The sequence below is a fragment of the Lycium ferocissimum genome, chromosome 8, assembly GCF_029784015.1.
Source record: "Lycium ferocissimum isolate CSIRO_LF1 chromosome 8, AGI_CSIRO_Lferr_CH_V1, whole genome shotgun sequence".
NCBI lineage: Eukaryota > Viridiplantae > Streptophyta > Magnoliopsida > Solanales > Solanaceae > Lycium > Lycium ferocissimum.
The window spans coordinates 3,483,272-3,555,360 of record NC_081349.1 but is presented as its reverse complement, the minus strand read 5'-3'; the positions used below and the strand labels follow the sequence as shown (position 1 = coordinate 3,555,360).

The 72,089-nt window shown below is 40.9% G+C and overlaps 1 pseudogene; it reads left to right on the top strand.

Annotated features, from left to right (window-relative positions):
* Positions 1–13,099: 13,099 nt before the first annotated feature.
* Positions 13,100–46,738, top strand: LOC132067107 (uncharacterized; annotated as a pseudogene).
* The last annotated feature ends 25,351 nt before the right edge of the window (positions 46,739–72,089 follow it).

Below are 72,089 nucleotides of genomic sequence, written 5' to 3'. Positions count from 1 at the left end.
GTCCGGATTACATGTGTACACAGCATTTGCATTGCATTGCATTCATACACTATTGCATTGCATTGCATTATGGCTTGCCTTGAGATAGTTTGGTGTTGTACTTGCGATGTTGGATTCAGACTTGATACGTTCAGACTTAGCACATTTGGGATTAGATGCTTTACCTAGGCGATGATGCGTACTTGGATTTGATTACGTTTGGCTTATACTTGTCGATTTATCTGCTTATCTGCTTTATTATCTAGATTGTGTTAGCTATGCTTAGTCGGCCGATGATGCCTACCAGTATTGTTGTTTTGTACTGACCTGCACTTACTGTATTCTTTTATGAATGTAGAGTACCAGGTTAGATCCACTTCCGTGACGTGTGGCTGGTAGTCGCTTCGGCAGTATCTCCGAGTCACTAGGGTGAGCATGACCGTTGGGTGAGCATGACCGTTCGTTGCCTTAAAGATTTCTCTATCTTTATATCCTATTCTATCCAGAGATATAGTCACTTATGTATTATTATTCTATACTTGTATTATTACCCTTTTTAGATGCTCTTGTATTACTCAGACTAGACCCTAGGGGTGTTATTATTATTTCGCTATATATGTGTGTGTGTGTGTGTGTGTGTGTGTGTGTGTGTGTATGTATTTATTCTATTCCGTGCTTAATTTCATTAATTATGTCTTTTTCATTTTTATGTTTGAGGGTTCGCTTACCGAGGTGGGAAGGTAAGTGCCCGCACGGCTCAAGAAAAATAGGTCGCGAATTGTTGGTATCAGAGCCCTAGGTTACCTGGTCTTTAATATAAGAGCGTGTCTAGTATAGGCTCATGGATCGGTACGATAAGCTCGTACTTATCTGTAAGAGGCTATAGGACATTTAGGAAATCTCACTTTCTTTTCATTCTTTCGTGCTACTTTATTCCATTTGGTATCTGGGAAGATCAAATTGGTATCTGACTCTTAACTTTTTTCTCACATATGGTGAGGACTCGAGTTACGATGGCCCGAGGTCAAGTGCCGAAGCCGCGGCTACGCGGCACCGAAGGAGCGAGACACGACAGCGCGCGGGCCGCGGGGCGCCCCGGCCCGTGTGGGTGGTTTCTTCGGCGGGACAAGAGTGGAGAGACGTCTCCATCTCTCGAAAACGAGTATCAGCCGGATCGAGGCCAAGCCGCAGACGATAGTGTGGCCCCAGCACAGACATGGCCTGAGGTTACTTTTGATCAAGCCATGCATGATATTATGGCCAGAGTATTGCTTCATCTTGATGCCCCGCAGGCAGTAGCCGGTGTTACTACTCTCGGTGGGGGTTCACACACTAGGGTTAGGGCGCAGATCCATGAGCAGGGACCTACGCAGGTAGTACATCCCGCCGCAGTTATTGCTCCTCACATTGATGTGATACCTACTCCTGGTGATGATATTAGGCCCATAGAGGTGCTGTTATGACTGCTTCTGATCAGGACCTTATTGGGAGATTCAGGAAGTTAGAGCCGCCGAGGTTTGCTGGTACTTCGTCTGAGGATGCTTATGAGTTTATTCTTGATATGCATGAGTTGTTGCACCGTATGGGGATCGCGGAGACCCACGGGGTTGATTATGTGTCCTGCCAGTTTCACGGCGACGCAAAGACGTGGTGGAAGTATTTCATGTATTGCGTACGGACACAGGTTCCCCTACTTTGACTCGGGACTCGCCACCGAGCCTTCATGCAAAGATGTGCCCGATCCTTGCGAGAGGCGCGTAGGGAGGATTTTTTGTATCTTGAGTAGAGGGGCATATCTTTGGAGTCTTACATGACCCGTTTTCTATATGTGGCTCGCTATTCTACTCCGTTGATCCCTACTGAGGCCGATAGGATCAAGCGCTTTGTTGGGGGACTAGTGGGCTTTTTACAGATTCCTTGTCTTCAGATGGAGTCTATGGGGGCTTCCTTCCAGTCCATTATCGAGCATGCTTCTATGGTTGAGGGCGCTAAGGCCCGTGCTTTTGGTGGTAGTGACAAAAGACGTCGACCGGCGATTTTGGGGTTCTAGTTCAGGGGGGACCCGGTTTCGAGGGCCGCATCAGACCGTATTTCGGCCGTCTGTGCATTCGGGGCATTACCGGCTTCCTTTAGTGAGCTACCCACGAGCCAGGTCTCCGCGAGAGAGCTCCGTAGTGGATAGGGTCGCTTTATTTAGGTCTTCGGTTTACTGTATCAAGATTTGTCTCCTATTACCTATTATTCTTGTGGAGATGCTGGGCATGTTGCTAGCAGATTTCCCCAACCCAGGTGCGATTATCAGCTGCCGAGGACTCCTATATCATCTGCTGGTCGAGATGGGACTTCTCAGAGAGGCGGTGCTCAGTCAGGCCGCGATACTTCCTATGGTTCAAGAGGTTGTTCCCAGCCAGCTAGAGGTAGTTCTCAGAGTATGAGAGGGGGATCCCAGACTGGGTGTAGTTGAGCCCATTGTTACTCATTTCCTAGTAGGCCCGAGGCAGAGGCCTCAGATGCTATGATTTCACGTACAATTTCTGTTTGTCATAGACAGCATCTGTGTTATTTGATCCTGGATCCACCTATTTGTATGTATCTGCATTTCATGCCATTGGTTGGGACTTTCCTTGTGATGGCATAGATATACTTCTTCATGTGTTTTCTCTGGTTGGAGATTCTGTGATTGTTGATCGAGTCTACCGGTTTGTTTGGTTACTTTTATGGGGTATGACACTTGGGTAGATTTGATGATTCTCAATATGGTGGACTTTGATGTTATATTGGGTATGTCCTAGCTTTCTTTTTATCATGCGATTTTGGACTGTTACGCCAAGACAGTCACCTTAGCCATGCCGAGCATTCCTAGGCTTGAGTGGAGGGGTACTCCTAGTCCCGCTCTGACAAAGATCATTTCCTTTCTTCGGGTGAAGAAGTTAGTAAGTAAGGGGTGTTTAGCTTATTTGGCTCATGTTCGTGATATGACTGTTGCATCTCCACCCCTTGAGTCTATCCCTATTGTGAGCGAGTTCGCGGAGGTATTCCCGTCGAATCTGCTGGGTATGCCACCCTATCGCGATATTGATTTCTGTATTGACTTGGATCCGGGCACTCGTCCTATTTCTATTCTCTTTATATCAGATGGCACCTGCTGAGTTAAGAGAGCTTAAGGGGCCGTTATAGGATTTTTTAAGCAAGGGGTTCACTAGACCGAGCGTCTCCCCTTAGGGTGCTCCTGTGTTATTCGTAAAGAAGAAAGATGAGACCATGAGGATGTGTATTGATTACCACCAGTTAAACAAGGTCATTATTCGAAACAAGTGTCCTATGCCTCGTATTGATTATCTGTTTGACCAGCTTCAGGGTGCTTCGATGTTTTTGAAGATTGATTTGCGTTCCGACTATCACCAGTTGAAGATCAGGGCAGAGGATATTTCGAAAACAGCATTTCGAACGAGATATGGCCACTATGAGTTTCTGGTGATGTCTTTTATGACTTTGATGAATGGCATCTTTAGGCCATTCTTTGATTCCTTCGTGAGTGTGTTTATTGATGATATCTTGGTATATTCCAAGAGTAGAGAGGAGCGTGAGAGCCATCTTCGTTCTGTTCTTGAGTTGTTGAAGAAACATAGCATGTTTCCTAAGTTTTCTAAGTGTGAGTTCTAGTTGGAGTCTGTAGCATTCTTGGGCCATGTGGTGTCTAAGGTTGAGATTATGGTTAATCCACAGCAGATTGAGGCTGTGAGGGGTTGGGCGAGGCCCACTATTGTTACTGAGATTCGTAGTTTTGTGGGTTTGGCCAGTTATTACTATCGCTTGATAAAGAGTTTTGCTGCTTTTGCTTCGTCCTTGACCAGATTGATTCAGAAGGATGTTCCCTTCCAGTGGACGGATGATTGTGAGGAGAGCTTTCAAAAGCTCAAGCTCCTTTTGACTATAGCCCCAATCTTAGGATTACCCGTGGAGGGTAAGGATTTCGCTGCCTATTGTGATGCCTCCCGTATGAGCTTGGGTGGTGTTGATGGAGGAGAGTAGAGTGATAGCTTATGCTTCCCGTCAGTTGAAGGTTCATGAGAAGAATTACCCCACCCATGATTTGAAGTTGTTGGCTGTGGTCTTCGCTTTGAAGATTTGGAGGCATTATTTGTACGATGTTCATTGTGAGGTTTTCACCTATCACTGTAGTCTTCAGCATGTGTTTACCCAGAGAGATCTTAATTCCAGGCGACGCCGATGGATGGAGCTCCTGAAGGACTATGACAACTCTATTCTGTATCATCCCGGGAAGGCCAATGTGGTAGCTGATGCCTTGAGTCGCAAGGTAGTGAGTATGGGGAGTTCAGCTCAATTGATTATTTTTCGAGCGTCCGTTGGCCATGGAACTTCAGACTCTGGCCAACAGTTTCGTCCGTCTTGATATTTCAGCCCCGGGCAGGATTTTGCCTTGTATAGAAGCAGGGTCGTCTTTATTGGATCGGTTCAGGACTCATCAGTTTGAGGATGCTCATTTGAGCAAGATTCGAAATAGAGTCTTGAGGGGTGAGGCCAAGGAGGCCGTGATTGATTCTGAGGGCATTCTGAGGATTAGAGGACGCGTGTGTGTTCCTTGTGTCGGTGATTTGATTCAGTTGATCTTGTATGAGGCTCATAACTCTCGCTATTCTATTTATCCGGGGGTGACTAAGATACCGTGATTTGAGGCAGCACTATTGGTGGCGTCGGATGAAGAGAGATATAGTTGATTTTGTGGCTAAGTATGAGAATTGTCAGCAGGTAAAGTATGAGCACCAGCGACCCTGTGGGGTCTTCAGAGGATGCCCATTCTCGAGTGAAAGTGGGAGAGGATTACCATGGATTTTGTAACGGGTCTTCCGAAGACCCTTGGCAAGTTTGATTCTATTTGGGTGATAGTTGATCGGTTGACTAAGTCTGCTCACTTTGTTTCAGTTCAGGTTTTCTATACCGCAGAGAAGTTAGCCAAGATGTACATTCAGGATATTGAGATTGCATGGGGTTCCTATTTCTATTGTATCTGATCGGGATACTATTTTCACTTCCCATTTTTGGAGGGCATTTCATGAGGAGTTGGGTATCCGATTGGATCTAAGTATAATTTTTCATCCCCAGACCAATAGCCGGTCTGAGCAGACCATTCAGGTACTCGAGGACATGTTGGGAGCGTGTGTTATTGATTTTGGTGGTCATTAGGACCAGCACTTGCCATTGGTAGAGTTTGTGTACGGCAGCAGTTATCATTCGAGTATTGGCATGGCGCCTTTTGAGGCTTTATATGGTAGGAGATGTAGATCTCCAATTGGTTGGTTTGATGGATTTGAGGCTTGACCTTGGAGCACGGATCTATTGAGAGAGTCCCTTGATAAGGTGAGAGCCATTCAGGCCAAGATTTTGGCTGCTCAGAGTCGGCAAAAGATGTATGAGGACCGGAAGGTCCGGGATTTGAAGTTTGCTATTGGTAACTGTGTTTTATGAAGGTTTCACCCATGAAGGGTGTTATGAGGTTTGGTAAGAGGCGAGTTGAGCCCGGGTATATTGGTCCTTTTGAGATTGTTGACCGTATCGGTGATGTAGCTTATGAGCTGGCATTGCCGCCAGGCTTGGCGGGAGTTCATTCGATTTTTCATGTTTCAATGCTGAAGAAGTACCATGCTGACGGTACCTACATTGTTTGTTGGGATTCTATATTACTTGATGAGAATTTGACTTATGAGGAGGAGCCTATTGTGATCTTAGATAGGCAGGTTCGGAAGTTGAGATTGAAAGAGATTGCTTCTGTGAAGGTGCAATGGAAGCACCGTCCTGTTGAGGAGGCTACTTGGGAGACCAAGTCCGACATGCGTAGCCGATATCCTCAGTTGTTTACTAATTCAGGTATTTCTTGCTTCTTTCTTTTCTTCGCTCGAGGACGAGTGACTGTTCAATTGGTATATGATGTAATGACCCGTTTGGTCGTTATAGTCTTTTCGACATTTTTGCCCTTTTCCGAGCATTGATTACCTCATTTTGACCCGAGGCATTTTAAGCCTATTTTTTTATGTAGCGTGTTTTCATGTGTGTCTATGTGTTTGGTATGTCAGCAGATGGCCTCGAGAACTAATCAGAAAATTGGATCAAATTGTGAATCTTGGGTAAGTTTTTGGTGTCTAGTGCCCACTTTGCCGGCACCAGTACCGCGATAGCGGTACCGTTGGAGGGGTAGCCCTGCCGCTGGAGCAGTCCAAGGATTTTTGCCTTGACCGTTGAAGCAGCTCCGTTGGAACGATCCCAATGACGCTAAAGCGGGTGACGAGCAGTTTGTATAATTAATGAAGTGTTAAAAGCTTTTAGACCCTCATTTATTTCCATTTCAAAATTAGAGCTTTGGGGAACTGTTTTTGGAGATATTTTAGGAATATTCTTGGAGGTAAATCTTGCTAATTCCTTTGCTCTTCCTTTAATCATAATCATCTTAGATTCCGCCTTTCCTTTAATAATCCCTTAGTAATGAAAGTTGGAGGAGGGTTTTGATGAACACTTTCCCTAAGCTTATTAATAATGAAATTGATGGGGTTTATGTTAGATTTTGATGAACCTAAGCTTGTTAATCGTATATCATCCATTTCTAGTATTGAATTTCGGAATCAAAGAGTTAGGGTTTATACCCAAATTGGGGGTTTTTCTTCAAATTCGGAATTGGGTAAATCTATGAGTTAATTTAGCAATTAGTGGTTGGGTTATGATCACTTAGTGCTTAATTTGATATTTTACTTTCGAATTTTCCATTTTGCCCTTGTGGGCCTGTTTCCTCAATTTCTTGGGTTAGAATTGACCCGACTTGAATGGTAGCAATATTAGTATCATTCTTCATGATTTCTAATCTAGATTTCAATTATGCTTAGATTACTTTGGTTCTGAGGTTCAGCGGAAAGGCAAGGCAAAGGAGTGAGTTGTTGGTGTTGCGGTTTGGCTATCCAGGTACGCTATGGCTTACCCTTGGTGAAACTTCGTATAGTGAAGCACATATTTGGATTATATTGTCAGAGACAACATATGAACCTTCGGGTATGAAGTTGGGATGGATATTGCCGTAGGTTGGGCCTTGTTTTGTGTTGGGGCTAGCCACCCCGTTGTGTTGTGATTTGATTGTTCTGTTGTGTTGGCTTGATGCCATGAGTTGTTGATAGTTATTGGATTCATTTTATCATCTTAATTATGATATAGTTGGCGTACCCACTATTGGTACTTGTGCAGTTATATTGTTGGCATACCCACTGTTGGTATTTGTGATTCAGTTATATTGTTGACATACTCACTGTTGGTATTTGTTGGAGAACAAGTGAATCATGGGGATTAAGTTTTCGGAACTTTGGAGAAAAGTTGGGTAAGATTTCGTACGATAATTTTGGTCTAACTTGGAGAAAGAAAATCTTTTAGTATATTAGGAGTTTTGAAGTGAAACAAAAGCCTAAAATGAAGTTCGGGAAGTCTAGTTTCCAACGCAACAAACCGCGCATCGATCCGACATCGGAATCAAGCGTTATGGGCATTTTAAGACAGGCTGCTAGAGCAGGGATTAACTCTGGGCGAATGGGCCTGGGGGTGGCGCGAACGCGCCGAGTAACCAGGGGACAACTCCATGCGAACATGCCCCAAGATGGTGCGAACGCGTTGAGCAATTTTTAGGTCGGTGCAGGCAGACCCTGGAATTTAATAAAAGGAGGATTACCCTCTTAGTTTTCATAAAAGCACCTCAAAACTCTCTCATATATTTTGGAAATTTCCCCCAACTTCCAAACATCAAATTTTAGCCCAAATCAAGTTTAATCCCCGGATTCAGGTTCGGACAACGTATAGTTGCGGTTATAAAATCGTATTGCGGCTAGTTTTGGCTTGAACTCAAGGTGGAAAGTGAAGATATTGTGGTTCTAGCGGAAGTAAGGTATGAATCTTCCTTTATTGATATTGATTTAGGTTTATTTACGGAGATAAAGTTATTAAATAATCGTATAACGAGTTGGTTAGTTGAGAAATTTGGAAAACATCGTGAGGGATGTTTTATGGAGCATATTGGTATTGATAATGTTGTTGTTGATGTTGGTATTGTTGTTGTTGTTGTTGGTTGTTGGATTATGATTTCGGGCTAGGCATATAAACAGGGGGAGAGATCTTTGCCTGATTTTCGGCAGGATATAAAGTAGTTTACTTTGAAGGCTTAATATAAGTATAAACGATAAGTCTAATGATAGCATAAATTCTCTCAAATGTAGATTTACGAGCTCGGGAGGATAAGCGTAAGTAGTAGGAGACAAAAAGGTATGTAAGGCTAGTCCCTTTCTTTCTAAAGGCATGATTCCTACGTTACGATTCCATCTATGTCTTCCATAACATCCTTGTTCCCGAAAAGCTAGAAGTTCCTGGTTCTCAAGGTTTTTATGATATTCATGACAATAATGACTCCTTTCTTGTGAACTCATACATGTTTTCCATGATGTCCTTATTCCCACAAGCTAGAGATTCATGATTCTTAAAGTTTCTTATGACGCTAAAGATGATTATGTTTTCATGATGATAATGATGATGATGATGATCCTATTTCTAGAAGTTTCAAAGTTTATGATTTTAATGCTATTATGAGATTATTGAGTTATTTCATGATTTTCTTGATTTTATTCATTGTTGTTGATCTTACCTTATAATCATTGTTCCTTCAAGGTGAGGTAAAGAGATGATCATTGTTCCATAATATAAATCGGAGGTTACCGACCTTACGTCACTCCGATAAAGTGGTAACTTTTATTTGGGCTCTCATGCATGCTACTTATATTATATATGTATATATATATATATATATATATATATATATATGTATATCATATATATATATATGCGTGTGTGTGTATATACGCCTATACCACCGATCGGTTGGTATATTATGATATCGTCCCGGACGCATATATGCCCGGATGGGATATATGGGTATTATATCATTATCGCATATATATATATATATATATATATATATATATATATATATATATATATATATATATATATATATATGGATCGGGCTGCACGTTCCGCAGCACTATTATGTTATACAAGTATGAGAAATGTTTTTATGAAAAGACTAAGCATGCATGATATTCGCCCTAAGAGGCAATCAGACATACAGGTTATCCTTATCTCATGTTATGTTCTATATTTCTTATTATGTGGTTATTCATGCCTTACATACTCAGTACACTATTCGTACTGACGTCCTTTCTTGTGGACGCTGCGTTCATGCCCGCAGGTAGACAGATAGACGGGTCTGATCCCTAGGAGCTCCATCAGTGGCATCTCAGAAGCGCTCCAGTTGTTCCGGAGCTGCAGTCTTTTGGTACTACTCCTTTGTACATATATACTTGGGCATGGCGAAATCCTGCCCCGTCTTATGGATTCATGTATTCTACTTAGAGGCTCGTAGACATATGTATGCTGTTAGATGTTCACTAGCTTCTTCAGTTCTTATTACTGTATAATATTTTGGTAGTCTCGTTGGCTTATGCTTGTGAACACTGTTGTTGATGGTTGTACTAAGTATGATATTCATGAGTTGTCTATATGGCCCACTTAGAAATGGTTATGGAATGTTAGACTAGAGGTGCTCGGTAGGCTAGTATCGGGTACCCGTCATGGCCCTCCGGCTGGGTCGTGACAAAAGTGGTATCAGAGCTGTTCGTCCTAGGGTATGTCTATGAGTCGTGTCCGGTAGAGTTCTGCTTATGGGTGTGAAGCGCGCCACACTTATAAATAGGAGGCTGCGGGGCATTTAGGAATAAATGACCTTCTTTCTTGTCTTAGATCGTGCGATAGAGCTATGTTATCAGGATCCCCTTTTTCCTAATCGTATGTTATGATTTTAGTAATGCCTATGAAGAGGAAAGCTACAGCGGCCCAGAAGGGCAAGACGGTGGCGGGAAGAAGGACTGAACGGGAGCCACCTGCAGAGATAGAAGAGGGTGAGTCTCATAACGAGGTTCCATCTTGGACCTCTCCTACTCCACCCCTACCAAGGAGCATGAAGAGGCTCCAGCTCCAGCTCCAGTACCTCCAGTTCCTCCGCCAGGTGCCTCAGGCCAGCAGATGACCAAGGCTATTCAGTTGCTGACCCAGTTAGTTGCCGCTCAGGCACAGCGCTAGGGTGCGAGCCAGGGTGATAGAGCGGTCAGCGCAAAGAGCTCGTAATTTTATTAGTCTAAATCCTCCAGAATTCTACGGGTCGAAGTCGGAGGAAGACCCGCAGGGCTTTATTGATGAGATGCTGAGGACGCTACGAATAATACATGCTTCTGATACTGAGTCAGTTGAATTGGCTTCTTATAGACTGCGGGATGTGGCCGTCCACTGGTACAACACTTGGATGTCTTCGCGAAGGGCAAATGCACCTCCCCCAGTATGGCAAGAGTTCGTGGATGCCTTTTTGCGACATTACTTACCACCGGAGGTTCGACGAGCCCGAGCCGACAAGTTCTTGAATCTCAGGCAGGGGAATATGAGCGCTCGGGAATACAGTCTCCGCTTTAATTCTTTGGCTAGGTATGCCCCAGCCATGGTAGCTGACATGGGAGACCGGGTACATCGGTTCGTGAGTGGTTTGGGACCACATTTGATTAAGGAGTGCTTGACGGCCTCGCTCCAGGACGGGATGGATATTGCTCGTATTCAGGCCCATGCTCAAAATTTGGAGGAACAGCAGTAGCCGCAAAGGGGCGAGCGTGATTCTGACAGAAGGCACAGTAAGAGGGCTAGGTCTTCCGGTGCCACTAGCGAGTTCAGAGGGAGTCAAAGGCAGCAATATTCCAGTTATTCAGGCCAATCAGCGGCCAGTGCACCCCCCCTCCCCCGATTTGCGGGCAGGAGATTTGATCGCCCTATTTATTCGGGATCGGGTCAGAGCTCCAGGATTTTAGGCTCCCAGTATAGAGGTGAATCCGGTCAGATGAGACTGCCCTTACCACGGTGCAACCAATGTGGTAAGCCACATTCGGGACATTGTCTCCAAAATTTAGACGCTTGTTATGCCTGCGGGCGGGTTGGTCATATGATACGGGATTGTCCTTTGAGAGAAGGTGGAGCGATGGTTCAACCAACGGGGTCTGTAGTTGGCTCTTCACCGTCTATGCGCCCTCCCTGGGCAAGGTTCCAGAATCCCGGAGGGGCGAGATGAGGAGGAGCACCCTAGTTCAAGTGGCCCTCGAATCTATATATACGCACTGGCGGGACGATAGGATCTTGAGTCCTTCCCTGACGTTGTCACAGGTATATTGTCAGTATCCTCTCATGATGTGTATGCATTGATTGATCCGGGTTCTACTTTGTCATATATTACTCCTTATATTGCTAATCGTATTGGGGTGAAACCTGAGCCAATCAAACCTTTTGAGGTGTCCACTCCTGTAGGGGAACCAGTGGTAGCTAGGCGGGTATATAGGAATTGTGTGGTTGTAGTTTGCAACCGCCATACTATGGATGATTTACATGAGTTGAAAATGTTAGATTTTGACGTTATTATGGGTATGGATTGGCTAGCCTCTTGTTACGCTAACGTTGATTGTAGAACAAAGATGGTTCGATTTCAGTTTCCGAGAGAACCTGTCTTAGAATGGAAAGGTAATACAGCGTCCCCGAGAGGTAGGTTTATTTCCTATCTCAAAGCGAGGAAGATGATTGCTAAGGGCTATATTTATCATTTAGTCCGGGTCCAAGACACAAAAGCAAAACCGCCAACTCTCCAATCTGTCCCCGTAGTGAATGAATTTTCAGATGTGTTTTCGGATGAGCTTCCAGGTCTTCCACCAGAATGGGAGATTGAGTTTACCATTGATGTGTTGCCAGATACTAAGCCTATATCTATTCCTCCCTATCGAATGGCCCCTGCCGAGTTAAAGGAGTTAAAGGCGCAATTGAAAGATCTGCTTGAAAAAGGCTTTATTAGGCCTAGTTCATCGCCATGGGGAGCGCCGGTGTTGTTCGTAAGGAAGAAAGATGGTTCCTTGCGTATATGTGTATTGACTACAGACAATTAAACAAGGTGACCATAAAGAATAAATACCCACTTCCAAGGATTGATGATTTGTTCGATCAGTTGCAGGGTGCCAAGTGGTTCTCAAAAATAGATCTAAGATCGGGATACCACCAAGTGAGGGTTAAAGAAGAGGACATCCCAAAAACAGCCTTTAGAACTAGATATGGCCATTACGAGTTTCGGGTAATGTCATTTGGATTGACTAACGCCCCAGCGGTATTCATGAATTTGATGAATAATGTATTCAGGCCTTTCTTGGATCTATTTGTAATTGTGTTCATCGATGATATTCTGGTATATTCTCGATCGGAGGCAGAGCATGCGGATCATCTACGTACTGTTCTTGGAATTCTTCGGGCTCGGGAGTTATATGCCAAATTTTCAAAATGTGAATTTTGGCTAAATTCTGTAACTTTTCTGGGGCATATTATTTCAGCCGACGGTATTCGAGTAGATACCCAGAAGATTGAAGCTGTGAAAAATTGGCCGAGGCCTACAACGCCCACGGAGGTCCGTAGTTTTCTGGGGTTGGCCGGTTACTATAGAAGATTTGTGGAAGGATTTTCTTCTATTTCGGCACCACTGACGAAGCTGACTCAGAAATCGGCAAAATTCCAATGGACCGACGCTTGTGAGCGCAGCTTTCAGGAGTTGAAGGATAGGTTGACTTCGGCCCCAGTTCTAACACTTCCAGAAGGATCGGAGGGCTATGTTATCTATTGTGATGCTTCAGGTGTTGGGCTAGGTTGTGTGTTGATGCAACATGGCAAAGTTATTGCCTATGCTTCAAGGCAATTGCGGAAACACGAGAAAAACTACCCAACTCATGACCTAGAGTTGGCTGCGGTTATCCATGCACTAAAGATATGGAGACACTATTTGTATGGAATTCATGTGGACATTTATACGGATCATAAGAGTCTCCAATATATTTTTAAGCAAAAGGAATTGAATTTGCGGCAAAGGCGGTGGTTGGAGCTATTGAAAGACTACGATGTGAGTATCTTATATCATCCTGGAAAGGCGAATGTGGTAGCCGATGCTCTTAGCCGCAAATCCATGGGCAGTTTGTGTGATGTTTCGACGGAGAAGAAAGAGTTAGTCCGTGAGCTTCGACAGCTAGCCAACCTAGGAGTTCGCTTAATGGACTCGAGCAGTATGGGAGTTACTGTCCAGAACCCAACGGTGTCATCTTTAGTAGAGGAGGTAAAGAAGCGCCAATATGAGGACCCCGTGTTAGTCCATTATAGAGATGTGCTTCCTCAGAAGGAGAAGTCACCATTTGAAGTTCCTGCAGATGGAGTTCTCAAGCATCAAGGCAGATTATGTGTTTCGAATGTTGCAGGATTACGTCGACAGATCCTGGAGGAAGCCCATCATTCTCGTTATTCTGTCCACCCAGGAGCGACAAAGATGTATCATGATCTTAAATATATATTGGTGGGATGGAATGAAGAAAGATATAGCGGAGTTTGTAGCTCAATGTCCTAATTGTCAACAGGTGAAAACTAAGCATCAAAAGCCTGGGGGATTACTGCAAGCTATAGAGATTCCGACTTGGAAATGGGAAGTGATTAATATGGATTTCATTATAGGCTTACCTCGTTCCCGGCGTAAGTATGATTCTATATGGGTGGTTGTGGATAGACTCACAAAATTAGCTCATTTCTTGCCAGTCAGAACTACATACTCAGCAGAAGATTATGCAAAGTTGTATATCAAAGAGATAGTGCGACTTCACGGTGTTCCAGTATCCATTATTACTGATAGAGGAGCACAATTTACAGCTAATTTTTGGAGATCCTTCCAAGAAGGTTTGGGAACACAAGTGAGACTTAGTACAGCGTTCCATCCACAAACGGACAGATAGGCTGAGCGCACTATCCAAACCCTTGAAGATATGCTGAGAGATTGTATGCCGAATTTTGGAGGAAGTTGGGATGATCATTTACCACTTATTGAATTTTTGTACAACAATAGTTATCACTCCAGTATTCAGATGGCCCCATACGAAGCTCTATATGGGAGGAAATGTAGATCGCCTATTGGATGGTTCGAAGTAGGAGAGACAAAGTTAGTAGGCCCAGACTTGATCCAGCAAGCCGTGGAGAAGATCAAGCTTATCCAAGATCGATTGCTAATGGCCCAAAGTCATCAGAAATCTTATGCGGACAATCGTCATCGAGATCTGGAATTCAAAGTTAACGATTGGGTATTCTTGAAAGTGTCGCCGATGAAAGGTGTAATGAGATTTGGCAAGAAAGGGAAGCTTAGTCCCCGGTATATTGGGCCTTACAAGATTGTGCGCAAGGTAGGCCAAGTAGCCTACGAGTTGGATTTGCCTTCAGAGTTAGAGTCAATCCACCCAGTGTTTTATGTGTTAATGCATGGGAGATCCTTCCAGAATTGTGCCTGTAGATGATGTCCAAGTTACTGAAAAATTGTCCTATGAAGAAGTACCCATTGCCATTCTAGATAGGCAAGTTCGAAGACTTAGAACCAAAGACGTAGCTTCAGTTAAAGTCTTGTGGAGAAACAATAATAAGGAAGAAATGACTTGGGAAGCAGAGGAGGATATGAAGTCTAGGTATCCGCATCTATTTCCACCTCCAGAAGAGCTCCAGACAGAGACATCATCATTCTCAGGTATGTGATGCTTCTTTGAATGATTTCTTGGTCGTGTGTGGCCAATATGAGTATTGATGTTGTAGCCCTGTGAGGCATTGTATATTTTGGGTTGTTGTGACAGGATGGTAGTGGTACAATTACAGGGGAAACTCTGGCAAAATTTTCGTAGAAATCCCTAAGAACTTAACATTCGAGGACGAATGTTCCTAAAGGGGGAGGAATGTTACACCTCGTGATTTTGTACATTGAGATTCGCTGGGTGTTAGTCACTCAATTGGGGACACAGGAGTTATTGTCGAAAATATACGAGATTATACGTGCTTATCTTACGATTATGAGGGATTAAGTTCATGTAGTAGGTCACGGAAGGGTTGGAGAACAAGTGAATCAAGAGGATTAAGTTTTTGGAACTTTGGAGAAAACTTGGGTAAGATTTCGTACGATAATTTTGGTCTAACTTGGAGAAAGAAAATCTTTTAGTATATTAGGAGTTTTGGAGTGAAACGAAAGCGTAAAATAAAGTTCGGGAAGTCTAGTGTCCAACGCAACAAACCGCTCATTGATCCGACATCAGAATCAAGCGTTATGGGCATTTTAAGACAGGCGGCCAGAGCAGGAATTAACTCTGTGCGAACGCGCCTGGGGGTGGCGCGAACGCGCAGAGGAGCCAGGGGATAACTCGGCGCGAAGGTGGCGCGAACGCGCGAGTAATTTTTAGGTCGGTGCGGGCGGACCCGGAATATTATAAAAGGGGGGCTTACCCCTCATTTTTCATCCAAAAACACCCAAACCTCTCTCTTATATTCTGGAAACTTTCCCCCAACTTCCAAACATCAAATTTTAGCCAAAATCAATTTTAATCCTCGGATTTGGGTTCGGACAGCGTATAGTTGCAGTTATGAAATCGTATTGCGGCGAGTTTTGGCTTGAACTCATGGTGGAAAGTGAAGATATTGTGGTTCTAGTGGAAGTAAGGTATGAATCTTCCTTTATTGATATTGATTTAGGTTTATTTACGAAGATAAAGTTATTAAATAATCGTATAACGAGTTGGTTAGTTGAGAAATTTGGAAAACATCGTGAGGGATGTTTTATGGAGCATATTGGTATTGATAATGTTGTTGTTGATGTTGGTATTGTTGTTGTTATTGTTGGTTGTTGGATTATGATTTCGAACTAGGCATATAAACAAGTGAGATCTTTGCCTGATTTTCAGCAGGATATGAAGTAGTTTAATTTGAAAGCTTAATATAAGTATACAACGATAAGTCTAACGATAGTATGAATTCTCTCAAATGTAGATTTGCGAGCTCGGGAGGATAAGCATAAGTAGTAGGAGACAAAAAGGTACGTTAAGGCTAGTCCCTTTCTTTCTAAAGGCATGATTCCTATGTTATGATTCCATACATGTCTTCCATAACATCCTTGTTCCCGAAAAGCTAGAAGTTTCGGGTTCTCAAGGTTTTTATGATGTTAAAAACAAGATGTTTTCTATGATGACAGTGATGACTCCTTTCTTGTGAACTCATACATATTTTCCATGATGTCCCTATTCCCACAAGCTAGAGATTCATGATTCTTAAAGCTTCTTATGACGCTAAAGATGATTATGTTTTCATGATGATAATGATGATGATGATGATCCTATTTCTAGAAGTTTCAAAGTTTATTATTTTAATGCTATTATGAGATTATTGAGTTATTTCATGCTTTTCTTGATTCCATTCATTGTTGTCGATCTCACCTTATCATGATTGTTCCTTCAAGATGGGATAAAGTGATGATGATTATTCCATAATATAAATTGGAGGTTACCGACCTTACGTCACTCCGATAGAGTTGTATCTTTTATTTGGGCTCTCATGCATGCTACTTATATTATATATGTATATGATACACCTATATATGTATATAGGGGATATGGGGAAAGGTGAGGCGTTATATACGCCTAACCACCTATTCAGTTGGAATATTATGATATCGTCCCGGACGCGGGATGCCCGGACGCGGGATATATGGGTATGGATCAGGTTGCACGTTCCGCAGTAATATAATATATATATGGATCAAGCTGCACATTCCGCAACAGTATGATATATTTGTGGATCGGGCTGCACGTTCCGCAGCACTATTATGTTATATAAGTATGAGAAATATTTTTATGAAAAGGCTAAGCATGCATGATATTCGCCTTAAGAGGCAATCAGGCATATAGGTTCTCTTTATCTCATGTTATATTCTGTATCTCTTATCATGTTGATACTCTTGCCTTACATACTCAGTACACTGTTCGTATTGACGTCCTTTTTGTGGACGCTGCGTTTATGCCCGCAGGTAGACAGATAGATTGGTATGATCCCTGGGAGCTCCATCAGTGGCATCTCAGAAGCGCTCAAGTTGTTCCGGAGCTGCAGTCTCTTGGTACTACTCCTTTGTACATATATACTTGGGCATGGTGAAATCCTGCCCCATCTTATGGATTCATGTATTCTACTTAGAGGCTCGTAGATATATGTATACTGTTAGATGTTCACTAGCTCCTTCAATTATTATTGTTGTATAATATTTCGGTAGGCTCATTGGCTTATGCTTGTGAACACTGTTGTTGATGGTTGTACTAAGTATGATATTCATGAGCTGTCTATACGGCCCACTTAGAAATGGTTATGGATTGTTAGACTAGAGGTGCTCGGTAGGCCAGTACCGGGTACCCTTCATGGCCCTCCTGTTAGGTCGTGACATGGTCGATATCCGGTGTTAGTTCCAGAATAGTTGTTTGAGAGAGTGCATGGACTCCGCGGGTCCCCCAGAGAGGTGTCGGTGAGAACCCCTCGTGTGCAAAGATCCGGGGTCCGGTCTGTATGTTGGGCAAAGATCGGAGACGGGTGGCACTTAGACTTCGCGAGTCACACTGAGTTGTGCTACTGAGATGTCAATATTTCCGTCCAGAGTACATGTGTACACAACATTTGCATTGTATTGCATTATGGCTTGACTTGAGATGTTTTGGTGTTGTACTTGTGATGTTGGATTCGAACTTTATAAGTTCAGACTTGGCATATTTGAGATTAGATGCTTTACCTAGGTGATGACGCGTACTTGGATTTGATTACATTTGGCTTATACTTGTTTATTTATCTGGATTGTGTTAGCCATGCTTAGTCGGCCGATGATTCGTACCAGTACTGTTGTTTTGTTCTGACCCGCACTTGTTGCATTCTTTTATGAATGTAGAGTACCAGGTTAGATCAACTTCCGTGACGCGTGGCTGATAGTCGCTTCGGCATTATCTCCGAGTCTCCAGGGTGAGCGTGACCATTCGCTGCCTTGAAGAATTCTCTATCTTTATGTTCTATTCTATCCAGAGACATAGACACTTATGTATTGTTATGATGTACTTGTATTATTCCCCTTTTTAAATGCTCTTGTATTACTCATACTAGACCACAGGGGTGTTGCTATTGTACTACTTATAGCGTATATATATGTGTGTGTATATATATATATATATATATATATATATATATATATATATATATATATATATATATCGTGAGACTTATGTATTTATTCTATTCCGTTGCTTAATTTCATTAATTATGTCTTTTTCATTTTTATGGTTGAGGGTTCGCTTACCGAGGTGGGAAGGTAAGTGCCCGCACGTCTTAGGCAAAATAGGTCATGACATTCATTAGAGCCAGGCGGTGTTGAGGTGAACTTTGTAGCAATTCCAGTACCGAAATTTGAGCCATCGTTTTTTTTAAATGCTCCATAATGGAGTATTCCTTTGGCTGCATCCGGTGCAAGAAATCTTTGGCTTCGCCTTCAGTGGTAGTCCTTTTCTTACTTCCTTCCCTTCGAGGTGCCCTTTGGGCCAGGTCTTCAGGAGTGTAGCATCTCCCTGATCTTGTAATGCCATGTGCGGCCGTAACATGGACTACGAACTTTTTGAGGGGTGGGGCCAGAGTACTTGAGCAATGTGTGCTGTCACTGGCTATCACGACCCAACTGGAGGGCCACGACGAGCACCCGGTGCTAACCCACCCGGACACCTCTTAACATACTTTTCATTCATCATCATACTAATCCCATTAGGCAACAATACATTTATATCATCATTAGCAACTATGCCCATATCACTGTACATAAGCCGACGAGGCTATCAAAATAATATCCAAAATATAGGCCGACAAGGACAAATACATCTAACTATGTACACATGTCTACGAGCCTCTAAGAAGAGTACATCATATCATATAGGCGGGACAGGACCCCGCCGTGCCCATAATTATGTACACAAAAGAATAAGTACCAAAAGCTGTAGCTCCGAATGAAATGGAGCTCCGCTATGTAGTCCCTGAGAAATATAGCTATGGATTAAGTCTGTCTCCCTGGCCACCTGCGGGCATGACGCAGCGTCCACAAATAAAAGGACGTCAGTACGAAGAATGTACTGAGTATGTAAAGCATGATTAACATCAATATGAAAGCATAATAGACAACATATGAAATAGCATAGGATGGGAGATAATAGTATCATCGTCATAACACTTAATTGCTTTTCATAGGGACATTCCATTTCTATTGCGTATCCGTGTACATACGTCCATATCCGTATCCGTATTCGTATCCGTACTCATTTGCATTCCATAACCATGTTCGTATTCGTAGTCATATTTCTATTCATACTCGTATTCATTTACATATTCATATTCATAGCATTTCTATGTTCATAGCATAGTCGTACCCATATCATATACATAGCATTTACATTGCATATACATAGCATACCCGACCATGAAGGTTCGGTGTTTCACATACCTGGCCCTACCAAGGCTCAATGTCATACATACCTGGCCCTATCAAGGCTCGGTGTTATCCATACCCAAGCTAGCGGTGCGTGCGCATTATATATATATATATATATATATATATATATATATATATATATATATATATATTCTACCCGGCCATATAAGCTCGGGGTTTCATAATAGCCATACATAGGCACATATACATATAAGCTCATAAGCATCTTTAGCATCATTACTATCGTCGTTCATTACATCTATCCCTAGAGGATTACTCATTATGTGAGGGATTTAGTACAATCGAACTCATTATGTGAGGAATTTAGTACAATCGTAACATATCAAGGATCATGAGCTTAGTAGCTTTTGAGAGATAGAATTATTTGGAGGATATCATAGGCTCATAAGAGAATAGATACTTGGCCGAAGAACCATGCCTTATGAAAGAAGGGTTAGCCTTACATACCTTTTCGTTCAACTATTCTATCACTTTCACGTTCTCCTTCAATGCTCGCATTTCTACCTTCATTAGAGTTATACTATCATTAGGAAATCGATGACTTAACATGCATGACTAAAGCTAGGGAAAATTGGACAGCATCTCCTTTATTTATACGACTTTCTCCATATCATATATCAACTTCCCAAATATCAATAATAACATTCACAACATCATAACAATAGACCTTATTCACCTACATTATCCTTATTTCTCAATTCACTTCCAATCATCCATATTCATGGTCATATCACACGATTACGTTCATTCATATACAATGTCGATTCCATGTTCTTAATATCATTTATAACATGATTATAATCATAATGTATCAAGAATCATAACTCAATCTAAACATTTACTCAAAAGTGACACTATTCCCACATTCATGACCCATTTCTATATCCTTTTTGCAATCCAAGTGTTTCAACTTTCAAATACCTTAAACAACATGGAAATGTCATAAAACTTACCTTCGATGGTGTAGGAATGAACCTTGGGTGCAAACACCTCACTTGAACAAAACCCTAGTTTCACCTTTACTTGGATTCTTGTCTTGGATGAACTTTAATGGGTTTCTTATACTTGATTCACTTGGTTTGATGAAGTTGAACACTAATATCTCTTGAAATATTGTGGGAGAAGTGTAGAGAGATGTTCTAGAGAGAAGTGGAGTGAAGAGGGAAATGAAATGAAATAAGACTTGGTCCCTTATTAAATACACAAATCTGTCCCGACCAACTTCTACGGACCAACATACGGTCCGTATAATTTATCTTGACCGTATGTCTAGCGTAGATTTGGTCCGAGAGAGGGTGACATTCTACGGGCTGATTATGCGGCTGAACATACGGTCCGTATGTTTTATACGACCAGTATGTTTGGCCGTATAATGCCCAGTCATTCCGAACTTATTCTCGTCAACTCGTTTGATCTCCAATCCTTATGGAACCTTCTTGACACTTGTTTATCACCTCATTAACAATCTAAGGGACGTTATAACTCTTCTCCAAAGCATCATTAAATCATCACTAACTCGTTACTCGTAAATCCTTTCTGATACATATCATATGCCTTGTCTTCTCTTGGCAAACTTTCTCGTCTAACGTCGAGTGTCTTTGAAATCTTACTTAGGGTCATCAAAAGTCATTCTTTACTTATTGAAATACTGTATACTTCGTGCTCTTCGTTGGTCTATTCACTGTGCATCAACGAAAATTTTTTCGAGGTGTAACATTCTTCCCCCCTTAAGAACATTCATCCTCGAATGTTACCATCTCGGGGATTCTATAAAATTTTTGCCAGAGTTTCCCCTATAATATGGCACTACCATCCTATCACAACAGCCCATAATAACAATGCCTCACAGGGCCACAACATAATAGCAATAGAATTTGGCCACACACGACCCAAATGCATAAAAAGAAAAACATACATACCTTATGATATTGATGTCTCATCTTGGATCTCTTCCGGGGGCTGAAATAAATGTGGGTACTTGAATTTCATAATTTCTTCTGCTTCCCATGTCATTTCTTCTCATTTATTGTTTCTCCACAAAACCTTAACTGAGGCCACTTCTTTGTTTCTAAGCCTCCGTACTTGCCTATCTAATATGGCAATGGGTATCTCTTCATAAGTCAAATTTTCTGTCACTTGAACATTATTTACTGGCACGATCCTAGTAGGATCTCCAACACATTTACGAAGCATCGAAACATGGAAAACTGGGTGAACTGACTCCAAATCAGGAGGTAGATCTAATTCATAAGCCACTTTGCCTACCTTGCGCACAATTTCATAAGGCCCAATGTACCGGGGACTAAGCTTCCCCTTTTTTCCAAATCTTATTACACCCTTACTTGGTGACACTTTTAAGAATACCCAATCTTTTACTTGGAACTCTAAGTCCCTTCGACGATTATCCGCATAGGACTTTTGACGACTTTGGGCTGCTAATAACCGATCTTGTATGAGCTTAACTTTTTCTATGGCTTGCTGGACCAAGTCTGGCCCTATCAATTTAGTCTCTCCTACTTCAAACCACCCAATTGGGATCTACACTTTCGCCCATATAAAGCCTCATACGGTGCCATTTGGATGCTAGAATGATAACTATTATTGTAAGCAAACTCAATGAGTGGTAAGTGATTATCCCAAGTACCTCTAAAATCCAACATACATGCCCGTAACATGTCCTCAAGAGTCTGAATGGTACGTTCAGCTTGTCCATCAGTCTGTGGATGAAATGCCGTGCTAAGGCTCACTTGAGTCCCCAAACCCTCTTGGAAGGACTTCCAGAAATTAGCCGTAAACTGAGTCCCTCTATCTGAGATAATAGACACTTGGACACCGTGAAGTCGCACTATCTCTTTAACATACAACTTTGCATACTCTTCTGCCACATACGTAGTTCTGACTGTTAAGAAATGAGCTGAATTCATGAGTCTATCCACAATCACCCATATGGAATCATACTTACGTCGAGAATGGGGTAAGCCTGTAATGAAGTCCATGTTAATTACTTCCCACTTCCAAGTTGGGATTTCTATAGCTTGCAACAATCCGCCTGGCTTTTGGTGCTCGATTTTCACTTGTTGACAGTTGGGACATTGAGCTACGAATTCTGCTATATCCTTCTTCATCCCATTCCACCAATATATAGACTTAAGATCATGATACATTTTCGTTGCTCCGGGGTGGATAGAATAACGGGAAAAATGGGCTTCCCTCAATATTTGGTGGAGTAAACCTGCCACATTAGGAACACATAATCTGCCTCGACATCGGAGAACTCCGTCTCCTGCAATCTCAAATGATGACTTCTCCTTCTGAGGGAGTGTATCTCTGTAATGCATTAGCATAGGATCTTCATATTGTTGCTCTTTCACTTCCACTACTAGCGACGAGACTGCTGAATTCTGAATGGTAGTTCCCCTGCTACCTGAGTCCACTACTCGAACTTCTAGGCTAGCTAACTGCTGGAGCGCACGAACCATTTCTCTTCTCTCTGGTTGTACATCACACAAATTTCCCATAGATCTGCAGCTAAGAGCATCAGCCACAACATTTTCTTTTCCAGGATGATACAGAATATCAACATCATAATCTTTTAGCAATTCCAACCATCGTCGTTGCCGCAGATTCAACTCTTTTTGCTTGAAGATATACTGAAGGCTTTTATGATCTATGTAAATATCCACATGGACACCATATAAATAATGTCTCCACATCTTTAATGCGTGGATCACTGCAGCCAATTCAAGATCATGGGTTGAATAATTCTTTTCGTGTTTCCGTAATTACCTTGTAGCATACGCAATCACCTTACCGTGCTGCATCAACACACAGCCTAGCCCGATGCCTGAAGCATCAGAATAAACAACATAACCTTCCAATCCTTCTGGAAGTATCAGGACTGGGGCAGAAGTCAATCTATCTTTTGTTGATTTCTGGGTCAGCTTTGTGAGTGGTGCAGAAATAGAAGAAAAACCTTCTACAAACCTCCTGTAATAACCTGCTAAGCCCAGAAAGCTACGAACCTCCGTAGGAGTTGTGGGCCTTGGCCAAGTCTTCACGGCCTCAATCTTTTGGCTATCTACCTGAATACCATTGGCTGAAACAATGTGCCCCAGAAATGTCACCGAGTTCAACCAAAACTCACACTTAGAAAATTTTGCAAACAACTCTCGAGTTTGAAGAACTCTGAGGACAGTATGCAAATGATCCGCATGTTCTGCCTCGGATCTAGAATACACCAAGATGTCATCGATGAATACAATCACAAATAAATCTAGGAAGGGTCTGAACACATCATTTATCAAATCCATAAATACTGCCGGTGCATTCGTTAGTCCAAATGACATCACCCGAAACTCAAAATGGCCATATCTTGTTCGAAGGAAATTTTGTCTTAGGGATATCTTTCTCCCTAACTCTCACTTGATGATACCCGGATCTCAAATCTATCATTGAAAACCATCTGGCACCTTGTAATTGATAAAATAAATCATCAATCCTCGGAAGAGGATATTTATTCAATCCTCGGAAGAGGATATTTATTCTTAATCGTCACCTTATTCAATTGCCGGTAGTCAATGCACATTCTCAAGGAGCCATCTTTCTTTCGGATAAACAACACGGGTGCTCCCCACGGAGATGAACTAGGCATAATAAAGCCTTTCTCAAGCAAGTCTTTCAATTGCTCTTTCAACTCTTTCAATTCTGCGGGAGCCATTCTATAAGGAGGAATAAATATAGGCTTAGTGTCTGGCAACACATCAATAGCAAAATCAATCTCCCGCTCGGGAGGAAGGCCTGGAAGCTCTTCCGAGAACACATCCGAAAATTCATTCACTACGGGAACCGACTGAAGAGTCGGCGGTTTAGCTTCCACATCTTGAACCCGCACTAGATGATAAATGCAACCTTTTGTGATCATTTTTCTTGCCTTGAGATAGGAAATAAACCTACCTTTTGGTGACTCCGTATTTCCTTTCCATTCTAAAACTGGTTCTCCCGAAAATTGGATGCGAACCATTTTCATTCTATAATCAACATTGGCGTAGCAAGAAGCCAACCAATCCATGCCCATAATAACGTCAAAATCCACCATTTTTAACTCATGTAAGTCAATCGTAGTATGATGGTCACAAATCACAACTATGCAATTTCTATATACTCGGCTAGCTATTGCTGACTCGCCGACGAGCGTAGATACCTCAAAAGGTTTGATCAACTCCGGTTTGACTCTAAACCGACCCGCAATATACGGAGTAACATATGACAATGTGGAGCCCAGATCTATCAAAGCATATACATCATGAGAAAATCGGATAATATACACAGCGTGACAACATCGGGGAGAAGACTCAAGATCTTGGCGTCCGGCCAAAGCATAAATACGGTGCGGACCGCTAGGCGGGGACTCTCCCTCGCCTCTACCATGGCCGGCGGCACATATGAACCTGGCCCCTATAGGGCGTATATATCTTGAAGATCTAGCTGACGGAACCACGAAGGTGGGTCCCTGCCTCTACCACCGGCGGGGGCGATCACGCATAATATAGCTGTGGTCGACCACATGAATAGCAAACCTCGAACCAAATGCGCGACCCCAATGTAACTTCCCACACTAGGAACATCGTTGTACGGGTGGCCTCGCCTGACCCGAATCACCCCTGAACTGAGAACCTAAAAAACTCTGACTCGGCCCGGAATGAGTGGATCTATCAAATCTCTGGCTTGAAAACCGTGGAGGCGCACTAGTCATATAATGGCCTAAATGCCTCGAAAACTGCTGTCTGTGCCCGCCTCTATGCTCACTCATCGGACCCGAAGATCTAGCCCTCTTGTTATACCCTCTATCATGCTCACGTTCACTTCTTTGTTGTTGTAGGCTTTCTTCTAAATTCTGAGCATGGGCTTGAATGCGTGAAATATACGTATTGTCCTTAAGGGACGCGGTCAAATACCTATCCATCAAATGTGGCCCTAGGCCCTTCACAAATCGGTGCACTCGGTCACCCATATCCGCTACCATGGCCGAAGCATACCTAGCCAAAGAATTGAAGCGGAAACTATATTCTAGAGCACTCATGCTTCCTTGCCTCAAATTTAGGAACTTATCGGCCCTAGCTCGCCTAACTTTTGGGGGCAAATAATGTCGGAGGAAGGCATCTACAAATTCTTGCCATACCGGAGGAGGTGCATTGGCTCCCCGTGAAGCCATCCAAACCGTATACCAATGAACCGCAACATCCCTCAATCTATAGGACGCTAGTTCCACCGATTCGGTGTTCTAAGCATGTATTAACCGAAGCGTCCTCAATATACCATCAATAAAATTCTGAGGGTCCTCATCCTGCTTTGATCCAAAGAATTTCGGAGGGTTCAAGCTAATAAAATCACGGGCCCTTGCGCTAACAGCCCTATCACCTTGCCCTGTACTTTGCCGCTGAGTCTGGGCAGCAACCAATTAAGTAACTAAATGAATGGCCACTTTTACATCTTGGCCTGAAGCATCCGGTGGAGGAACCGGAGGTGCTGGAGCTGGGGCTGAGGCTCCCTCACGCTCTGTCACGACCCAACCCCATAGGCCGTGACTAGTGCCCGAGCTGGACACTCGTATACATACATGTTAGCTATAATCAGTCTACAACCAGCATGATAAGGAACTTATATATATATAAAGGCAAGACGTCGTCTCAAAACTGTCGCATATATATATCAAGACAACCTGTCTCCTGTGGAGTTACAACTACCAACAGATAACATCGTACATAAGCCGGCAAAGCTATCATAACATGTGGGAACGCCCCAACTATATATATACGCAAGCCGACAAGGCTGCCACTACATACTGACATCCCAAACATATATACATACGCAAGCGACAAGTGCCGCTCTGAATGAGAACGTCCCAAAACATAAGTCATACGGACACAGGCGAACAACAACTATATACAACCCACACATAAGTCTACGGACCTCTAAGAGTATCAACTTTTAACTTATGACGGGACGAGACCCCGCCGTACCCACGAATAAACATATACATATATCGACGGATACGTGCCAAAAGTCTAGGCTCGGAACAACGGAGCACTCCAAAACATATGAGTAGAAGTCCTAAGTGGAGGACCACCCAATCGAGTATCCGTACTGCCCGGGCATGAAACGCGGCCCCAGAAGAAAGGGGGTCGGTGCGAAATATGTCGAGTATATAAAGCATAAAATACACTAAGGAAAATCATAACTGAAGTAGAGATTCCAAGAGACAAGTATGATAATCAAGAAATCACTGTATTTGTGCCTTGTAAAACAAGTCATGCATATCATTATCATATACCGTACCCGGCCCCTCCTGGGACTCGGTGAATAGTCATATCATCATATCATCATATACCGTACCCGGCCCATTATGGGACTCGATGAATAATCATATCATCATATACCGTACCCGGCCCATTATGGGACTCGGTGAATAATCATATCCTCATGATCACCATGTCATCATATCATCATATAGCGTACCCAACCCTCTAGTGAGGGGCTCGGTGGAAAATGTAGTAAAATGTGCGTGATAACATACCCGGCCCGGGACTCGGTGAAAGATGTAACAACCATATGCACGAGCAGAGTAGTGAGTAACAATATACAACTAGATCACCATCTGAGACTCAATCGACAAGTAGATTAACTAACACTCAAGTATCAAACGATAGTCATATTAAGGAAAGTCTCAGGAACCATAAATATGTATCAAATAAATACGACACAGCTTATGAAAGTTAAGGACATTACTTATTACAGAATCCTTTAGGAATATGAACCTTTATATATCCTTCAATATCCAATCATATAGAAGACTCGAGGGCAGTAGCTCGACCACTCTAAGAATTCTAATATCAAGAAGTGAATAAGAATCATAAATCATGCTCGAAACTTATGAATAGAATTACCCCGAAGCTCATATCATATCTTACTTACGTCTAGGACATGCCAAAAGAAAGAAGGGATAGCTTTACATACCTGTTAGCGACTATCCGTAAATCCGTTCACCTCGTCGCTCTTTTAGCCTATTTAATATAAGAGTAACGTTATCGTCAGTAACTATATTTTCTAGTTCGTAAATCCGTAGGCCGTCGCTTATAAAACTTATTCTTTAACTTATATGTCTCGTTTAGGGTTTTTCATTATTCAAGGACTTAGCGAAAATCGGGCGACATTTCCCCTATATATTCGCCTAACCCGACTTTCTAATTATCCTCTGTCAACACGAAATATCAACAACGATGAAATACACATAAAATTCTCACAACTCGACCCCATAACAATTCCAAGTCCATTTCAACCCACGATTTCACATACTAACAATTTCATGTATTTTCTTACTTCCGATTTCGTCCGATTCAATTTTAATAATTTCATTACAACTTTATTAACACAACTACACCATAAAATAGGAAAATCTTACCACAATTTTCTCGGAGGAATTTCTACTCTTAATTGCTCCAATTTCGCAATTTCTTCTTCCTCGATTCAATATCCGATGTTGCTATCACCTCCTTGAACTTGTAAATCACTTTGGAATTAAATCAAAGCAAATTTTTTTTTTAAAAGCCATGGTGGGAATGAACCTTGGGTGAACGATACGACCATGCAAAACTCCCCCCTTTCTTTTCTTTGAATTTCTTTTTGGAAATGAAATGAAAGAAATGAAATGTCTTCATCAACTTTCTATTTATATGCTTGCTCCTAAGAGGACACATGTCCCCCTCCTTTGTGAGTCACAAATCCACTTCTTGGATTTTTTTTTTTTTTTTTTAATATCGGGTGGGGCCCACTTAGTAATTAATCTTAATTAATTTAATTAATCGCTAATTTTTACTTAGTAATCTAATCACAATTAATTAATCCCTAACTCCAATAATATTTCTATACCAAATAAAATAAGCACTTGTGCATTAAAACAAAATCGGAGGTTAAAAGTCTCTACCTCGTATCCAAAATAGTCTTGTCCTTAACTTATCGCGATTAGCTTAAAATATCCCAATGTACAAAAATACGGGATATAACATCCTTCCCCCCTTTAGAGCATTCGTCCTCGAATGTTATACTAGTCTTACAAGGACTTCGGGGGAGTCTCTTTTATAGTTATTACATATAGTTCATTTATCAATCAACATAACCAATTTAGGAGTTTAGATTACCTGTAGGCATAGGAAACAAGTAGGGATACTTATTTTTCATCTCCTCTTCGGCTTCCCAGGTCATCTCCTCCCCGTTATTGTTCCGCCACAATACTTTAACGGAAGCCACGGGGAATATGTTATATCCCATATTTTTGTACATTGGGATATTTTAAGCGAATCGCGACAAGTTAAGGACAAGACTATTTTGGGATCCGAGGTAGAGACTTTTAACCTTCGATTTTGTTTTAGTGCACAAGTTGCTTATAAATTTTAATTGGTATGGAAATATTAATGGGGATTAGGGGTTAATTAACCATGATTAGATTATTAAGTGGGATTAATAACTTAATTACTTTATTAATAGGCCATTAGTGGCCGTGTGGGCCCCACACATGGCTTGGCCAAATTTGATTGGCTCAAGCCATGATTGGGACATGTGTCCAACACCTAGGCTTCATATAAATAGCAAATTTAATGACTAATGAAGTCATACTTCATCTTCCAACTTGAGAAAAACCTAGAGATAGAGAGGACATGGCTCTCGGCCATGGTTGATGTTCTTGCAAGCTTGTGATTTTGATCCTAATTAATTTTCAAGGTGTTCTAGCTGAATTGGAAGGACAATTGTGATGTGAAAGTGTTCATTAAGGCAACAAGAACAAGTGTTATTTCAAATTGTAGATTCTAGCCGATTGAAGGATTAAGTGCTAAGGTAAGAACTAATCACTTCTTATATGGTTTAGGATGAGTTTGGAGGCGTTGAGAATATATATATATATATATATATATATATATATATATATATATATATATGTGTGTGTGTGTGTGTGTGTGTGTGTGTGAATTGGATGTGTAAAAAAATTGTGTATGTTGATGTTGGAAAATTTGTCCAAGCCGTGGACCGTTTTAGAAGAAAATAATGGATTGATTTTACTTAGAATTTTGGTTGTTGTTGTTATGGATTGTATGGTGAGAATAAAGGTTTAATGATTCAAGTTGGAGTTGTAATTGTTTTTGGGCTGTTGTAGAAGTTAAAATGATGTAATAAAGTTTCTTGCATTTATGTGAATAATGTTATAACGTGTGGTTGTTGGTATAGTTCATGAATTTGAAAGAAAAGAATGTGTTGTTGTTGTTCTTGTTGAACTTGGAAGATTATATGTTGTTTTGTGTGTTGGTTGGGCTGTTTTGGAGTGTTGTACGGGCTGCCCCGACTGTCATCGAGTTTTGTTTGAATAGTCTCGGATTGATACTTGAACGTATAATCATTGATGTTGGCTTGGTTGTATGTGGTTGGTTTGAATGTAAAGGAAACGTCGTCTAAATATCTATTATCTAGAAAGGAATTATTAACGTTAGGATACGTTTTGAATCTCTTCGTAGTTTAATCGTAGTTCTTGACGTCTTAATATAGGTTGAGACACTATTGGGCAGCGCATACCTGTCGTGTTACTAGTAAACGCTAAAGGTATGTAAAGCCTATCCCTTCTTTCTTTTGGCATGTCCTAGACGTAAGTAAGATATGATATGAGCTTTGGGGTAACTCTATTCATAAGTTCCGAGCATGATTTATGATTCTTATTCACTTCTTGATATTAAAATTCTTAATGTAGTCGGGCTATCGCCCTCAAGTCTTTATATGATTGGATAATAAATGATGCATAAAGAGTTGCTATTCTTAAGGGATTCTATAATGAATAACGTCCTTAACTTTCATATCTTTGTCTCGTATTGGTTTGATACATGACTATGACCCCGAGACTTTCCTTAATATAGTTCGTAATGACATTTAGAGAGAACTTAATATGGCTATCATCCTGATACTCGAGCGTTGGTTAGTCTACTTATCTATTGAGTCTCAAAAGATGATTTATATGCATATGATTATTCACTACTCTGCTTGTGCATACTGTTATTACATCTTTCACCGAGTCCCTCACTAGAGGGCCGGGTACGGTATATATATATATATATTATATATGTGTTATGGTGTTATCCGTGTTATCTTTGTGTTATGGTGTTATCTTGTGTTATGGTGCTATGCTATGATACGGAGCTATGCTGTGATACGGAGTTATCGTGATACGGAGTTATCGTGTTCTCGCAGTATCTTTGTGTTTTGGGGCCAAAGACGGGGTGGCGACCATGTTCACCGAGTCCTATAATGGGCCGAATATGACATATGATATTGACATGCATGATTTGTGTTTCAAAAGCAAGCATTTTGGTATTCTGGTTATTGCACTCGCTCTCTGTATTTCTCATTTTGGTTATGATTCTGTTTACTGTATTTCATGCTTTATATACTCAGTACATATTTCGTACTGACCCCCTTTCTTCGGGGGGCTGCGTTTCATGCCCGTAGGTACGTACGCTCGTTTTGGTGATCCGCCCGACTTAGGATATCTATTCGGCCTATCTTGGAGTGCTCCCTTGTTCCGAGCCTAGCTTTTTGGTACAGATCCTTTTTGTTGTATATATGTGTCTGTCCAGGGGTACGGCGGGGCCCTGTCCCGTCATATGATACTGTTGTTACTCTTAGAGGTCTGTAGACATATGTGTGGGTTGTATATAGTTGTTGTTCAGTTGTGTCTGTATGACTTATGTTTTGGGGCGTTCCCATTCGTAATGGCGCGACCTTGTCGGCTAGCGTATATATATATATATATATATATGTGTGTGTGTGTGTGTGTGTGTGTGTGTGTGTGTGTTTTGGGATGTTTTGTGTAGTGGCAGCCTTGTCGGCTTGCGTAGGTATGTATATATATACATGTTTTGGAAGCTGTGTGTTATGATAGCCTTGTCGGTTCATGTATGGTTGGGACGTTCCCCTATATCATGATAGCCTTGCCGACTTATATACGATGTTATCTGTTGGAAGTTGTAACTCCTCAGTAGACAGGTTGTTGTGATATGTATATATATGCGACAGTTTTGAGACGACGTCATGCCTTTCTATATATAAGTTCTTTATTATGCTAGTTGTGGACAATTATGGTTATCAGATATATACGAGTGTCCAGCTCGGGCACTAGTCACGGCCTACGGGGTTGGGTCGTGACAAAAGTGGTATCAGAGCAGTTCATCCTCGGAGTGTCTCTCGAGCACCGTGTCTAGTAGAGTCTTGTTTATCGGTGTGTTGTACACCACATCTATGAACAGGAAGCTACAGGACATTTAGGATGTTATCTTTCCTTCTTACTCTAGATCGTGCGATAGAGCTGTATTATCAGGATAATTCCTCCCTAATGGATTATTATGTTTACAGCGATGCCTCCAAGAAAGCGACGGGCCCGGAAGGGCAAATCGGTGGCGGAGAGACCGGCCCGGACCGGAGAGTTACTAGGGCCCGTGCCCGACTTATGCTCGAGGTTGTGCTCCGGTCGGCGAGCTCGCTGCACACCGCCGCTACCGAGAGGAGCATAGGGTAGCGACGGTGCAGATCGGTGGGGCGGCTCCACCGCCGGCTCCCGAGGTTCCGATGCCGAGCCTCCGGCTCCTCGGCCCGGGGGCGGAGGATAGGGCTATGAGAGATGCGGTTCGATTCTTGCGACCGGACTAGTGGCGGGGGCGGACTCGCAGCACGGATTAGGAGGTGACTATGCGAACAGACATGATAGTTTGAGGGCCCGTGATTTCTTGACTTGTAATCCCCCAGAGTTTTACGGCTCAAAGCCCGCAGAGGATCCGCAGGAGTTTATTCGGCAGATGCAGCGTACGTTGAGGATAATTAGGGCTTCTGAGACTCAGTCTGTCGAGTTGGCTTCGTATCGGTTGCGTGATGTAGCTGTTAATTAGTATGAGTCCTGGGAGTTGTCTAGGGGCGAGGATGCTCCTTCAGCAATATGGGATGAGTTCGTGGAGGCCTTTCTAGGCCATTTTCTACCTCCAGAGATGAGACGAGCCAGAGTTGATAGATTCTTGCATTTGAGGCAGAATGGCAGGGGTGTTCGAGACTATAGCCTGGAGTTTGATTCGTTGGCTAGACATGCACCCACTATTGTAGCTAATATGGCTGATAGGGTGCATCATTATGTGAGAGGGTTGGATCATTACTTGGTTGATAGCTGCATGATAATGGCTTCTCAGCCAGGTATGGATATTGCTCGGGTACAGGCTTATGCACAGGGGGTAGAGGATCGACACAGGGGGCGTCCGTCAGACGAGAGATTATGATAGAGGCCGGCATAAGAGGGCTAGATCGGCGGGCTATCCGGTTGAGTTTCGAGCGGGCGGCCTCGTAGCAAGATAGTAGATATCCTTCTCAGCCAGCACGGAGTGCACCCCTACAGTTCACTGGTAGGAGATTTGACAGCACAGGGTATTCAGGAGCTGGTCAGAGCTCCAGGGCTTCGGGTTCGCAGGTGAACAGAGGTTCCAGTCAGTCGAGGCCACCCTTGCCTCGGTGTTCTCGATGTGGGAGGCATCATTCTGGGGAGTGTTATCGTGCTACGGGTGCTTGTTTTTCTTGTGGCCGTCAAGGCCATATTATGAGGGAGTGTCCGTTTAGGAGTAGTCCAGGTGGTGCAGCTCAGTCTACTGGGTCGGTTGCTGGTTCATCTTCTTCTGTAGCTATGCGCCACATGGGGCGGGGTATGCGGCGCCGGCGGGCCGTGGTAGAGGCGCGGCGGAGCTTCCGATTCTAGCGGTCCTTTGAACAAAGCATATGCTTTGGCTAGTAGACGAGATCAGGAGGCGTCACCAAATGTGGTTACAAGTATATTATCGATTTTCTCTCGGGACGTATATGCATTGATAGATCCAGGCTCCACCTTATCATATATATCTCCCTTTGTTGCTAGTAGAATCGGGATAAAACCTGAATCGATTGAACCATTTGAGGTAGCTACACCGGTAGGAGATTCTGTTATAGCAAAGCAAGTATATAAAAGGTGTTCGGTGAATATATATAGTCGTCATACCTTGCGATTTGATAGAGTTAGATATGACCGAGTTTGATGTTATTATGGGTATGGATTGGTTAGCTTCTTGTTATGCTAACGTTGATTGTAGAAACAAGATAGTCCGGTTTCGGTTTTCGGGGAGCCAACTATAGAATGGCTAGGGAATACGGCATCGCCGAGGGGTAAGTTTATTTAATACCTCAAGGCAAGGAAGATGGTTAGAAAGGGTTATATTTATCATCCGGTTCGTGTGCATGACTTGGAAAGCGGAGAGGCACCGACTCTTCGTCGGTCCGGTAGTCAATGAATTTCCGGATGTATTTCCAGATGAACTTCCAGGTCTTCCGCCTGAGCGGGAGATAGTGTTCACTATAGATGTGTTGCCAGATACTCAGCCCATATCTATTCCTCCTTACAGGATGGCACTGCGGGCGAAAGAACTAAAGGAGCGGTGAGGGATTTATTAGAGAAGGGCTTCATTAGAGCCCAAGACATCACCTTGGGGAGCACCGGTACTATTCGTGAGAAAGAAAGATGGGTCGGCGCGAATGTGTATTGATTATAGGCGGTGAACAAGGTGACCATAAAGAATAGATATCCCTCCCCGGGATTGATGATTTATTTGACCAATTGCGGGGTGCTAAGTGTTTCTCGAAGATAGACTGCGGTCGGGCTATCACTGAGTGCGGGTAAGAGAGGCAAATATTCCAAAGACTGCCTTCAGGACGCGATACGGGCACTATGAGTTTAGGGTGATGTCTTTTGGGTTGACCAATGCTCCAGCAGTTTTTATGGATCTGATGAACCGAGTATTTAAGCCGTTCCTAGATATGTTCGTGATTGTATTTATTGATGATATTCTGGTCTATTCACGATCGGAAGCGAGGAAGCATACGAGATCATCCGAGGACGGTACTTGGGGTGCTCCGGCACCAGAAATTGTATGCTAAGTTCTCTAAATGTGAATTCGGTTGACTTCGTGCAGCCTTCTTGGGGCATATTATTGGAGCGATGGCATTCGGGTGGATACACGAAGATTGAGGCCGTAAAGACTTGGCCTAGACCTACGACACCTACCGAGGTACGTAGTTTTACGGGGGTTAACGGGATATTACGAGAATATTTGTGGAGAAGTTTGCTTCGATTTCGGCGCCTTTAACGAGGCTAACTCGGAAGGCGACTAAGTTCCGGTGGACCGATGCTTGTGAACGAAGCTTCCGATTCTTTGAAGATAAGTTGACTACAGCTCCAGTTCTGACTCTTCCTGAGGGACCAGATGGCTATGTCATTTATTGTGATGCTTTCGGTGTTGGGCTAGGTTGTGTATTAATGCAGCATGGCAGAGTTATAGCCTATGCCTCCCGGCAGCTCAGGAAACATGAAAGAAATTATCCCACTCATAATCTGGAATTAGCAGCGGTGATTCACGCTTTGAAGATATGGAGGAATTATCTATATGGCGTGCATGTTGATATTTATACAGATCACAAAAGCCTCCAGTATATCTTTAAGCAGAAGGAGCTGAATTTGCGGCAGAGAAGGTGGCTAGAGTTGCTGAAGGATTATGATGTCGATATTCTATACCATCCAGGGAAAGCAAATGTTGTAGCAGATGCACTTAGCCGTAAGTCTATGGGCAGTTTGACGGACGTGCAACCAGAAAGGAAGGGAATAGTCCGTGAGATTCATCAGCTAGCTAGTCTTGGAGTTCGTTTACCGATTCTGGAGATAGTGGGGTTTACGGTCGAGGAGTTCTTTGAATCCTCTATCATGGAAGAGGTAAAGCGACGTCGGATGGGGACCGTTCTGGTACGGTATAGAGATGCAAACCTTCAAAAAGAGAAGGCCCCATTCGAGGTCACACCTGATGGAGTGCTACGATATGCAGGCAGATTATGTGTACCTGAGGTTGCAGGGCTGCGGCAACAGGTTATGGGAGAGGCACATTATGCCCGTTATTCTATTCATCCGGGGTCAACAAAAATGTATCATGACCTCAGATGTTTGTACTGGTGGGATGGCATGAAGAGGAACATAGCAGAGTTTGTTGCTCAGTGCCGAATTAACAAGGTTAAGATCAAGCATCGAAGCTTTGGTGGGTTATTACAGGAGATGGAAATTCCGACTTGGAAGTGGGAAGCAATTAATATGGATTTCATTATAGGTTTATCTCGCACTCCACGGAGGTATGATTCCATATGTGTTATTGTAGATAGGCTGACAAAATCAGCCCATTTTCTTCCAGTCAGTACTACTTATTCAGCTGAGGACTATGCAAAATTATATATTAAGGAGATAGTAAGACTTCACGGAGTTCCCACATCTATTATATCGACGAGAGGTGCTCGGTTTACGGACTAACTTCCGGAGATCGTTCCGGGAAGGATTGGGGACACGGTGAGTCTTAGTACGGCATTTCACCTCGGAGGCGACGGACAGGCCGAGCGTACTATTCAGACGCTAGGAGATATGTTGCGGGCATGTTTCATTGAATTCAGAGGCAGCTAGGATGTTAATCTGCCACTTATTGAGTTTGCCTATAATAATAGCTACCATTCTAGCATCCAGATGGCACCGTATGAGGCTCTGTATGGCAGGAAGTGTAGGTCACCTATTGGCTGGTTTGATGTTGGGGAGACTAAATTAATCGGCCCAGATATGATTTAGCAGGCTATTGATAAGGTGAAACTTATTCGGGAAAGGTTATTAGCAGCTCAGAGTCGACAAAAGTCGTATGCAGATAATCGACGTCGACACTTAGAGTTCCAGATTGGCGATTGGGTATTCTTAAAGGTATCACCCATGAAGGGTGTAATGAGATTCGGCAAGAAGGGGAAGCTCAGCCCGAGATATATTGGGCCATATCAGATTTTCCGTAAGGTAGGCAAGGTTGCCTATGAATTAGACCTACCATCCGATGCGGAAGCAGTGACACCCCGGTGTTTCATGTATCTATGCTTCGCAAATGCATTGGTGACCCTTCCAGGGTATTCCCCGTGGATGATATCCAAGTGACAGAGGAGTTATCGTAATAGCTATCTTTTGGATCGTCAAGTGAGAAGGTTGCATACTAAAGACGTAGCTTCCGTTAAGGTATTGTGGCGAAACAAAAACAGGGAGGAGATGACTTGGGAAGATGAGGAGGAGATGAAGAAGAAATATCCTCACTTGTTTCCTATGCCTACAGGTAATCTAAACTCCTCGTTGATTATATTGATTGGTAAATAAAGCTATATGTTATAACAACAAAAGAAACTCCCCCAAAGTCCCTGTAAGACCTGGTGAGACTAGTTTAACATTCGAGGACGAATGTTCTAAAGGGGGAAAGGATGTTATATCCCGTATTTTTGTACATTGGGATATTTTAAGCGAATCGCGACAAGTTAAGGACAAGACTATTTTGGGATCCGAGGTAGAGACTTTTAACCTCCGATTTTATTTTAGTGCATAAGTTGCTTATAAATTTTAATTGGTATGGAAATATTAATGGGGATTAGGGGTTAATTAACCATGATTAGATTATTAAGTGGGATTAATAACTTAATTACTTTATTAATAGGCCATTAGTGGCCGTGTGGGCCCCACACATGGCTTGGCCAAATTTGATTGGCTCAAGCCATGAGTGGGACATGTGTCCAACACCTAGGCTTCATATAAATAGCAAATTTAATGACTAATGAAGTTATACTTCATCTTCCAACTTGAGAAAAACCTAGAGATAGAGAGGACATGGCTCTCGGCCATGGTTGATGTTCTTGCAAGCTTGTGATTTTGATCCTAATTAATTTTCAAGGTGTTCTAACTGAATTGGAAGGACAATTGTGATGTGAAAGTGTTCATTAAGGCAACAAGAACAAGTGTTATTTCAAATTGTAGATTCTAGCCGATTGAAGGGTTAAGTGCTAAGGTAAGAACTAATCACTTCTTATATGGTTTAGGATGAGTTTGGAGGCATTGAGATATATATATATATATATATATATATATATATATATATATATATATATATATATATATATATATGTGTGTGTGTGTGTGTGTGTGTGTGTGTGTGTGAATTGGATGTGTAAAAAAATCGTGTATGTTGATGTTGGAAAGCTGTCCAAGCCGTGGACTGTTTTAGAAGAAAATAATGGATTGATTTTACTTTGAGTTTTGGTTGTTGTTGTTATGGATTGTATGGTGAGAATGAAGGTTTAATGATTCAAGTTGGAGTTGTAATTGTTTGTGGGCTGTTGTAGAAGTTAAAATGATGTTAGTAAAGTTTCTTGCATTTATGTGAATAATGTTATAACGTGTGGTTGTTGGTATAGTTCATGAATTTGAAAGAAAAGAATGTGTTGTTGTTGCTCTTGTTGAACTTGGAAGATTATATGTTGTATTGTGTGTTGGTTGGGCTATTTTGGAGTGTTGTACGGGCTGCCCCGAGTGTCCTCGAGTTTTGTTTGAATAGTCTCGGATTGATACTTGAACGTATAATCATTGATGTTGGCTTGGTTGTATGTGGTTGGTTTGAATGTAAAGGAAAGGTCGTCTAAATATCTATTATCTAGAAAGGAATTATTAACGTTAGGATACGTTTTGAATCTCTTCGTAGTTTAATCGTAGTTCTTGACGTCTTAATATAGGTTGAGACACTATTGGGCAGCGTATACGTGTCGTGTTGCGAGTAAACACTAAAGGTATGTAAAGCCTATCCCTTCTTTCTTTTGGCATGTCCTAGACGTAAGTAAGATATGATATGAGTTTTGGGGTAACTCTATTCATAAGTTCCAAGCATGATTTATGATTCTTATTCACTTCTTGATATTAAAATTCTTAATGTAGTCGGGCTATTGCCCTCGAGTCTTTTATATGAGTGGATAATAAATGATGCATAAAAAGTTCCTATTCTTAAGGGATTCTATAATGAATAACGTCCTTAAATTTCATAAGTTGTCTCGTATTGGTTTGATACATGACTATGACCCCTGAGACTTTCCTTAATATAGTTCGTAATGACATTTAGAGAGAACTTAATATGGCTATCACAAGTCCTTTCCAACTTCTTTTTACCATATCAGTATCGACCTCCTGATTACTATTACCATCAATTTAGCAATTAACTTATTTCTTGGGGTCAGCCATACTCGTAGTTTAGTCAAACCTTATCATTTCTGTTGGTACGACCTTTCAAGTCATATTACAAACCTATATCTCATTCTCTTTTTATTTCTAGAAAAATTTTGGCAGAGTTTCCTCTGTATTTCTTACTATCACAAAACCTGCACGCAGGAAATACCAACAATGCCTCACAGGGCCAACATATATATGTATATATCATATCATATCACAGCCACACAGGCTCTCAATATCAACAACGGTATGAAAATGATAAACTAACCTCGTATATTCAACTCAACCGCATTTTCGTTACATTTTCCTGTTTACTTTCCCTTTCGATCTTCAACTTTACATTTCAACCGTACTTCAATACCTTACCCGACATATATCTTTCGTACCGTTGCTTACCTGCGTACTTTGTAACTTCCAACATCATCAATCACTTTCTTCTATCGGTGTCATTCTTCTATAACGCAATCAAAGGTTAGTATAAGGAATCTCATTTCCTATGACTTGGTTCTATCGCACGATCTTAGATATGAAAGAAAGGTAACATCCTAAATGTCCTGTAGCCTCGTGTTTATAGATGTGGTGCACAACACACCGATAAACAAGACTCTACTAGACACGGTCTGTAGACACTCCGAGGATTTTGCTGCGATACCACTTTTGTCACGACCCAACCTCGTAGGCGGTGACTATATGTGTTCGGACACTCGTATACACACTGTTAGTATAATCGATCTACAACCAGCATGATAAGGAACTTATATATATATATATATAAAGGCAAGACGTGTGTCTGGCCTTGAAGCCGCATATATATATCAAGACAACACGTCTCCGTGGAGTGTACAACTACCACGGATAACATCGTACATAAGCGGCAAGTGTGTATCATAACATGTGGGAACGCCCCAACTATATATATACGCAAGCCGACAAGGCTGCCACTACATACAACATCCCAAACATATATACATACGCAAGCCGACAAGGCTGCCACTACGAATGGGAACGTCCCAAAACATAAGTCATACAGACACAACTGAACAACAACTATATACAACCCACACATATGTCTACAGACCTCTAAGAGTATCAACATATAAGTAACTTATGACGGGACGGGGCCCCACCGTACCCCGAATAAACATATACATATATCGACGGATTCGTGCCATAAAGTCAGGGCTCCGAACACGGAGCACTCCATTAAGGAAAATCATAACTGAAGTAGAGATTCCAGGAGACAAGTATGATAATCAAGAAATCACTGTACCTGTGCCTTGTAAAACAAGTCATGCATATCATTATCATATACCGTACCAGGCCCCTCCTGGGACACAGTGAATAGTCATATCATCATATCATCATATACCGTACCCGGCCCATTATGGGACTCGGTGAATAATCATATCATCATATACCGTACCCGGCCCATTGTGGGACTCGGTGAATAATCATATCATCATGTCATCATATCACCATGTCATCATATCATCATATAGCGTACCCGTCCCTCTAGTGAGGGGCTCGGTGGATAATGTAGTAAAATGTGCGTGATAACATACCCAGCCCGAGACTCGGTGAAAGATGTAACAACCATATGCACGACCCAAGCGGTAGTGAGTAACAATATACAACTAGATCACCATCGAGACTCAATCGACAAGTAGATTAACTAACACTCAAGTATCAAACGATAGTCATATTAAGGAAAGTCTCAGGAACCATAGATATGTATCAAATCAATACGAGACAGCTTATGAAAGTTAAGGACATTACTTATTACAGAATCCTTTAGGAATAGGAACCTTTATATATCCTTCAATATCCAATCATATAGAAGACTCGAGGGCAGTAGCTCGACCGCTCTAAGAATTCTAACATCAAGAAGTGAATAAGAATCATAAATCATGCTCGAAACTTATGAATAGAATTACCCGAAGCTCATATCATATCTTACTTACGTCTAGGACATGCCAAAAGAAAGAAGGGATAGGCTTTACATACCGTTAGCGACTATCCGTAAATCCGTTCGCCTCGTCGCTCTTTTAGCCTATTTAATATAAGAGTAACGTTATCGTTAGTAACTATATTTTCTAGTTCGTAAATACGTAGGCGCCATTTTATAGAACTTATTCTCTAACTTATATGTCTCGTTTAGGTTTTTTCATTATTCAAGGACCTAACGAAAATCGGGCAACATTTCCCCTATATATTCGCCTAACCCGACTTTCTAATTATCCTCCTGTCAACACAGAAATACCAACAACAGTGATATACACATAAAATTCTCACAACTCAGCCCATAACAATTCCAAATCCATTTCAACCCATGATTTCACATACTAACAATTTCATGTATTTTCTTACTTCCGATTTCGTCCAATTCAATTTTAATAATTTCATTACAACTTTATTAACACAACTACACCATAAAATAGGAAAATCTTACCACAATTTTCTCGGAGGAATTTCTACTCTTAATTGCTCCAATTTCGCAATTTCTTCTTCCTCGATTCAATATCCGATGTTGCTATCACCTCCTTGAACTTGTAAATCACTTTGGAATTAAATCAAAGCAATTTTTTTTTTAAAACGACCATGGCGGCCGTGAACGACAACCATGGTCGCTCCCCCTTTTTTTTTCTTTGAATTTCTTTTTGGAAATGAAATGAAAGAAATGAAATGTCTTCATCAACTTTCTATTTATATGCTTGCTCCTAAGAGGACACATGTCCCCCTCCTTTGTGAGTCACAAATCCACTTCTTGGATTTTTATTTTATTTTTCTTTTCTTTTTTTAATATCGGGTGGGGCCTACTTAGTAATTAATCTTAATTAATTTAATTAATCACTAATTTTTACTTAGTAATCTAATCACAATTAATTAATCCCTAACCTCCAATAGTATTTCTATACCAAATAAAATTTATAAGCACTTGTGCATTAAAACAAAATCGGAGGTTAAAAGTCTCTACCTCGTATCCCAAAATAGTCTTGTCCTTAAGTTATCGCGATGAGCTTAAAATATCCCAATGTATAAAAATACGGGATATAACACGCTCCTCCAAAATAGGTACTGAACGGGAGGATCGAGATTTCCGCGTGCCGGGACTCACTTTCCTCTGCCTTTGGTGGCGGTGCTCTTTCGCCCTTTTACGCCTTGTTTTGCCCTTTTGAGGCAATCTTCGTAGCCTTTCTCCAAAAGCATTTCGAAATACATAACACACGGTTAAGGAACAAGAAGTTCTTATATCATAGCTCTATCGCACGATTCTTATGAAGAAAGAAGGTCATTCATTCCTAAAATGCCCACAGCCTCTTGTTTATAAGTGTGGCCCGCAACACACCCATAACCAAGACTCTGCGGACACATCTCGTAGACACACCCATTACAACAAAACACGATCGATACCACTTTTGTCACGACCTAACCGGAGGGCCGCGACGGGCACCCGGTGCTAACCCACCCGGGCACCTCTTAACATACTTTTCATTCATTATCATACTAATCCCATTAGGCAACAATACATTTATATCATCATTAGCAACTATGCCCATATCACTGTACATAATTCTTCCAACAACACGTCCGTCAAAATAGTATCCAAAATATAGGCCGACAAGGCAAATACATCTAACTATGTACACATGTCTATGAGCCTCAAGAAGAGTACATCATATCATATAGGCTCCCAGACCCCGCCGTGCCCATAATTATACACACAAAGAATAAGTACCAAAACCGTAGCTTCGAATGAAATGGAGCTCCGCTCCGTAGTCCCTGAGAAATATAGCTATGGATCAAGTCTGTCTCCCCGGCCACCGCGGGCATGATGCAACGTCCACAAACAAAAAGGACGTCGTACGGAGAAACTCAGTATGTAAAGCATGATTAACATCAATATGAAAGATAATAGACAACATATGAAATAGCATAGGATGGGAGATAATAGTATCATCGTCATAACACTTACTTGCTTTTCATAGGGACATTCCATTTCTATTGCGTATCCGTGTATATACGTCCATATCAGTATCCGTATTCGTATCCGTACTCATTTGCATTCCATAACCATGTTCGTATTCGTAGTCATATTTCTATTCGTATTCGTAGTCATATTTCTATTCATACTCGTATTCATTTACATATTCATATTCATAGCATTTCTATGTTCATAGCATAGTCGTACCCATATCATATACACAGCATTTACATAGCATATACATAGTCTTTACATACCATACCCGACCATGAAGGTTCTGTGTTTCACATACCTGGCCCTACCAAGGCTCAGTGTCATACATACCTAGCCCTACCAAGGCTCAGGGTTATCCGTACCCAACTGCAGTGGTGCGTGCGCATTTTATACATATACATACTTACTATATTCTACCCGGCCATATAAGCTCGGGGTTTCATAATAGCCACACATAGGCACATATACATATAAGCTCATAAGAATCTTTAGCATCATTACTATCGTCGTTCATTACATCTATCCCTAGAGGATTACTCATCATGTGAGGAATTTAGTACAATCGTAACATATCGAGGATCATGAGCTTAGTAGCTTTTGAGAGATAGAATCATTTGGAGGATATCATAGGCTCATAAGAGAATAGATACTTGGCCGAAGAACCATGCCTTATGAAAGAAGGGTTAGCCTTACATACCTTTTCGTTCAACTATTCTATCACTTGCACGTTCTCCTTCAATGCTCACGTTTCTACCTTCATTAGAGTTATACTATCATTAGGAAATCGATGACTTAACATAAATGGGAAAATTGGACAGCATCTCCTTTATTTATACGACTTTCTCCAAATCATATATCAACTTCCCAAATATCAATAATAACATTCACAACATCATAACAATAGCATATATATATTCACCTACATTATCCTTATTTCTCAATTCACTTCCAATCATCCATATTCATGGTCATATCACAAGATTACGTTCATTCATATAAAATGTCGATTCCATGTTCTCAATATCATTTATAACATGATTATAATCATAATGTATCAAGAATCATAACTCAATCCAAACATTTACTCAAAAGTGACACTATTCCCACATTCATGACCCATTTCTATATCCTTTTTGCAATCCAAGTGTTTCAACTTTCAAATACCTTAAACAATATGGAAATGTCATAAAACTTACCTTAGATGGTGTAGGAATGAACCTTGGGTGCAAACACCTCACTTGAACAAAACCCTAGTTTCACCTTCACTTGGATTCTTGTCTTGGATGAACTTTAATGGGTTTCTTATACTTGATTCACTTGGTTTGATGAAGTTGAACACTAATATCTCTTGAAATCTTGTGGGAGAAGTGTAGAGAGATGTTCTAGAGAGAAGTGGAGTGAAGAGGGAAATGAAATAAAATAAGACTTGGTCCCTTATTAAATATACAAATTTGTCCCGAACAACTTCTACGGACCAACATACGGTTTGTATAAATTATACTGACCATATGTTCCGTAGATTTGGTCCAGAGAGGGGTGACATTCTAGGCTGATTATATAGCTGAACATACGGTCTGTATGTTTTATACGGCCAGTATGTTTGGCCGTATAATGCCCAGTCATTCCGAACTTATTCTCGTCGACTCGTTTGATCTCCAATCCTTATGGAACCTTCTTGACACTTGTTTATCACCTCATTAACAATCTAAGGGATGTTATAACTCTTCTCCAAAGCATCATTAAATCATCACTACCTCGTTACTCGTAAATCTTTTCCGATACATATCATATGCCTTGCCTTCTCTTGGCAAACTTTCTCGTCTAACGTCGAGTGTCTTTGAAATCTTACTTAGGGTCATCAAAAGTCATTCTTTACTTATTGAAATACCGCATACTTCGTGCTCTTCGTTGTTCTATTTGCTGTGCATCAACAGAAAATTTTTCGAGGTGTAACACTGGCGCAGGGATTAATACTTTGAATTGCGGGCGTTCTTGTAAAGATAATGACGCTACTGTGCACTCCAGTTCATTCACAAAATCTCGAATTGTGGGCCTTTCTCTGACCCAGTCTTCCTCTCTCTAAATCATGCGAATCACATTGTTGCCATGGTTTGGCAAAGGGTTAGTGTTCACATTCGGAGGGGCTGTTTGGAGTACAATTTCCTTCCAATCAATTAAGTTCTATATTTTGTACTTGAGATTGATGCAATCTTCGGTACTGTGCCCTGTACCATTGGAATGATAGGCACATGTCTGTTCTGCTCAGTAAAACTAGTTCTTTGGATCGACCACCTTTGGGGTAAGCACTCGAATCATTCCAGCCGCACTTAATCTTTTGAATAAATCAGTCCGAGATTCCATCAGTGGAGTGAATACCCGAGGTGGTTTCTTTTCAAAATTCGGACGTGGCACATTATAAGCATTTGGTGGTGGTTGATTTTGGTAGGTATTGGGTTGGTTATTTTGTGGGGTATGGTAAATGGGTAAGGGAGTTTGATAATTTGGCTATGGAGCTTAATAATTTGGGGGAGGTGATTGGAAGGCGTTTGGTAGAGCTTGGTAATTTTAGGGTGGTGATTGGAAGGTCGGTTGCGTGTAATATATGGGAACCGTATTGTAAGGGGTAGGTATGTAGGTATTTGGGGGATGTGAAGCATATGCTTCCATCGGGAAATCATCCCTTCTTTTGGGTTTGGGACTAGGAGTGTGGGATATGCTAGCCACATCCTCCTACTTCTTGCGCACGAACCTGGTTGAGCTTGAACCAGCGGATTTTCCAGTCATGCTTATGATTCGGCCAGTCTTGAGACCATCTTCTCTAGCCTTGCCCATTTTGACCAATTCAGAGAAAGGTCTTCCCTCCATTGAAAGCATTCTATCATAGAAATCTATTTTCTGCGAACGGATGAAAACCGACACAAGTACTTCTTCACCCATAGACGGTTGTACTCAGGCAGCCTCTGTTCTCTACCTGCTCGCATATTCTCGAAAGTTCTCGATGGACTTCTGTTTTACTTTCTCCAAATAATATCTATCTTGCACCGTCTCCATATTAAAATGGAATCTTTTCATGAAAGTTGCAGCCATGTCTTCCCATGTGATCCAACGGCGTATATCTTGTGCCGTGAACCATTTTGAGGCTTCTCCCGTAAACTTCGGCAGAACAATATCATGATGAGCGCTTGGTTGTCTCGGACACCGACCAATTGGTCACAGTAGGCTCGCAAATGCGCTTTAGGATTGCCCGCCCCATTGAACAACTCGAAAGAGGGTACTTTACATCCCTCGGGTAAATCCAAGTTGGGATGCATACACAAATCGTCATAGCTTAGACCTGTGCTAGTGAAGGTAGTCCTCATGGATCGTTCCAACATTGCGGTCATCTTCCGCTCAAGCCTTTCTTCCTATTTTTCCTGTTCAGCCTTCCATGCCTTTTTCATCTCCTCATAATGGTCAATCTTGATCGGGTGATAAGGTGCCTGGTGTGACAGGTGTGCGGAAAGAAACAGTAGGGCAAGTTTGGGTAATAGGGATGCTTTTATTGGTTGGTAGTGAGATAATGCTTGGCTGTATGGTGATGCCGGGATGGGTATTTTGTGGTGTTGGGTAAGAAGAGATAGAGTGAGCGGTCCCGGGAATTTGGTTGGTGTAAAGTGGTGGTGGGGTGTGGTTCGAGGCACCAATGTGTCCATCGATTGGGGTAAATGGCATGGTGGTCATAACGGATCTGGCGGGGAAGCGAACAGGTAGTGGTGAATTCAGAGATGGAAAAAACGGCGGAATATATATCTTTCTTCAACAAGCACCTCTCGAGCAGCATTAGCGTACTTTGTTTCGCACCACTTCCTCTTAAATATGGCCGATTATTTCAAACATCATCTTCATGACGTCTTCAGTAGGTGATGACTCAGGCAGTTCGCGTAGAGGGGATTCTCTGAGAGCAATGTCAGTAGCGGTAGTTTCATTCTCTGAAGTACCAGTCATTTTTTCGTTGCCTCTATCTTGTAGGGATAAGGATGCTATTGCAACTTTGGACCTTGTTAAGTATGCCAGTGTGAACACGAATTAACTTCTCTTTCTATGAGAAAAGAATAACGCAAAGGCAAACAAAGTTAGTTTTCGTTAAGCAATGAAAAGAAAATCAAAATATCACACATAGGTGGCAGTTTAAAACACTTAGCGCATAAATAATCATATGTTTGATTTATAATGCTCAATTGATCTCTTGTACCGGGTTTTGGGCACTTGGGTTTTTGTTTGAGTGAGGGGGATATAATATTTATAATATATAGGGACCGAGTCTTATGTATACTGCCTACTCATCCCTCCACGGGAAGTCAGGCCCTTCCGTAGTTCGGTCTACATAACTTAAAACCTACCCGTGACCAGGCCTGATAGAGGCTTCCTGCGTATCCCTACTTGGGACATCAGGTCGGCGCATTTCCGTTTACACAAAATAGGAAGGGGGGGGGGTATCCGTATTAAATATAAAAATGGGATCCCCTAAAACTCCCTAAAAAGTGACCTTTCTTTTGAGGTCAATATAGGTTGTTTGTCCATTTAACCTTTTCTGGCCCTAAATGTCCCAAATCCTAATACTGAGAAGGGAGCACCAACCAAATGGCACCCTTATAGACCAAATTCTCCAACTCTAACTTGAATGCATCGCACTCTTCTATGTCATGCCCTAAAGCTCCAGAATGGTACAGACACATTTTGCGGCGGCCAACTCCTTCAGTTTGAGCCCTCCTGGTTCTGATGGGGCTAATCTTCCCAATGCTGACCAACTTCTGGAAGATGCTGGCATAAGAGTCTCTGAATACTGTGAAGTCGTAACTCCAAATATGAGTGTTCAGAGTAATCCCTTCAGTTGGGATAATGTTGTCATGGACAAAAAGTGAATGTGGTCCCCACATCTTGGTGATGCTTTTTTCATCTATTAACCTGATGAGTCTCCTTTTGAAGGCTAGGCATTCATTGATGGTGTGCCCTGCCTGATCTTGGTGATAAAGGTATCTCTTATGTGCGAAGACCAGAGAACAGGGTCACAACCTGTCAAAGCAAACACTGACTATTCTATTCGCTCCACGAGCTCCTCTCTAAGGCTTGATAACGCAACAGAAGCTCCTTCCCCTTTTTGGCACGAAGGTGCAGCAGAGGTTTCTTCCTTTTTTTAGGCTTGATGGTGCAGTTGAGGCAGCCCCTTTTGATGGCCATGTGGGCTCCTGTGGGTCCGACTCTATTTCTTCTTCCTCGGACTCCTCCACTATCGGGATGCACTCGGGAAGAATTCTTTTTCCCTTGTCCAGTATATTCTCCCCTTGAGCTTCGATAGGTTTCTCGGGCGAACACTCCGCCGAATTCGTTAACTCATCTGCCTCCTTAATCTTGGCTTTGACGGCTCAGATCTGCTTTTCGAGATCTTCAATCTTACAGCGCAGCGAGACCTCATTCCTTCGCATGACCTCGAGCTCAAGTGCAGTTTTGTTGTTCATCTTCAGATTCTGAGAAAGTCGTTAGGCTTAGTATGGGTAGTTTTGTTTATTGTTTTTCTTTAGGTGAGTGGGCGGTATTTGAGATCAATTAAGCATTTAAATGAAACATATGGAAGCAAATAAAGTCACACAAAGCAGTTTATAAGATTATACTATGCGCGCTCTTAAGCATACCAATCGTTTGAAACATAAATGTGCCATTTGAATCAAACCATTGCCCCATAATCACTAATAATAATATTCCTCCGCGAAGGGGCACAAAAGATGAAGTGAAGACAGTGCATAAAAATAAATCAGTAGAAGTGTCCTCCTGTAGTAGATGATGAAGCCCGATCCCTATCAGTCTTGGCTTTCTTTGCTTTCCGGAGTGTAGTCTGAATATGAAGATGGGTTGATGTCAAAGTTTCCTCCATATGAAACCCTTTCCGTGTGAAGGTCAGTGGAGCGACATCGTCTAAAGTCTTCTTCATTGGGTCGTCTATCTCAACCAAACAATCATTAGTAAGTTCCAACTCATGTCTCAGACTTTCTATGACGGCTTTGTTATGCTCAACTTTCTCCAAATACTTAGCATCTCTGTTGTCAGCTCCCCTTTGAACCAAACGGGCTCAGATCTCGGCTTGCGAGTCTTTGTCTTGGACACAGCTATTGTTACACCTCATGGTTTTATGCTTTGAGATTCGCCGTGCATTAGTGATGCTAATCTTGGATACAGGGAGTTAGAAAGGTTCAATGAGAACTAGACAAGTTATCTTGTAGTTATAAAGGGCTAAGTTCATACTTAGTAGGTATTGGAAGGATTAAAAGTCAAACAAATTGACGAGACTATGTTTCAGGGGAAAAGTGAGTTTTATGGCTTGATATACGGACCGTATAATCTTTACGGACCATAAATCTAGCTGACCTACACCGTGACTGGTTCCAGAAAAGGGTGAACCACTGGTTAAGATTTACGGTCCGATTATACGGACCATATAATATTTACGAACCGTATAATTGGTAGCTCCACCGTAGATTCATTCAAGAAAGGGGCATATCACTGGTCAGGATTTACGGTCCGAATATATGGCCGTATAATTTTTACGGTCCGTATAGTTGACCGTATATCCGGGTCAAGCCAGATTTCTTTGAATTATATATATATATATATCCGATCCTTACTCTGTTATTTCATTTTCCACCTTTCCCAAACTCTTGAGAGCTCTAGAACCTTCCCATACATCTATTGAAACAAACCCAAGTGAAATCTAAGATCAAGAGGCAAGAATCAAGAGATTCAAGTGTTGGAAGACTCACTAGGTTTAGTAGAATTCAAGAATTCCTTTGGTGTTGAAGTTGGGGTTTCATTCAAGTAGAATAAATTGATCTAAAGCTCATCCTTATATAATAAAGGTTAGTTCCATATTCATTTCATATTATTAAGAGTATTTGGTTGTTGAACAATTTGATTAAGGAAAGAATGTTGAAGGGGAAGCTCAAATGTGGATTGGATGATGCTGTGAAGGATAACTAACTTGAGTTATAATTGTTAGAATATTTTAAGTGTAATCTTTTTGTGAAAGGTAATAATGATGATGGAGAAGTGTTGTATACTAGTGTACAAGGAGTTGTATTGAAGTTGTTAGTATAGAGTGATTGTGAAAATGAGTTGTGGGATTAAATTGAATATAACCTTTGATTATGACATTGTTGATGTTGTTATGGTTGTTTAGGAGCTGTTTGGTAAAATGGTGGAAGTTGAAAAAATAGAGGAAGTGCTGCCCAATTTCCGTTAGCTCGTCAATTATTTTAGTTCGAACTTAAGAATGTTTTCAAGACTTAACCTTGGTATGAATTATTTTGAATGTAGATTCTGCGGACTTAAGAGGGGAACGTTAAGTAATTAAGGAGACGTCAAGGTATGTTAAAGCTAACCCTTTCCTTTGTAAAGGCATGATTCTCTTCTTATGAACCCATACATGACTTCCATAATATCCATATTTTTAAAAAGCTAGAAGTTCATGATTCTCAAAGTTCTTATGATGTTAAAGATAGATGTTTTCTATGATGATAATGATGATGATGATGATCCCATTCTAGAGATTCCAAAGCTTATGGGTTCGATGCTATTATGAGATTATTGAGCTTATTTCATGATTTTCTTAATTTCACTCATTGTTGTTGATCTCACCTTATGTTTCTTGTTCCTTCGAGGTGAGATATCGCGATGATGATTGTTCCATAATGTAAATCGGAGGTCACTGACCTTATGTCACTCCGATAGAGTTGTAGCTTTTAATTGGGCTCTCATACATACTTTATAAATATATATGTATGTATTTTCTTACACCGTGCCTATATGGTAGGGCAGCACCACTACGGTGGGCGGCCTATAGATGATGATAATAACACCGTGCCTATATGGCCGGGCAGCACCACTAGTGGGCGAGGTGAGATGGTTACCCCGGACGCGGGCTAATGATGACATATGGATCGGGTTGCACGTTTTGCAGCAGTATATCTATGTATATATGTATGAAAATGTTTATTTTTCTAAAATTAAGCATGCATGATATCTTCCTTGAGAAGCAATCAGGTATACAAACTATTTCATCTCTTTATCTCATGCTTCTTTATTATTTGAATCTGTTGTTATACATGCCTTACATACTCAGTACATTATTCGTACTGATGACTTTCTTGTGGACGCAGCGTTCATGCCCGCAGGTAGGCATGGAGATGGACTGGATCCTTAGGAGCTTCATCAGCGAATCTCCCAGTAGTGCTCCACTTGCTTCGGAGTTGCAGTATATTGGTATTTCCCTTTTGTGTATATATTTGGGCATGACGGGGTCCTGTCCCATCTTTATGACTCCTAGTATTCTGTATAGAGGCTCATAGACATGTATGTGTGTATAGTAGATATCTCATAACCTCATCGGTTCGTATCTTGTGTACATCTTGTATATAATTTTTGTAGCCTTATGGGCTTGTATAAATGGATATGAGCCGAGGTTAATGCTTTTCATGTAAATGAACTTCTATTTGAGAATCCATGCCTGTACAGAGTATGATAATAGTGAGTTAGATATGTGGTCCACTGAGATAGGATTGGAAGAAGCATGCTAGGTGATGCTCGGTAGGCTAGCTACGGGTACCAGTCATGGCCCTTGGTTTGGGTGGTGACAAAAGTGATACCAGAGCAGTTCATCCTAGGGTGTGTCTATGAGCCATATCCAGTAGAGTCATGTTTATTGGTGTGAAGCGCGCCACACTTATAAACAGGAGGCTGCGAGGCATTTAGGAATAATTGACCTTTCTTTCTCATCTTACATCGTGCGATAGAGCTATGCTATCAAGATTCCCTTTTTCCTAATTGTGTGTTATGATTTCAGCGATGCCTATGAAGAGAAAAGCAACAGCGGCCCAGAAGGGCATGATAGTGGCAGGAAGGCGGACTGAACGGGAGCCCTCGGCAGATATAGATGAGGGTGAGTCCTATAATGAGGTTCCATCTCGGACCTCTCATACTCCACCCATTTCAGAGGGCACGAAGAGGCCTCAACTCTAGCTTCAGCACCCCCAGTTCCTTCGCCAGATGCTTCGGGCCAAGAGATGAGAGAGGCCATCCAATTACTGACTCAGTTAGTTACCGCTCAGGCCCAGTGGCAGGGTGCGAGCCAGGGTGATAGGCCGGTCAGTGCATGAGCCAGTGATTTTATTAGCTTGAATACTCCAGAATTCTCTGGGTCAAAACCGGATGAAGACCCACAGATTTTTATAGATGAGATGCTAAGGACGCTGCGGATAATATATGGTTCTGATACTGAGTCAGTAGAATTTGCTTCCTATAGATTGCGGGATGTGGCCGTCCATTGGTACAACACTTGGATGACTTCGAGAATGGTAAATGCACCTCCACCGATATGGCAAGAGTTGGTGGATGCCTTCCTCCAACATTATTTTCCACCGGAGGTTCGACAGGCCCGAGCTGACAAGTTTTTGAATCTCAGGCAAGGGAATATGAGTGCTCGTGTTATAGCTCGCACTTTTTAGAGCATGAGCACGAAACGTATTTCACCGTATTAATGGAGTATCGGAGACGTCCTATGAAGTTTTGAAAGGTACAAGCCATGGGAAGTACGTAACCATGAAGTAAAGGATGAATTATGATCTCGTAAGTCATAACTGAGAAGGACAACCTTGGAACCAAAGGACATGACCCTTATCAAGTATAATTAATGATAAATATCATGTATGGAAAGTTTCAAAAGATTCCGGGATCGAGCAAATAGAAGAAAATAAGTTTGTCAAAAAAATTTAGAAAAAATTGGCAGAATTTTGGGTCAACTTCAGAGAGGAATATCTCCTGGTATATCAGGAGTTTTGAGGTGTTTCAAGATCCTAAAATGAATTTCGTCGAGTCTAGTTTCCAACGCAACAAACCGTTTATCGATACGACATCAGAGTAGGAAGTTATGAGCATTTTAAAATAGACAGCTAGAAGCCTGCGAACCTACGCTGGAATTCTAGAAACCTCTTAAAAAGTCCACTAATTTCGGCCTACCAGCCCAACCCGAATTGGATTACTATATATACCACTTTAAGTCATCTAAATCACCTAATTTCTCATCATTTCTCATCTCCACACTTCTCTAGAGCCTTCCACACTTATTTTCCCCATTATAAGAGAGTTATTGAGAATTCTTGAAGGTTCTACAACATTCCACAACCTTCCGTACCATTGAAAGAGAAGATCAAACATCAAAACCTTAAGATAATTTATGGAAGATGATTATTCTTGCTTCTCTTCAATGTTGTGATGAACTTGAGCTTGGGAGAAGTTGAGTGAGGTGAAGTTCTTCCATTATAAGGTATGTTCCCCATCTTATCTATATGATTGAGTTGGTTTAAAGGTTTAATAACTCTTGAAAAAGAAAATAATCAAAGTGGAGAAGTCAAAAAGTATTGAATTAAAGATGATGACTATGGGATGAATTTGAAAGGAGATCTTGGATTAATTTGAGATTAAATTGAATATAATTCTTTGATTGTGGTATTGTGGATATTGTTATGGTTGGTTGAGAAATTGGGAAAAAAATCGTGTGGGATGTTTTAAGAGTATATTGGTGTTGATGATGATGTTGTTGATATTAGGGTTGCTATTGTTGTTATTTTGTTGGTATTGTGATTTCGGGCTGGGGATATAAACAGGGGAGATCTTTTGAATTTCGACTGCTTTCAAAAGGAATTAATTTGAGGGCTTAAGACAAGCATATGATGATAAGCCTAACAATAGTACAAATTCTCTTGAATGTAGATTTACGAGCTTGGAAGGATAAGTGTTAAGTAGTAGGAGACCAAAAAGGTATGTAAGGCTAAACCCTTTCTTTCTAAAGGCATGACTCTTTTCTTATGAACCCATACATATGTTGCATAATATTCTTATTTCTAAAAAGCTAGAAGTTCATGATTCTCAAAGTTCTTATGATGCTAAAGATAGATGTTTTCTATGATGATGATGATGATGATTCCATTTCTAGAGATTTCAAAGCTTGCTCTTGATGTTATTATGAGATTATTGAGTTTATTTCAGGATTTTCTTGATTTTATTCATTATTGTTGATCTCACTTTACGATAATTTTTCCTTCAAGATGAGATATAGCGATGATGATTGTTCCATAATATAAATCAGAGGTTATCGACCTTACGTCACTCCGATAAAGTAGTAGCTGTATTTTGGGCTCTCATGCATGCTATGAATATAATATATGTATATAGCTATTTTGTGATATTACCGAGCCCTATTATTTCATTTTACATATGCATTGCACTCATTCTCATTCTTCATAGGTATATAAGTCACATTTGGCAGGGGGTGACAATGTGTCCTATGTTGTGGCGTTCATGTATATTATATAAGGCACATTTGGTGAGGGGTGACGATGTGGCCTATGTTGTGGCGTTTCTATATATATATATATATATATATATATATATATATATATATCTTTCCCGATAAACGGTCATATGGATTCATTGATTCACGGACTCACTGGCATGTCTCAGATGTTTTTCCTTGATTTTTATGTACATGTTGATCTTATGCCTTACATACTCAGTACATTATTCGTACTGACGTCCTTTCTTGTGGATGTTCCGTTCATGCCCGCAGGTAGACAGGTAGATGGACAAGACCCTTAGGAGCTTCATTAGTGGAGTTTCAAAAGCGCTCCAGTTGCTTCGGAGCTGCAAATTATTAGTAGTACTGTTGTGTATATATATACTTGGGCATGGCGGATTCCTGCCCCATCTTCATGGATTCCTGTATTATACAGAGAGGCTGGTAGACAGATATGTGTAGCTAGAAGTCCCGTATCATCATCAGTTCATATTGTTGTATTATATTTTGGCAGCCTTGTTGGCCTATGTTTATGGACATAGTTACTGATGGTTATATAGCGAGGTGTTTTTATCTTTTGATATATGCCCTTACAGATTATGATAAGCATGAGCTATCTTTGTGGTCCCCCTAGAAATGGTAATGAGATTTATGTTCAGAGGTGCTCGGTGGGTTAGCTCCGGGTGCCCGTTATGGCCCTCTTATTGGATCGTGACAAAATTTGTATCAGAGCAGTTTGTCCTAGGGAGTGTCTACGAGCCATGTCCAGTAGAGTCTTTTTTATGGGTATGAAGCGTGCTACACTTATAAACAAGAGGCTGCAGGGCATTTAGGAACCATTGACCCTTCCTTCTTATCTCTGATCGTGTCCTAGAGCTAAATTATAGGATGTGATGTCCTTGATTCTAACCTTAAATGTTTTGATTGTGGATAAGCAGTTGATTATGCCGCTATGAGGTAATTGATGAGAATTGAAGTTGATACTCCGAAAGGTATGTTTCCTGCCTTACTGATATTGATAGACTTTGATATAAGAACTTGAGCTAGATGTTACGGGTAATTGTGATCGCCCTGTGAGGCATTGGATGTGTTTTCCGGGCTGTGTGCAAGAATGAGGCAGTAAGAAGTATAGAGGAAACTTTGCCAAATTTTTTACAAATTGAATTGTTTTAATGTCTATGCTATAGAGAAGGAATGAAGGGAAAATGTGACAATCGGATGTTTGGTAAGTCATGATTGAATGAACCATTATGAGACGCTTTCAAAAAGAAGTTTTAGAATGATTGTAATTTAATTTAATGGAAGAACCCTGGAGAGGAAAAATGATTAGTAATTAAAGGAACCGGAATGAGTTGCATTCGAGATTTCGAAAAATTGAGATTTATTGATGATATAGGGAAAGTTGACACTAAGAATTCAAATACAGTATTACGATTTATAGATTGGTGAGTAACGGATAACGAAGAGATATTGATATGGGAAAGGAAGTTAACGAGTAGGGGAAAATTTTACTCTAGAAGTTTATATATATATATATATATATATATATATATATATATATATATATATATATATATATATATATATATATATATATATAAGATAAAGACGGGTTGATGACGGGTACACAAACTCATTTTATCGAACTTTCCTATCTAAAGTGAGTTTACATTGGTATTTAGAAGTCACCAGTCATTCGACTTCAAAGGGGTTCTGAGCATTTGATAGTTGGTACTATTCTGAGAATCATTATGGCCAAGTTACTTCGGGTATTAATGACGACCTTGAACTCAAGAATGAGAAAGGGTTAGGTAAGTTGGATTGCAATTATGATTGTCTTCTAGATTTTTTATATAACTTCTAAATGTGATGTTGCTTGGATGACGAAGGAAGTAGAGATTGCATCAACCTTACGAATATGTCGTGTATTTCTAGCTAATCCTTATAAGAAGGCTTCACCTCAATTTTTTCAGACGGGTGTTGTGAAGGTTATTTGACGATAGAGAAATTAGGTGCAATGTCGGGTTATGTGTAAGGAGAGAAGAGAGTAGGTGTAGAAGTGAAGATAAAATATCGCAAGGATCGATTCGGTTTCTACAGGAAAGTAAAGGATGCGAGATGGATTATCTTAGACAAAGAGACAGGGTACAAGTATGAATAAAGACTTTTAAGTAAGGTTATATCGCCAGGATTTACAGTTAGGACGTAGAAAGATATGCTAGAAGACCTACAGATTTAGACATATGAAAAAAGAATATGAGAAACCAGAATAGCCCAAGGGGAATTAGGAGCATATGGGCTTTACAATTAGAATTTTGAAATGATTGTGAGGTGTGAGTCTGGCTAGCTGGGCAAAAAGACAGGGGAGATATATTACATCCACAGATTCAGGACTTTTTGAAGAATGAGCACGCCACCTATTTCACCGTATTAATGTAGTATCGGAGACGCCCCGTGATGTTTTGAAAGGTTCAAGCCATGGGAAGTACGTAACCATGAAGTAAAGGATGAATTATGATCTCGTAAGTCGTAACCGGGAAGGACAACCTTAGAACCAAAGGACAGGACCCTTATCAAGTATAATTAACGATAAATATCATGTATGGAAAGTTTTGAAAGATTTCGGGATCGAGCAAATAGAAGAAAATAAGTTTGTCGAAAATTTGGAAAAAATTGGCAATATTTTGGGTCAACTTCAGAGAGGAATATCTCCTGGTATCAGGAGTTTTGAGGTATTTTAAGAGCCTAAAATGAAGTTCATCAAGTCTAGTTTCCAACGCAACAAACCGTTCGTCGATACGGCATGAGAGTAGGGAGTTATGGGCATTTTAAAACTGACTGCCAGAAGCTCGCGAACCTCGCGGGAATTCTAGAAACCTCTTAAAAAGTCCACTAATTTTGGCCAACCAACCCAACCCGAATTGGACTACTATATATACCCCTTTAAGTCATCTAAATCACCTAATTTCTCACTATTTCTCATCTCCACACTTCTCTAGAGCCTTCCACACTTATATCTCCATTATAAGAGAGTTATTGAGAATTCTTGAAGGCGCTACAACATTACACAACCTTCCATACCATTGAAAGAGAAGATCAAACATCAAAAGCTTAAGATAATTTGTGGAAGATGATTATTCTTGCTTCTCTTCAATGTTGTGATGAACTTGAGCTTGGGAGAAGTTGAGTGAGGTGAGGTTCTTCCATTATAAGGTATGTTCCCCATCTTATCTATATGATTGAGTGGGTTTAAAGGTTTGATAACTCTTGAAAAGGAAAAGAATCAAAGTGGAGAAGTCACAAAGTATTGAATTGAAGATGATGACTATGGGATGAATTTGAAAGGAGATTTTGGATTAATTTGAGATTAAATTGAATATAATTCTTTGATTATGGTATTGTGGATATTGTTATGGTTGGTTGAGAAATTGGGAAAAACATCGTGTGAGATATTTCAGGAGTATATTGGTGTTGATGATGATGTTGTTGATATTAGGGTTGCTATTGTTGTTGTTTTATTGGTATTGTGATTTCAGGCTAGGGATATAAACAGGGGAGATGCTGCCCGAATTTCAGCAGCTTTCAAAAGGAATTAATTTGAGGGCTTAAGACAAGCATATGACGATAAGTCTAACAATAGTCTCTTGAATGTATATTTACAAGCTTGGAAGGATATGCGTTAAGTAGTAGGATACCAAAAAGGTATGTAAGGCTCAACCCTTTCTTTCTAAAGGCATGACTCTTTTCTTATGAACCCATACATATGTTCCATAATATCCTTATTTCCAAAAAGCTAGAAGTTCATGATTCTCAAAGTTCTTATGATGCTAAAGATAGATGTTTTCTATGATGAAAATGATAATGATGATGATGATGATTCCACTTCTAGAGATTTCAAAGCTTATGGTCATGATGCTATTATGAGATTATTGAGTTTATTTCAGGATTTTCTTGATTTCATTCATTATTGTTGATCTCACCTTATGATAATTTTTCCTTCAAGGTTAGATATAGCGATCATCATTTTCCATAATATAAATCGGAGGTTACAGACCTTACGTTACTCCTATAAAGTAGTAGCTTTTATTTGGGCTCTCATGCATGCTATGAATATAATATATGTATATAGCTATTTTGTGGTATTACCGAGTCCTATTATTTCATTTTACTTATGCATTGCACTCATTCTTATTCTTCATATGTATATATATATATAAGGCACATTTGACAGGGGGTGACGCTGCGGCCTATGTTGTTGCGTTCATGTATATATATAAGGCACATTTGACAGGCGGTGACGATATGGCCTGTGTTGTGGCGTTTCTATATATATATATATATATATATATATATATATATATATATATATATATATATATATGTTTCCTGATATACAATCATACGGATTCATTCAGATTCACAGACTCATTGGCATGTCTCAGATATTTTTCCATGATTCTTATGTAGATGTTGATCTTATGCCTTACATACTCAGTACATTATTCTTACTGACGTCCTTTCTTGTGGACGCTGCGTTCATGCCCGTAGGCAGACAAGTAGACGGACAAGACCCTTAGGAGCTTCATCAGCGGAGTTTCAAAAGCGCTCCAGTTGCTTTGGAGCTGCAGATTATTAGTACTACTCTTGTGTATATATATACTTAGGCATGGCAGAGTCCTGCCCCATCTCCACGGATTCCTGTATTATACATAAAGGCTCATAGATAGATATGTGTAGCTAGAAGTCCCGTATCGCCATCAGTTCATATTATTGTATTATATTTGGGTAGCCTTGTTGGCCTATGTTTATGGACATAGTTACTGATGGTTATATAGCGATGTGTATTACTCTTGTGATATATGCCCTTACAGATTATGATAACCGTGAGCTATCTTTGTGGTCCACCTAGAAATGGTTATGAGATGTATGTTCGGAGGTGCTCGGTGGGTTAGCTCCGGGTGCCCGTCATGGCCCTTTGGTTGGGTCGTGACAGATCAAGAGTACAGTCTCTGCTTTAATTCCTTGGCAAGGTATGCCCCACCCATGGTAGCCGATATGGGGGACCGCGTACACTGCTTTGTGAGTGCTTTGGGGCCACATTTGATTAAGGAATGCTTGACGGTTTCACTCCAGGAAGGGATGGATATCACTCGTATTCAGGCCCATGCCCAGAATTTAGAAGAACAGCAGCAGCCGTAAAGGGGTGAGCGTGATTCTGATAGAGGGTATAGTAAGAGGGCCAGATCTTCTGGTGCTGCTAGTGAGTTTAGAGGGGGTTAGAGGCAGCAATATTCCAGGTATTCAGGCCAATCAGCGGCTAGTGCACCTCCTCGATTTGCGGGCAAGAGATTTGACCGCCCTATTTATTCTGGACCGGGTCAGAGCTCTAGAGTTTTGGGTTCCCAGTATGGAGAAGATCCCAGTCAGAGGAGACCACATGTACCACGATGTACTCAATGTGGTAGGCTGCATTCAGGATAGTGTCGCCGAGGTTCAGATGCTTGTTATGCCTGTGGTCAAACTGGGCATATGATGCGTGATTGTCCATCGATGGGTGATAGAGGTAGGGTCCAGCCTATAGGATCAGCAGCTGGTTCCTCATCATCCGTACGCCCTTTGGGGCAAAGCTCGCAGTCCCCATCAGGTCGTGGCAGAGGCAGAGGGGGAGCATCTAGTTCGGGTGGCCCTTAGTACCGTATTTATGCATTAGCTGGGCAACAGGATCTTGAGTCCTCTCCTGACATTATCACAGGTATATTATCAGTATTCTCTCATGATGTTTATGCATTGATTGATTGGGGTTCTACTTTGTCATATATTACTCCTTATATTACCGATCGTATTTGTCACGACCCAACCAGAGGGCCATGACGGGCACCTAGAGCTAACCCACCGAGCACCTCTAAACATGCATCTCATAATCATTTCTAGGAGGATCATAAAGATAGCTCATGGATATCATAATCTGTAAGGGTTCATATATCACAAAATAACGGCATAGCTCTACATAATCGTCAACAACTGTGCCTATCGTCACCAACTGATAAGGCTATCATAATATTACACAACAACATGAACTGATAAGGTTATGAGACGTCTAACTATACACACATGTCTACGAGCCTCAACATGGAGTACAAGTGACCATAAGGACTAATACCAATAGACTTCAACTCCGAAGCAATTGGAGCGCACCTGAGATTCCGCTGATGAAGATCTTATGGGTTAGATCCATCTACCTATCTAACTGCGGGCATGAACGCAGCGTCCACAAAAAAGGACGTCAGTACGAACGATGTACTGAGTATGTAAGGCATGAATAACAACATAATGAAAGTATGAAGATAACATAATATAAAAAAGATCAGGTTGTGCCTCTGAATGCCTTATTAAGACGGATGTCGTGCATGCTTAGCTTCTTAAAAAAAGACTTTTCCATATATACATATATAGGGTATCTTGTCCGGCCGTTAAGGGGCGGTAATATATATAGTATCATGTCTGGCCGTTAGGGCGCAGTAAAATATATATAATATCTTGTCCGGCCATTAAGGCGCGCTGAAATATATATAGTATCTTGTCCGTCCATTAAGGCACGGTGAAATATATATAGTATCTTGTCCGGCCGTTAGGGCGCGGGGAAATATATATAGTATCTTGTCCGGCCATTAAGGCGCGGTGAAATATATATTGTATCTTGTTCGACCATTAAGGCGCGGTGAAATATATATTGTATCTTGTCCGGCCATTAAGGCGCGGTCTTGTTCGGTCGTTAAGGCTCGGTAAGTATCCAAATTACCCATATATAAATACATATAACATGCATGAGATCCCAATTAAATTTTACTACTCTATCGGAGTGACGTAAGGCCGGTAACTTCTGATTTGTGTTATGGAACAATCATCATCGCTATATCTCACCTTGAAGGAACAATTATCATAAGGTGAGATCAACAACAATGAATAAAATCAAGGAAATCATGAAATAAGCTCAATAATCTCATAATAGCATCAAATCCATAAGATTTGGAATCTCCAAAAATGGAGTCATCATCATTATCATCATGGAACATTCTTATATTTAGCATCATAAGAAACTCTAAGAATCATGAACTTCTAACTTTTGGGAATAAGAATGTTATGGAAGACATGTATGGGTTCAGAAGAAAAGAATCATGCCTTTAGAAAGAAAGGGACTAGCCTTAACATACATTTTCGGTCGCCTTAACTCTAACTATTTAACGCTTATCCTCCTAAGCTCGTAAATCTACATTCAAGAGAATTCATATTATCGTTAGGCTTATCATCATATGCTTGTCTTAAGCCCTCAAATTAATTTCTTCTAAAATATGCCGAAATTCGGGCAGCATCTCCCCTGTTTATATCCCTAGCCTGAAATCACAATACCAACAAAACAACAACAATAGCAATACTAATATCAACCACATCATCACTCATTACCAAAATATTCCATAAAACATCTCACATGATGTTTTTCAACATACAACAACAATATACACTTCCTTTCTTCCCAATCAAGGAGCATAATCTCATCAACACACTAAAAACATTAGATACTATACATATACATGTAAATCAGCCCAACCACACGGCCACAACATGCTCAAAACAGTCCATAAACACAACAACTACAACACAACACTTTATGACCTTTCCTCCATAATTATTTTCACTTTTAAAACTTGCTAAACCTTCAAATAAACTCAACATACGAGAAAGGATGAAGAACATACCTTATACTTGAAGAAATTTAGCCACACCAACTTTCTTCAAGACCAAACTCACCACAACATAAGTAGAAGCAAGAACAATCACTTTTTATGGACTAGTTTGGTGTAATCTTCTTAAATCCTTGATTTAATGGGCTATAAATGTTTGGGGGATGTGTTAGGAGATTTATAGAATTCATGGAAGTGTAAAATGCTAAAAAAAAATGGGGTTTATGGGGTATTTATACCCCTCATAAGCCGTTTCCACCGACTTTCCCAAGTGGGACCCGCGGAAGCCATTTCGCAGCTTGGATGGGTTATCTTAAAATGGCCATAACTCCCTCCTCCGATGTTATTTTGACGAGCGATTTATCGCGTTGGAAACTAGACTCGATGAACTTTATTTTAGGATTTTGAAACACCTTAAAGCTCCTAATATACCTGGAGATATACCCCTCCAAAGTTGACCCAAAATTCTGCCAACTTTTTTTCAAATTTTTGACAAACTTATTTTTTTCGATTTGCTTGGTCCCGGAATCTTCTGAAACTCTCCATACATGATATTTATCATTAATATTACCTGATAATGGTCATGTCCTTTGGTTTCAAGTTTGTTCTTCCCGGTTACGACTTACGAGATCGTAATTCATCGTTTACTTCACTGTTACGTACTTCCCATGGCTTGTACCTGCAACCCTTCATGGGATTTCTTCGATACTCCATTAATATGGTAAAGTAAATGGCATTTTCATGCTCTGAAAATTTGAGGTGTAACATCCTTCCCCCCTTAGGAACATTCGTCCTCGAATGTTGTAGCTTGCGAGCTTACGACGCTTTTATTAGTTTCTTGAAATGGTTGTCCTCTTTTAGTTCCTGATCTCCATGCTCTTATACTATGGGCTCATTAGTCTTCTTTCATATCTTCCCAATTCTCTGTCGAACACATTCATTAGTTCCATATTGTCACGACCCAACCCCGTAGGCCGTGACTAGTGCCCGAGCTGGGCACCCGTACACACCCATTAACCAGAAACAGCATACAAATAACTTATACATACAGAAAAGTGAAACGTCGCCCCAAAGCTGTCACACACACACACACACACACACACACACACACACACACATATATATATATATATATATATATATATATATACAGATCGCAGTCACAACTTTCAGCAAATAATATCGCACACCAGCCGGCAAGGCTGTCATAATACAGGGGGACGTCCAAAAAAAAAAATCACACAGACACAACTGAACAGTAACTACCCACAACCCACACATATGTGTCTGCAGACCTCTAAGAGTAATAACAGAATCATATGACGGGACAGGGCCCCGCCGTACCCCTGAATAGACATATACATATACATATATAACGAAAGCGTCTGTACCAAAATATAGGCTCCGGAACAAGGGAGCGCTCCAAGATAGCTGAATGGAAATCCTAGGCTGGCTGATCACCAAAATGAGTATCTGTACCTGCGGGCATGAAACGTAGCCCTCGAAGAAAGGGGGTCAGTACGAAATATGTATTGAGTATGCAAAGCATGAAATATAGTAAACAGGATCATAATCGGAACAAAAGTACAGAAAATAAGTGCAAAATCCAGAATACCAAAATGCTTACTTTTTAAAAACACAAATCATGCAAGGCTCAGGGAATATGGTCCCCCACCCGTCATTGGCGCCATAACACATCATACTCCAGAAGATTTCAAATCTCCGTAACCCGACATATCACATAACACATCATAACGCCATAACACATCATAACACCAGAATATATACGGAACCCGGCCCTTTAGCGAGGGACTCGGCAAAACATAACACATCATACTCCGGAATATATCATAGTGCGCACGATGACATAACCGGCCCGGGACTCGGCGAACGATACAACAGGATGCACGAGCAGAGTCGTGAGTAACCATATGCATAAAAATCATTATTACGACTACTCGATAAATAAGTAGACTAACCATACTCGGGGGTCGGGATGATAGCCATACTAAGTTCTTTCAAAAGTCGTTAGAACTATACAAAAGAAAGTCGCGGGACCCACGGACAAGTATCAACCCAATCCGGGCCCGCCTATGAAAGTTAGAGTCATTATACGCTACAGAACCTTCTACGAGCATATCGAGGGGTTTCCGGTTCTGTCTACGAAAGTTACGGCCATTAATAGACATAGAATCCTTTAAGAACAAACATCTTTATACAACATTTGGAATCCAATCATACCAAAGTCATAAGGACCATAATTCTAATACATTAAGAAGGCCAACCTTAAGAGGTGAATAAGAATGGTAGACATGCTCGGATCGTAAGAATAGAGTTACCCCGAGGCTCGTGTCATAGCCTACTTACAACTAAGACATGCCAAAAGAAGGAAAGGTTAGGCTTTACATACCTCGTCCGCTTCCTAAGCTAGTCCAACTTAAGTCTCGGCTTCTCAAGATCTACAATAACGTCGTTAGACATCAAACATTAGTCATAAGCACTTAGGAATCCAATTCCAAGCTAGCACTTTATCTACAGAAATTTGGGCAGCATTTCCCCTGTAAATTCAATAACCCGAGAATTCAACTCGGCCAATATCATCAACACAATACCAACAACCATACCAACAACATCAATAAGTAATTCACAACGTATTCTAACATTAATAACTCCTTTCTACATAATTCGACAACATTCCAATTACATTCAATTCAACCTCATGCAATCAAGCCAATGTCAATGCTCACACATTCAAATACTAATCCGAAACCATTCAACCAGATTCAAGGACATTTCAAACAATCCACACAACATTCCAAACGGCCCAACCAACATAACTCCACCCGAAACCTTCCAAATTCAATAAGATCAACAACGACACATTTCTTTCTTCTAAATTCATAAGCTACACCAACAATCCACACATTAACAACATCATTCTCACAAATTCAAGAAACTATGCTAAAATCACATTAACTTCTACAACAACCGACAAACGATTACAACTTCAATTTAAATCATTAAACCTTCATTTTCATCATATAATCCACAACAATCACCAACTAAAACACTAAATAAAATTAGTTCATCACTTCAACACACCCAACACCTATACGGTCCAACTTCAACATACAAAATTTCATGAATTTCATCCTTTTCTACACACTACAACACATTCAAACCATCCATAACGCATGTAAAAGAAGATTGAACCTTACCTTTTCCACTTAGTTCTTCACTTGGCTAGGGTTGGTGCTTTGCACTAATACTTGTTCTTGCCATTCCAACAACTACTCCATGTTTTTATACACCTTCTAAAGAGTTGAAAAGCTAGAAGGAATTATTTTTTCGTGATCAATTTCCATGGAGTCATTCGGCCAGCCCTTGGCCGAATACCCCTCTCTTTTCTCCATATTTTCTCCAAGCTTCTAGAGTTATAAAAGATGATGAATTGGTCTTGCTTGTCATCTATTGTGCCATATATAATTCATCCATGTGTACTATGGCCCACACATGGCTTGGATGAATTAAAATTAGCCAAGCCATGGTGGTAGCCCACACAATGCCACACGGCCATGTATGGCTATTTCATGAAAATAATTAACTTCCAATAATTCACTTTTAACCCCAAATTTTTCTTAATATTCCATACCAATAAAATCATAAGCAACTTATGCCTTAAAACAAAATCGGACGTCAAAAGTCTCAGCCTCGTATCCCGGAATAGTCTTGTCCTTAACTTCCCATGGTTAGCTCGGATTATCCAAATGTACAAAAATACGGGATATAACATCCTCCCCCCCTTTAGAACATTCATCCTCGAATGTTAAACTTGTCCTACAGGGTTTTATAAGCATTTCGGGGGAGTCTCTTTTATAACTATCGCATACAGCTCATTCATCAATCAGCATAACCAAATAAGGAATTTAGATTACCTGTAGACATAGGAAATAAGTAGGGATACGTATTCTTCATCTCTTCCCTGTTATTGTTCCGCCACATTACCTTAACGGAAGTTATGTCTTTAGTACGCAATCTTCTCACCGGACGATCCAGTATGGCTATAGGCTGCTCCTCATAGACTAATTACTCTGTCACCTGGATGTCATCTAGGGAAAATACTCTGGAAGGGTCACTTACACGTTTGCGAAGCATTGACACGTGGAAGACTGGATGCACTGCTCCCAAATCAGACGGTAGGTCTAATTCATAGGCAACCTTGCCTACTTTACGAACGATCTGGCAAGGTCCAACATCCCTCGGGCTTAGCTGCCCCTTCTTGCCGAATCTCATAACACTCTTCATGGGTGATATCTTCAAGAAGACCCACTCGCCGATCTGGAGCCCTAAGGGTCGTCGTCGATTATCGGCATATGACTTCTGTCTACTCTGGCTGCTAAGAACCTTTCCTGAATAAGCTTCACCTTATCAATAACTTGCTGAATTCTATCTGGGTCAATTAACTTAGTTTGCCAACATCAACCAGCCCATCGGTGACCTGCACTCCTTGCCATACAGAGTCTCATACGACGCCATCTGGATACTAGAATGATAGCTATTATTATAAGCAAACTCCATAAGTGGCGTATGATGATCATCCTGGGCCTATCTCTCGAAATCAAGAACGCAGCCCGCAACATATCCCTTAGCGTCCGGATAGTACGTCTCTGGCCTCGAGGGTGACATACTGTATCGAGATTCACTTGCCGTTCAATGGTCAACGTCATTAGTCCTTACATCCTTGTCACCATTTACTTTTACACTCCGAGTTCTCACCCAACATGACTTTGTCGCTAGTGAGTATAATGGTTATGTCCCTTAAACTATTCCTCCTAGTTCCTTCTCAGGACTACTTCCATCGATCCAAAGTATGTATATTTGAAATGGTTCTGCACCCTTCGCTATCCTTCACAGTACAACCACACTTATGGCAACTCATAATTCGAGTTCAAACTAAATTCTTGGGCTCTTGCCACAACTCTTCCTTTAGCTTTCTGCCGCAACTGTTTCTTTAACCTTTACCCCTCAAATCTTACAATACAACCCAAAAGCATAGGGCTGCGGAAATTCTTACTCCCTTACGATTCTCTCCTAACACAAGTATACGTATCTTCGATTTTCTTGTATTGGCGATCGTTTCGAACTCTAGCTCCAAGCTAATAAATTTCCCCTTCTGGAGCATGAAAATGCCATAATCCCTTTCAAGTCCAATATGTTCTTCCCCCCTTTATCAAGGAGGTCCTAATACACCAATAGTTTTTAGATATCCATCGTCGTGGTCACTATCCTTTCGTCCCACTTGTCGAAGTCTGTTCTTTAACCCTACTCATTCCTCTTTTGTCCCATACTACCACACTCTATCCCTCTCACACGCCTACCCCCAAATTTTTATCCAAATAGTGCCGTGCTCTGCCCGTCGTCTCTCTTGGAGGCTTTACTCCATCATGTTTCTTATTCTTTCGCTTTTTCCCGACATTTTGGTCATTTTACCTTTCATCTACTCACTTACTTTCTTTTCTAAATAGCATTGTATTAGAACTTTCCGAGCTTAACCTGTAGTGAAAACAGCATCAGCTTGCCTTATATATTTGTGCCATTTTTTTCCACTTAAGCTTCGTTACCTTGTCGGATTATTGCCTTCCAATATGCTGCAACGTCGATTGCCGGGATACACATACCCACTGATATAGCCATGTATGGGATATCATATACATACGCATACATAATTGCTACCATCTTGTTTACAAAATATTTCCAAACGCTATTCAACTTACCCTGCTTCTAAAGCTGTAATGCACCTTTTTCCTTTTCACCGGCTCAGTATGCCTCGTCCTATGTGACCTCTTAAGGTTTCTGCCCACTCTGTATACTCTGATTTCTCTTAGGCTATCCTAGCTTCCCATTTGCTTCCTATGTCTGAATTTATAAGACTTTCAGAACACTTCTCAGGGGGTCACCCATCCTAAAATTTCTCTCACCCCAGCACGCTTAACCTCGGAACTCTGATGAAATACGATGCTTTAATGCTAGTCTGATAGCATTCACCTCACCGCATGACCTTCAACACATAATCTGGAGTAGGTTGAAGTCTTAACAGATTTCAAAACGTTCTCATAACGCATCTCCCGCCGAATTAGAAAGGGTCTCTTACTCCAATCAATAGTTATCTAATACTTGTAGGCATTCCAAATTCTCAGTTAGGTGGCACTTATATTCCAACGATAAGTATCCAAAGTTCTCTTGAAATAGTATCTTTATCTCAACCTATTTTACCTGTTCCTATTGATGAAATTATATTGCACCATCTGTTCCTTAAGCCTACCGTCTTTGTCGCTTAAAGATTCCATTATTTTCGAGGTGAAGTCGTGTGCACTCAATACCCCTTTATGCTTTATGCCTTTTTACCCTTACTGTGTACCCAACGCAGGCTTCTAACTTACTCAAAAACACCAAGTTCGTCTCAATACTAGTCTTATCTTACCACTATGTCGTCGTACTACACCTTTAAATTCATAACTATGTATTCCCTTTTCGTTCCATATTCGTACTCATTTAATTACGTCTATCCTGGGTGCTTCCTTTAGTATCCCCTTACCATATTTCTCCAGTCTATGTCCATCCTTCTTTTCTGCGCACGAGGAATTTTATGATACCTCCATGTCCTTCGGCAATACTACTCCTACATAATCCCTTTCTCATTTTCAAATCATATTCGTTCATCCCTATTTGTTCTTATCATATCGCCATTTCCTAGCACTCATTCTACCTCGTTGCTCATCTTTCTATAGTTTGGTCTTTCACAGTTCCATCACTGATATTACTCGTGTTCTCGACTGCACATGTCATCACCTATTACTGCACTGTTATCTAGCCCGCTTTTCTTTTCGTCTCCTTCTTCCAATTAATCCCTTCTTCTTTTGTGCCCGCTATCACTTCCGTTATCTCATAATCTCTATTCCAAACTTTCCCTATAGAAGAACTTCATAAATCCCCCCCCCCCCTTTTTTTTTTTATCAATAGCTCACCTTTATACTTTAGTCACATAGATCACGTCATATCCTTTAGTCACTTCCTCGCTAGGTTTTGCTCATTTCCATAGCAACCCTTATTATATTCACATAATATCCTGTTCGTAATCAATCTTATAGTGTAACACTTCGCAACCTTTTACGCTTTCTGGTCAATCTTATCCCTAATATCTCACAAGCTGTCCTATCAATACATTCGTGTCCGTCACAATTCTTTTTCCTCTGTACTCTTGTCTCAATCATACTATTATTTCTTCTAACTATAAACTCGTCATAATTTATCCCTGCTTATCCATTCAGTTGGTACCTTAATATAACACTCTATCAAGATTTGCCAACCTCTTCTAAATCATCTCTTAATATCACAAGCCCTTTCCAAATTCTTTTTACCCTATCGATATCGACCTCCTAATTACTATTACCATCAATTCAGCAGCTAACTTATTTTTCAAGGTCAGCCGTACTTGCTTACTTAGTCAAATCCTATCCTTACTATTGACACAACCTTTCAAGGCATATCACAAACCCATATCTCATTCTCTTTTTATTTCTGGGAAAATTTTTGGCAGAGTTTCCTCTATATTCCTTACTATCTCAAAACCTGCACGCAGGAAATACCAACAATGCCTCATATATATATATATATATATATATATAATATATATATATATATATATATATCATATCACGGCATATCCACACGGGGCTCCCAATATCAACAACAACATGAAAATGATGGACTTACCTCGTATGTCCAACTCGAATCGCACCGTTACCCTTTCCGTTTACTTTTCCCTTCCAATTTTTAACTTTACATTTCAATCGTACCTCGATACCTTACCCGACATATATCTTTCGTGCCTTTGCTTACCTGCATGCTTTGTAACTTCCAATATCATCAATCACTTTCTTTTGTCGATGTTGTCCTTCTGCTGAAATCAAAAGTTAGTATAAGGGATCTCATTTCCTATGACTTGGCTCTATCGCACGATCTAAGACAGAAGAAAGGTCACAGATTCCTAAATGCCCCGCAGCCTCCCCGTTTATAAGTGTGGCCGGCTTCACACCATAAACAAGACTCGCCGGACACGGTCCGTAGACAATCCGAGGATGAACTGCCCGATACCACTTTGTCACGACCCAACCCCGTAGGCCGTGACTAGTGCCCGAGCTGGGCACCCGTACACACCCATTAACCAGAAACAGCATACAAATAACTTATACATACAGAAAAGTGAAATGTCGCCCCAAAGCTGTCACATATATATATATATATATATATATATATATATATATATATATATATATATATATATATATATACACATAACACAACTTTAGCAAGAATAATATCGCACACCAGAAGGCTATCATAATAATACGGGGACGTCCAAAACACAAATCACACGTACACAACTTAACAATAACTATCACAACCCACACATATGTGTCTACAAACCTCTAAGAGTAATAACGTAATCATATGACGGACGTGGCCCCGCCGTACCCCCGAATAGACATATACATATACATATATAACGAAAGCGTCCGTACCAAAATATAGGCTCGGAACAAGGGGAGCGCTCCAAGATAGCCGAATGGAAATCCTAGGCCATGGATCACCAAAATGAGTATTTGTACCTGCGGGCATGAAACGCAGCCCCCGAAGAAAGGGGGTCAGTACGAAATATGTACTAAGTATGCAAAGCATGAAATATAGTAAACAGGATCATAATCGGAACAAAAGTACAGAAAATAAGTGCAAAATCCAGAATACCAAAGTGCTTACTTTTTAAAAACACAAATCATGCAAGGCTTAGGGAATATGGTCGCCCACCCGTCATTGGAGCCATAACACATCATACTCCAGAAGATTTCAAATCTCCGTAACCCGACATATCACAGAACACATCATAACGCCATAACACATCATAACACCAGAATATATACGGAACCCGACCCTTTAGTGAGGGACTCGGCGAACCATAACACATCATACTCCGGAATATATCATAGTGCGCACGATAACATAACCGGCCCGGGACTCGACGAACGATGTAACAACAAGATGCACGAGCAGAGTCGTGAGTAACCATATGCATAAAAATCATTATTACAGACTCGATAAATAAGTAGACTAACCATACTCGGGGGTCGGGATGATAGCCATACTAAGTTCTTTCAAAAGTCGTTAGAACTATACAAAAGAAAGTCGCGGGACCCACGGACAAGTATCAACCCAATCCGGGCCCGCCTATGAAAGTTAGAGTCATTATACGCTACAGAACCTTCTACGAGCATATCGAGGCGATCCGGTTCTGTCTACGAAAGTTACGGCCATTAATAGACATAGAATCCTTTAAGAACAAAAATCTTTATATAACATTTGGAATCCAATCATACCAAAGACATAAGGACCATAATTCTAATACATTAAGAAAGCCAACCTTAAGAGGTGAATAAGAATGGTAGACATGCTCGGATCGCAAGAATAGAGTTACCCCGAGGCTCATGTCATAGCCTACTTAAAACTAAGACATGCCAAAAGAAAGAAAGGTTAGGCTTTACATACCTCGTCCGCTTCCTAAGCTAGTCCAACTTAAGTCTCGGCTTCTCAAGATCTACAATAACATCGTTAGACATCAAACATTAGTCATAAGCACTTAGGAATCCAATTCCAAGCTATCACTTTATCTACAGAAATTTGGGCAGCATTTCCCCTGTAAATTCAACAACCCCGACAATTCAACTCGGCCAATATCATCAACACAATACCAACAACCATACCAACAACATCAATAAGTAATTCACAACGTATTCTAACATTAATAACTCCTTTCTACATAATTCGACAACATTCCAATTACATTCAATTCAACCTCATACATTCAAGCCAATGTCAATGCTCACACATTCAAATACTAATCCTAAAACCATTCAACTTTTAATTATTCAAGGACTTGGTGTTTTTCAAACAATCCATACAAAATTCCAAACAACCCAACCAACATAACTCCACCCTTTTAAAACCTTCCAAATTCAATAAGATCAACAACGACACATTTCTTTCTTCTAAATTCATAAGCTACACCAACAATCCACACATTAACAACATCATTCTCACAAATTCAAAAAACTATGCTAAAATCACATTAACTTCTACAACAACCCACAAACGATTACAACTTCAATTTAAATCATTAAACCTTCATTTTAATCATATAATCCACAACAATCACCAACTAAAACACTAAATAAAATTAGTTCATCACTCCA